Consider the following 69,210-nt stretch of genomic DNA (forward strand, 5'->3'; position numbering starts at 1 on the left):
AACTCACCGCTCGCCAGGTGTTCGCCGTCAACGCTGACTAGATAACGCCATACATCATCGACTAGACGCTCCATCCAAAGCTAAGTCACGCTTTAATATTTTCCTAAATATTCTCCAATCTCCATATATCACCATGATGGTTCTCCAAACTGTTTTCTCCATATTTGCTCTCCAAATGACTTTCTGAACCCCCGAACAATCCTGTTGATGCTCAGACGCCTCCAGAGATGGCCCTGTCTCTGGCTCCTCTCTACACATGCACGAGCGTCTACCCTCTGCATTATGGGTGGTCGGCAGCGGCTCCTTGGTCACGCCTATTCCTCCTACACGTGTACGGGCTCTGCGCTCGATGTTATGGACTATGGGCTAGCTAGGGCTGGAGACTCAGCTACACACTAACTGTTTGGGCGGTTTATATTAAACATAAATATATTTTCACGCCAACTGATCGCCGAACTGCATACGTCGTTTCATCACCATTGCTGATTTTTCTCCGGAGTTTATTTATTTGTACATCATGTACTACCCATTCTACATGTTTGTATTGCAGGATCATCGTCTAGGTGATTGGACCACCTGGTGCTCGGACTTCTCCATCGATCAACTAGTCGGACCGCTTGATTCATGGACTCCATCGCTGACCAGTTGATCGGACTGTTCGCCAGTCGTTTCTACTCAATGTTCACTTCACCACCGACCAGTCAACCAGACTGTTCATCGCTCGTGCTTCATCGTCAGCCATGCCGGTTACTCCTCAGCCCTCGGATTCTTTATTCTCAAGGACTAAGTGGGCAAACTTCACCGCACGGACGTCGTTAGCTACGTCGGTGCTCAGACCTCGCCGCCTACACCAGGCACTCCTTGGTGCTCGGACCTCGCCGCCTATGCCAAGGACTCCTCGGTGCTTGGACATCGCCGCCTACGCCGGTGACTCCTCGATGCTCAGACCTCGCTGCCTACGCTAGGGACTCCTCGCTCCATGGTGCTCGGTCATCGCCAGCGACGCCGGGGACTCCTCACTCCTCGGTGCTTGGTCATCGCTAGCGACGCTGGGGACTCCTCGCTCCTTAGTGCTCGGTCATCGCCAGCGACGCCAGGGACTCCTTGCTCCTCGGTGCTTGGTCATCGCTAGCGATGCCGGGGACTCCTCGCTCCTCAATGCTCGGACCTCGCCGCCTACGCCAAGGACTCCTCGGTGCTTGGACATCGCCACCTATGCCGAGGACTCCTTAGTGCTCGAACCTCACCGCCTACGCTGGGGACTCCTCGCTCCTTAGAGCTCGGTCATCACCGGCGACGTCGGGGACTCCTCGCTCCTCAGTGCTCTGTCATCGCCAGTGATGCTGGGGACTCCTCGCTCCTCGGTGCTCAGACATCGCCAGCGATGCCAGGGACTCCTCATTCCTCGGTGCTCGGTCATCACCAGTGACGCTGGGGACTCCTCGCTCCTCGGTGCTCGGTCATCGATAGCGACGCCGGGGACTCCTCGCTCCTCGGTGCTTGGTCATTGCTGCCTATGCTAGGGACTCCTCGCTCCTCGCTCCTCGGTGCTCGGTCATCACCGCCAACATTGGGGACTCCTCGCTCCTCGATGCTTGGTCATCACCGCCTGTGCTAGGGACTCCTCGCTCCTCGATGCTCGGTCATCGCCGCCGACACTAGGGACTCCTCGCTCCTCGCTCCTCGGTGTTTGGTCATCGCCGCCTATGCCGAGGACTCCTCGCTCCTTGGTGCTCGGTCATCGCTGCCTACGCTAGGGACTCCTTGGTGCTCGGTCATCACCAGCGACGCCGGAGACTCCTCACTCCTTAGTGCTTGGTCATCGCCGCCTACGCCGGGGACTCCTCGCTCCTCGGTGCTCGGTCATCACCGACGACGCCAGGGACTCCTCGCTCCTCGGTGCTCGGACATCGCCAGCGATGCCGGGGACTCCTCGCTCCTCGGTGCTTGGTCATCGCCAGCGACGTCGGGGACTCCTTTGCTGCTCGGATCTTGCTACGTCTCGTTGATGTGCTATCAAGCTGCTCCATGCTGTTTGGATCAGGGTGCTAATCTTGGGCAACACTTCTGGGGTCTTGATACGCGCATGTCAGACGACATCGATAAGCTTTTAGACTTCTTTTCCTTTGACCCTGCTACAAGATTCATTCTTCATCTTCTAGCAGGCTTGGGGACTAAGTGGGCACACTTCACCTTACGGTGAATGTGCTTGTTCTCATCTCGAGGCTACGTCCGAGGACTGGCTGCCTGCTCGACTGGTCTTCTACTTTCTGACCCTGGCACCATGTGACTACGTCACCTACTGTCAGGCTTAGGGACTAGCTATGGGGGTATGGCCCCCAATACATGGGCTACGCCCCTAGGGGTGGCCCGGCCCATAAGATTAAGGCATGCACGGCGCTGCTCAGCGTGCACCGCAAGACATTGTATAGTACCAAATAGGCTACTTTACTTATAACCCTACCTCCTCCAGAGTATATAAGGAGAGGTAGGGGTCCCCTAGTGGCTAGGATCTATCAGATCGGATCTACATACAGATCAATACAATACACCAAAGACACAGAACGTAGGGTATTATGTCGATCAGACGGCCCAAACCTATCTATATTGTTGTCTCTGCGCCTTGTGTCACCATCCGGTTCCTCATTACGCGCATCCCCACCGACAAATCTACCATCGCGGGATACCCCTCGGTGGACTACCGAGCATGTTGCACATGTTGTAATGGCTATATATGTATGTTGCAAGTGTATGTTTTAAATGTTTCAGTTGTTTTTTAGAAGCATGTTGCAAGTGTATGTTTCAAATATTTTAACTGTTTCATATGTATGTTGCAAGTGTTTTATGAGGCACGGGAAGCGAGCGCAGGCAGTCCCCATGGAGCGGCGCGGGTGGACGAGCAGCGGGTGAGGAGCAGGGCAAGCAGCAGGGCGTGGGCGAGTAGGCGCACCAGGCCAGTAGCCATAAGCGTCTGAACATGGATGTCCGAGCACTAGCCACGCTGATATATTATAGGTTTTGTTAGTTTATACTTCAGAGAATTCATGTGCAAATTTAGAGTGGTTCACTATTTGTTGTGCACACCATTGATATCTTATTTTAATTTGGACATGCATGTATAGATGGCCAACGGGCTGGCTTGGCCCGGCCCAGCACGGGCCCGTGCCAGCATGGCCCGATAGCTAATGGGCCAGCATGGCACACCGTGCCTCATAGGGCCACGGGCCTAGCCTCTAGCCTAGGCATGGCACTATGGGTCGATTTCCATGTCGGGCCACCCCGTGAAGCACGACCAATTTCACAGGCCGTGCTAGCTTGAGGCCCACTGGCTGCCGATAGAAAGAGAGAGGGGAAGGGGGTCAACACTGCTCGCCGCCGAGGAGATCGATGCCGCTCGCCGCCGAGGAGATCGATGCCGGATCTAGAGGAGGCCAGCGTGCTTGCCACCGAGGAGGCTGATGCCCTTGAAGCTAGATCCGGAGGAGCCGCTCGAGGCCAGCCACCACGCTCGTCGTCCCTAGATCCGGTCGCACCCGCCCTCGATCCGCTGCCGGGGATGCCACCACCCTAGATCTGCCGCCAGAGGCCGAGCACGCCCTGGATCCACCGCCAGGGGATGCCACCACCCTTGATCCGCTGCCGGAGGATGGGCATGCCCTACATCTACCACCGATGAGCGCGCCCACCCTAGATCCACCACTGGGGAGCACCACACGTCTCCTCGCGTGTGGATCTTGAAGCACTTCACATGCTTGAGCCTCTCTTCTTCTTTTATCTTCTTGAGGTTCTCAATGTTAGGGCAACCATTTGTAAGGTGCTTCGCTTCATGACACCGATAGCACATGATATGAGAGAGCTTTCTTTGTTGTAACTTCTTCATCTTTCTTTCTCTCTTTCTATTGCCCTTTGTTATTTTTTTCTTGAAGCCAAGGCCATACTTGTCACCATAGTTTCTTTGAGTCTTTAACATGTGCTCAAATGTGACTTTTGAGTTGTAGCACCTTTCTAACTTGCTGCTCAAATTCTTCACTTCATTTTTGAGCTCATTGTTCTCCTTTAAAAAGTTAATCTCATAAGACATAGAAGTAGAATAAGCATCTATATGTGAAGAGCATGTCATATCTAATAAATCATCATAAGAGGTGAATACATGCTTCTTGCTTACATCATAAGGGTTAGCAACATTTTGCAATTTATCATTTGATCCATGTGATGCGCTCTCATTATTTTTAAGTTTTATTGTAAACACTTTAATGAGAGAAGCATGTTGTTCTAATAACTCTTCAGGAGATTCAAGTAGTGTCTCATGATTCAATTTTAGCTCACAATGTAAAGGTTTAAGAACATCAAGTAATTTCTTATGTTCTTTACAAGAGTTCTTTAGAAATGAGTTTTCATTTTCCAATTTTAATGTTTTAGCTTTCTCATTTTCTAAAGACATGATTATGCTAGCAAGTCTACTAACAAGGTCATCATATGAATCAACATGATCAACCATATTAGTATTTGATACCTTGGTGTCACCTTATGACATGAAGCAATGTGGTGTAATGGATGGGCTCGTAGTAGCATCACAATCATGGCTCGAGCATGAGCCATCATCACCATCAAGTGTGCATGGGGTAGGATCATCATGTGCATCACTTGAGGCATCACCATCAATCTTGTCAAGTGATTTTGTGGTAGCATCATCATCATCATCACTTGATCATGAGGTGGAGCAATCTTCCACAATCACCAAATTGTGGTTATGCTCAACACACTCATGTGCCTCTGCCTTGTGATCATCCTCCTTCTTGAATTTGCCATCATCACTTGTGGAGGAGTCACCATAGAAGGCTTGGAGTGCCATCCACATATCATGAGCACTCTCTAAATCCCACACACGTCTAAAAATATCATCATGTAAAGCACACGTTAGATAATAAAGAGCACATGTATCAAGTTGTAAGCAATCCTCTTGTGCTTGGGTTAGGTTGTCCTTATCCAAAGCATCACGAGAAAAACCAACAACAATGATCCACCATGCCTTGAGACCTAAATCATGGAAATGATCAAGCATATAAAATTTCCACCGTGCAAAGTTTGTGCCATAAAAAATGTGTGTCACAAACAACATCTAGCCCAAAGTTTGACATCCTCTCGGGTCGGTAAAGACCACAAATGAGAGACCTCGCTCTGATACCACTTGAAAGGTCGAGATGGCGTACTAGAGGGGGGTGAATAGTCATTTCTAAAATTAATCCCGCGGGGTGAGCATAATCCCCCTCACAAAAGCTTTTCTCCGGAGCACCGCACAAGCTTCATGCAGGCTTCGACGGAGACCACCACCAAGCCATCTAGGAGGTGGCAACCTCCAAGAGTAACAAGCACCACCGACTTGCAACTCGAACACCTAGTGCCACTCGATGCAACCTCACGATGTAATCGCACTAGAATCGCTCACTCACTCGATCGGATGATCACTATCAAGCTCAAGTGAGTTAGAAGGCTCCCAAGCACTACCACATAAGCCACCAAGGCTCTAGTGTGCTCCCCTTACCAGTCCAAGGCCGGCCACCACTTCTATTTATAGCCCCCACGAAAATAGAGCCGTTGTACTCCTTCACTGGGCACTGCTCGGGGCGACCGGACGCGCCGGTCGTATCGACCAGACGCACCCGGTCCAGCGTCTGATCAACGGATGCACGTCACGCGTCATCTCTGTTCAACCTCAGTCGCTTGATCTCAACGGTCAGCTGCCCATGTGCCAATGGTCAAGTGATGATCGGACACAGCACAACGCTAAGACCAGACGTACCTCTGCCGAGTCCGATCATTTCTAGAGAGGTCCCGAAAGAGCCAAATGACGACCGGACGCGTCAGTTCGATCATGACCGAACGCAGGAGGGGCAGCGTCTGGTCGAGTCCAAAGAGCTGCTAGAGCTGCTCAACTACGACCAGACGCGTTCGGTAGGTCACGATCGGATGCAGCATCAGCGTCCGGTCCTTCTCCTCTACACTGCTCCGCCACATCAGCGGGACCGAATGCACCCACCACGCGTCCAATCACGAAGTGACCCAGCGTTCGGTCAGAGACCGACGCCTGCGCCTTCACTGCTGCCACTGACTGGACACGCCGGTCCAGTTGAGGCCAGCGTCCGGTCACTCACAGTGACATCCTTTCATCTTCGTTTCTTTACCGAGTTGATCCACATCAACTCCAACTTCTTCTCTTTTGTAAATATGCCAACACCACCAAGTGTACACCACCATGTGTATGTGTGTTAGTATTTTTACAGTTGTTTTTCAAAGGATTAGCCACTCAACTTGCCACGCCACTCAATCCTAGCGACGATGCAAAGTTAGATCACTCAAGTGGTACTAGATGACCGATATGTAAACAAGTTTGCCCCTCTTAATAGTACGGCCATCTATCCTAAACCCGATCATCAACTTCTCTACACACCTATGACCGGTGAAATGAAATGTCCTAGGTTATACATTTGCCTTGTGCATTCCATTTCATCTCCTCCAATGCCAATGTAACACATGCACCAACACGATCAACAATGATATGATCCACTTCAACCATCATGTGATCATATTGATTCATCGATCTTGATTCTACTTGCTTTTCACCGTTGCCTTCGTTCATCGGCACTAAGTCTTGCTCAAGCTTCACCGCCTCGTGGTCCATCGCTTCAAAGCCTCCAACTTGCCTTTTACGCTTGCAACCGGTCCATCAAGCCAAGTCATGTCTTGATCTTCTCCACCTTGATCACATGACTCAATGTCATGTCCCATGTGCAATGAGCTCCTTCATCATTATATGTGTGAGCTTTGCAACATCTCCGAGCTATTTCCACCTTTATGGCATATGTTGCTCACACATATGTACCTGTAGACTAATCACCTGTGTACCTCATATAAACATAATTAGTTCACCTAGGTTATCACTCAATTACCAAAACCACACAAGGACCTTTCACCATCTCCAAATAATGCATTTTATAGGTTTGGTAAGTCAGACTATCTAAAATTTGTCAGGTTTTATAGAAAAATATTTATTAATATTTATGATTCCGAATAAACATATTGTAAAAATATAGAATAGAATATTTTAAGAGACTAATGAATAGAAGTCCCTTGGGGTGAGGTTTATTGGAACTTATGGGACCAACTTTACAACCCATACCCCTCTCTCTCTCCTCCCTCACAGTCTCTCTCCTCTCATGCCCGATGCGTCGCCCCACCCCACGTCGCCCGATGTGCCGCACCCGCCTCCCTCCTCCCCTCCGGCCAGATCCGCCGCCAGCTTCCTGCCGCGCCCCACCTCGCTAGCGCCGCACCCCACGCCGGCCGCGCTCCTCCCCAGCCAGCCAGATCCGTCGCCAGCAGAGTGAGGGCGGCGGTAGCCTCGGTGCTCCAGCGACGCGGTGACAGGAGAGAAGGGCGAGGTTGAGATAGCAGGGGCGCAGGGCGGTGCTTAGCTCCGGCGGACTCAAGGGCCGAGGACGGCAGTGATGACGAGGAATTCGGCACTGCGGACCAGAGGAAGGAGAGAGAGAAAGAGAATAGAAGGGAGGGATGTTTTGATCTTTGTTTAGCGGTTTTAATGTCTTTTAGTCTCTTTTAATCTCCAAACCAAACATTCCTAGTCCTGGAAGCAAATAGGCCCATATACACTTGTTATAAAAAAAATCGTGTGAAAACATAGGTCAGCAGCCTGCGATTTCTGCGAGCCCAACGGCGCCGAACTGACCCCCGACTCCGCAGCGATCAGCCAGCCATTAGAGCACCTCGCTGCTTGAGCCTTGAGCAGAGAGGCCTCGCCTCCCTTTCCCCCTCAGGCCTAAAAAACACTCGCCTCGATCAAAACGCGCGCCAAAAATGGCGGGCGGCGGCGGCGGCGGAGGCTGGGGCGGCTACTACTACGACGACGACGACGACTGGGGCCTCAGCGCGGAGCAGCTGGACCAGATGGAGCGGGACGCCATCCGCCAGCTCGCCGAGCGGAAGGCCTCCGCCTCCGCGGCCTCCACCGCCCACGTCCCCGCCTCCCCTCTCGGGGCCACCTCGCCGCTCCCCTCCCGCGCCACCGCGCCGGCGGCGGCCGTCTCGTCGCCGCTCGGGGGCAACCACCCCGCTGCCAGGGCCTCTCTGGAGGCCCGCTTCGGCACGGTTAGGGGTTTCTCCGCTCCGTTGCTGTTTTGGGGGTTTCTTGTTGGCGCACTGGGGATTGGCTCGGTTGTCGGATATTGAATTTATGGTTAACGCATTTGGAAATTCTTCTCCTTTTTCTTTTTGAAAGATCGGAATTCTTTTCTTTTATTACCAAGCTCTTTGTATTCTGTAGCGATTTTCCCCTATCAAAGAAATAGAGGGGTTCTTGTCGGAGAACTCATGGGTTCATAAAACGGTTCAAAATGTAATACGAATTTAGGTCAATGCTGCATATATACAAATGTGGTGGTAATCTTGAGAGCGTTCTCATCGAGTCATTCTATGCAACTGAATTCTTTGGACAACTGGGTTTCCTGTTTGAAGAAATGGCGAATTTTGGTGTGTTCTCTAAGCTCATCGTTTCGTGCTCAATACCTCTATGGTCAATTTGTTGAAAGGTCGGGAGGTTTGTGGTTCAAGTACCACCAGAGTTTGTGTTAATAAGCTAAATCTTGGTATTGGATTGTTATTTGTTTTCTTCATCTTTGCTTCAAGGATGTTTTTCCCCTAGTATCTCTCCTTCATTTTAGTGTGCAAGTTTGAAAATCAAAAGTGTAGGAACTTTTTCTCTTGTTGAAAAAAAATTGATGTTCTGGCTGGATAATTAATAGCTTGGTGTAGAGAAGATCATTGTTTTAGTAATAGTTAATCAGTTAGGCATAGAGGGCTTTTGCTGCTGTAAATCTTTAGTTTCTTTTATATTTGTAACTAACTTTGCTAATAAGCGCAATCCCTATCTTTTTCCATTCTCAGGTAGAAGCACTTTCTCCCTCGAGAAATGCAGGTAGATAACATTATAGGTCCTTTCATAGTTTGTTCTAATATGGGCTGGTGCTTAAGTTTATTTATCCTTTGCTTTCACTTGTCATTCAAGTGAATAATAGCCAGGGCAGTTCACCTAAGATATCTGTTCATCTTTTCCTCCATTCTAGCGGGATGATCGCTGCAAGATTCCAATACAACCAGGTATATCCCCACAACGAATCTTGAATCACGTGTCACTGAATTATATGAAACTATAATCTGCTTGGTTCTGTTTATTGCTCAGTTACTTGTTGATGCATTTCGGAAGACACCAAAAGCCAGTTGGAATGCTAAAGAAAGGTTTCTTTACAGTTTACACATTCTTTTAATTTTCATGATCACCATATATTTTCTGTAACATGGAAAAACTTGATGTCTGCTGTAAAATTCACTATCTGTTCTAATTGTTCTTTTACTTAAAATCCAAAACAACAGGGTATGGATGTTTCCTCCCTCGTCTTTAGCAATAGTAGAGGATTTTCCTCGTTCAGTACCTGGATTAGCTGTGGAGGTAACAGTTATCATCTGTAATCCCATTTCGCATTGCAGTAATGTTCTTCTGAAGTTCTGATTATTTAATTTTATTGCTTTCTTGCTTAGTTGGTTGACCTATATGCTGTTCATACTTAAGTACTCAACTTCTGCATCATTTGCATGTTAACTAGTTAAACTTAAACGAATTCAAAGTAACACTTAAAAAGCGAACTCATGAAGTTAGCAAGCAGCTGTCCTACAAGTCCATTTTGTGTAGGAGGCCTCTTTGTTTTTCTTCTCAATTTATGCGAGGAAGTTTGCAAACCTTGTGTTTTCAGCTTGTGACAAAAAACTCAGAGAGACACAAGTTGTGCCATCTTCCATATTATAGTAAACTTTCAAGACTTCAAACATGACCTATCTGGAAATTTCTGTCCTGTGCAGAGTAGTTTTTGATAGCCCTAACTAACTAGTATGGGAAGGAAAATGATGATAGGAGAGGAACCAATGGAGATACTATTGTTCTTTTATTCAAACTCACAAAGGTTACATGTACATGAGGTAGTACCCTCATCACATATGCTTTAGGGCGGCCTGCTACAGTAACCGACCTGCTACAGTGGGAGTACATATCATACATACAGCTAGCAATAACTATGTTCTAGTTAGTACATACTCTGTACACAAAACTAACTCGCCCCTGCTGATTCTACTACTACTGAAGCAGTTAAAATGATGCCTCTAGAGTGATGGGATAAGTCTCATGTGTTGGTCTTTGTGGGGCTGTGCTGGTCACATGGTCTTTGTGGCTGCATGGTCTGTTTTTAGGACAGCATATGACAGCATCTTAGACTAGAGGACAGCATCTAGGACAGCATCTTAGACTAGCATCTAGAGGACAACATCTTAGCATCTAGAACATCATCTTAGACCAGCATCTTAGACTAGCATGTTGGCATATGCTTGACTGGCTAGCAACCTATAAATATGTATCCCCAACCCCTCAGGTTGACATGGCATTAAGAAATAAACCAGAAAATTGTCCTAACTCCTAGTGTCACCCTCTCTCGATGAGAGTGAGAATTCTGCTACTACCAAGAGTGAGAATTCAACGACTATCTGAGTAAGAATTCTGCTACTACCAAGAGTGAGAATTCAATGACTAACAACTGGTATCAGAGCCGTATTATCCTGTAGCCTGAGCATCTCTTGCTTATCTTCTCTCCCAGCCTCACAACAGCTCCAGCTGTTGGCAGCAGCAGCTCCTCTGGCTGCTCCTGTTCACTCCTCTCCCTCTGCGCGTCTGAAGCAGCCCTCTCCCCACGCAGCAGCCCCCTGGTAGCGTGTCATGTCCGCAGGACAGTCTCAGCGCTAGGTCGCCTCGAGCACGCGGCGTCGGCAGGAGGCCGAACTTGCCGCGGCAGAGGAACGCAAGCGAGCGGCGGCAAGGGTGTTGAGGCTGGCAGCGGCGGAGCTGGCAGCAGCCAGAGCGGAGGCGGAAGCAGCGGCAGCGGCGGATGCAGCGCGTGCGGCGGCAGCGGAGGTCGAGGCTCTGCGCGGCAGCATCGGCAGCTCCATTTCCGCTGATGACACCGCCGACGTGGACCTCGAGCTGCTAGAGAGGGAGGCAGCGCGAGTGCGGGCGGCGCAGTGGGCAGCCGCGCACGCCCACGAGCGTGGCGGCAGCCCAGACAGGCGCAGACGTGCTGGCGGCGCTCCTGGACGAGGCGCGCACGGCGGTGGCGCTCCTGGGGTAGCCGCGCACGCCCACGAGCGTGGAGGCAGCCCAGACAGGCGCGGACGCGCTGGCGGCGCTCCTGGAGGAGGCGCGCACGGCGGTGGCGTTCCTGGAGGAGCCGCGCACGTCCACGAGCGCGGTGGCAGCCCAAATAGGCGCGGACGCGCCGGCGTCGTTCCTGGAGGAGGCGCGCACGGCGGTGGCGCTCCTGGAGGAGGTGCGCACGGCAACGGTGGCTGACGGGTCGATGGAGAGCGCGACCTTCACAGGCAGCGTGGCTCTCTCTCCCCGGATCGGTACCATGGTTACCACGGTTTCCAGGCTGTTGTCAGGGACGTCGGCCCCGGCGATGGGTGGCCTACCCTCATCAAGACCAACTACGTCGAGTGGGCTGCAGTGATGAGGGTAAAGCTCCAGGTGCGGCACATGTGGAAGGCAGTCCGGTACGGCGACGTCGACTACGACCAGGATTGACGGGCGTTGGATGCCCTCATCGCTGCAGTCCCGCTCGAGATGCAGTTCTTGCTTACCAACAAGCGGACTGCCAAGGAGGCTTGGGACGCCATCGCTGCGGCACGCATCGGCAGCGACCGCGCCCGCAAGTCCACACTGCAGGCACTTCGCAAGGAGTGGGAGAACCTGGCCTTCAAGTCAGGTGAGGACGTTGATGACTTTGCTCTCCGTCTCAACACTGTTGCAGAAGATGGTGCAGTTCGGCGATGACACCTACGGCGAGGAGAGAGCTGTCGAAAAGCTCTTCCGCTGCGTCCCCGAGAAGTACAAGCAGATGACTCGCTCGATCGAGTCTCTGCTGGATCTCTCCGCGATGTCGATCGAGGAGGCGATAGGTCGCCTCAAGGTCGTCGACAGCGATGAGCCACAGGCTCTCTCGGGGCCCATCACCACTGGCGGGAAGCTCCTTCTCACTCGGGAGCAGTGGCTTGCCAGCCAAGGTGACCGGAAGAAGGGGGAGCCTTCTTCCGCGACAGGCGGCCGCAAGCGTGGCAAGCCGTGCAAGGCGCGCAGAGACGCCCAGGCCGGGGCACGAGGACGTGCCGAGGTTGATGCCCGCGGAGGCGCCCAGGGCGGCGCCGCCGGCAGGCACAAGCCGACACGAGATGACGCCTACCGCAACTGCGGCCAGCTTGGCCATTGGGCCAAGGACTGTCGACAGCCACGACGCGGCCAGGCCCACGTCGCACAGGCGGAGGAGCTGGCTCTGTTCGTGGCACATGCAAGCATCGAGCTACCTCCAGCGGCACCGGCCGCAGCGGCTCTCCTCCACCTTGACGAGCCAAAAGCACATGCCCTCCTCGGCGACGGCTTCGGCAACGACAAGACTGACGGGTGGTGCCTCGACACCGGCGCCACCCATCACATGACCAGTCGGCGGGAGTTCTTCACCGAGCTTGACTCTGCCGTCCGAGGCTCCGTCAAGTTTGGGGATGCCTCCGGCGTGAAGATCAAGGGTGTCGGCTCCGTCATCTTCACCACCATGTCTGGTGAGCACAGGCTGCTCACCGGAGTCTACTACATCCCCGCGTTGAGGAGCTCCATCATCAGCTTGGGACAACTGGATGAGAACGGTTCGCGCGTGGTGGTTGAGGATGGAGTCATGAGGATTTGGGATCGCCGTCGCTGCCTTCTCGCCAAGGTATCCAGAAGCGCAAATCGACTCTACGTCCTTAACGTGCAGGTGGCACAACCCCTCTGTCTCACTGCTCGTCGGGACGACGAGGCGTGGCAGTGGCACGAGCGTTTCGGGCACCTTCACTTCGAGGCCCTGAAGCGGCTCAGTGCCACGGAGATGGTGCGAGGCCTGCCGTGCCTCGACCATGTGGAGCAGCTCTACGACGTCTGCGTGTTGACGAAGCAGAGGCGACTCCCCTTTCCTCAGCGGGCGAGCTTTCGAGCCAAGGAGAGGCTCGAGCTTGTGCACGGGGACTTGTGTGGCCCGGTGACACCGGTCACACCGGGAGGACGACGCTACTTCCTGCTGCTTGTCGACGACCTCTCCCGCTACATGTGGGTGATGGTCCTCGGTAGCAAGGGAGAGGCTGTAGACGCCATCAGGCGCTCGCAGGCTGCTGCGGAGGCGGAGTGCGGCCGCAAGCTGCGCGTGCTGCGCATGCTGCGCATCGACAACGGCGGCGAATTCACGGCGGCTGAATTCGCGTCGTACTGCGCTGATGAGGGCATTCAGCGCCACTACTCCGCGCCGTACAGCCCACAGCAGAACGGCGTCGTCGAGCGGCGCAACCAGACGGTTGTGGGGATGGCTCGGGCCCTTCTCAAGCAGAGGGGGATGCCGACTGTCTTCTGGGGAGAGGCGGTGGTGTCGACCGTCTACATCCTCAACCGCTCGCCTACCAAGGCGCTCGACGGCAGGACGCCGTACGAGGCTTGGCATGGGCGTAAGCCGGCGGTCTCCCACTTGCGGGTCTTCGGCTGCCTCGCGTTCGCCAAGGAGCTTGGCCACATCAGCAAGCTTGACGACAGGAGCACTCCGGGAGTGTTCATCGGCTACGCGGAGGGCTCGAAGGCCTACCGCATCCTTGACCCGAAGACAGCGTGTGCGCAGGACGCGCGACGTTGTGTTCGACGAAGGGCGAGGATGGGCGTGGGACAAGGCGGTAGACGACGGTTCGGCTCCAACGTACGACGACTTCACTGTCGAGTACGTCCACTTCGAGGGAGCTGGGGGAGTAGGCAGCTCTTCTTCGGCGAGCGCGTCTACCCCAGTCCCCGAGCCTCCACCGACCCCGGCGCCTGCTATTCCGACAGCACCACGCTCTCCAGCCAGGACCTCGGCTGTGATGAGTTCTTCGCCGGCTCCACCACAACCGGCAACGCCACGCGCTCCAGCACCGACAGGCACCACTCCGGGCACGTCTACTCCACCACCAGCTCGTGTCGAGCACAGCCCGGTTGAGCTCGCTACTCCGCTCTCTCATGACGAGGAGCGCATCGACGCGTACCACGACGGCGAGCCGTTGCGGAACCGTACGATGGAGAACCTTCTCGGCGACCAGCCGGTGTCGGGACCGGTGCCTCACGACCTGGAGGCGCAGTTGCACCTTGCGTGTGACGACGGCGAGCCTCGGTCGTTTGCAGAGGCCGAGAGACACGTGGCATGGTGCGCCGCGATGCATTTGGAGATGGATGCAGTTGAGAAGAACCGCACCTGGGAGCTTGCTGACCTTCCTCGTGGTCACCGCGCGATCACCCTTAAGTGGGTGTACAAGCTGAAGAGGGATGAAGCTGGTGCCATCGCCAAGCACAAGGCTCGCTTGGTGGCACGAGGTTTCGTGCAGTAGGAGGGGGTTGACTTCGACGACGCCTTTGCTCCCGTGGCACGGATGGAGTCCGTGCGACTCCTCCTTGCGCTAGCTGCCCAGGAGGGCTGGCGTGTTCATCACATGGACGTCAAGTCGGCGTTCCTTAACGGCGACTTGAAGGAGGAGGTCTACGTGCACCAGCCGCCGGGATTTGCGATCCCCGGCAAGGAAGGCAAGGTGCTCTGCCTGCGCAAGGCCCTCTATGGCTTGCGGCAGGCATCGAGGGCGTGGAATGCCAAGCTGGATTCCACGCTAAAGGGGATGGGCTTCGAGCAAAGCCCGCACGAGGCGGCCATCTACCGACAGGGCAGTGGAGGAAATGCTCTGCTGGTGGGTGTCTATGTCGACGACTTGGTGATCACCGGCACCAAGGATGTGGAGGTGACGGCATTTAAGGAAGAGATGAAGGCCACCTTCCAGATGAGTGACCTGGGGCCTCTCTCCGTCTACCTGGGAATCGAGGTGCACCAGGATGACTCCGGGATCACGCTTCGACAGACCGCCTACGCCAAGCGCGTCGTTGAGCTAGCTGGGCTCACCGACTGCAACCTAGCTCTCACTCCGATGGAGGAGAGGCTGAAGCTGAGCCGCGACAGCACGACGGAGGAGGTGGACGCTACGCAGTACCGGCGTCTTGTGGGGAGCCTTCGCTACCTCGCCCACACACGGCCGGACTTGGCATACTCCGTCGGCTACGTTAGTCGGTTCATGCAGCGACCGACAACGGAGCACCAGCAGGCTGTGAAGAGGATCATCCGCTACGTTGCGGGGACTCTCGACCACGGCCTCTACTACCCTAGGTGCCCTGGGGCGGCACACTTCGTCGGGTACAGCGATAGCGACCACGCCGGCGACATCGATACCAGCAAGAGCACGAGCGGGATCCTCTTCTTCCTCGGCAAGTGCCTCGTTAGCTGGCAGTCAGTCAAGCAGCAGGTGGTGGCCCTGTTCAGTTGTGAGGCCAGTACATAGCGGCTTCCACCGCTTCGACTTAGGCGCTCTGGCTCGCTCGACTGCTTGGTGATCTCCTCGGCAGAGACACTAGAGCGGTGGAGCTCAGGGTGGACAGTAAGTCCGCTTTGGTCCTAGCAAAGAACCCCGTCTTCCATAAACGCAGCAAGCACATCCGGGTGAGGTACCACTTCATCTGAGGCTGTTTGGAGGAAGGGAGCATCAAGGCGAGCTACATTAACACCAAGGACCAGCTTGCGAACCTGCTCACCAAGCCCCTTGGGAGGATCAAGTTCCTTGAGCTCTGCTCCAGGACCGGGATAATTCAACTTTCCCACAAGACGATGCATAAGACTTAGGGGGAGAATGATGGGATAAGTCTCATGTGTTGGTCTTTGTGGGGCTGTGCTGGTCACATGATCTTTGTGGCTGCATGGTCTGTTTTTAGGACAGCATCTTAGACTAGAGGACAGCATCTAGGACAACATCTTAGACTAAGGACAGCATCTTAGCATCTAGGACAGCCTCTTAGACTAGCATCTTGGCATATGCTTGGCTGGCTAGCAGCCTATAAATATGTATCCCCAACCCCTCGAGTTAGCATGGCATTGAGAAATAAACCAGAAAATTGTCCCGACTCCTAGTGTCATTCTCTCTCGATGAGAGTAAGAATTCTGCTACTACCAAAAGTGAGAATTCAGCGACTAACATAGAGGACAGTAGCAGCTCCTCCCAGCTGTTGCTGTGCATGTGCTTCAGTAGTCAAAACCAAATTGCCTTTTTACTCAAGAAAACAAATTACTTATCCAACAGTTTTGACTTTTGAGCGTGTATTCATTTTGATTACGTAGTATGTACTTCCCTAGCAGGTTCACAAATTGGATCCGCTAGTTCAGCGTGCTTTAGCTGCTGCTTTACGATCCAAAGATCTTCGAGGTATCTTAAAGTTTCCACTTTGTGCTTATGAAATTTACGTTCACCTGATGCTAAGATAATGGATAGACATAGTAAATTTTGCACCCACTTGTTACCGAAGTGTTGTTGGATATAAACGGTCTTGCTTTCTTTAGTATCCACTTGAAATAAATAGCAAAAATATTGGAAATTTAAATATTTTCGTATGAAACATCATAATGTGAATCAAAGTGATCCATGTGAAATAATAAAATTTTACATTTGAATTTTAGACACGACTTTTTGCGTGCCGTGCTGATCACATTTTTCTTGGGGAAGGTTTGTATGACAGGATTCCCCCTAATCTTGAGTCACAGCTTATGCCATTTCAGCGTGAAGGCATCAGGTATGGTGATTCAACATTTCTGCAACTCTGTTTTGTGTATAATGGTGAAAGTCAATCTGACATTGGCATGCTTTGCATAATGTTGAGCTTAGTGACCCTGAAATTATTCTTTAATGAAAAGTTAGATCATCATGATGTTCAACTTGCATCAAGTGCATTACGCCATTACATTTTTGTGCTGTACTTGAACAATGACATACTGGCTCATATAGTCATAGTCATACTATAAACAGACAAACTTTTTGTTACTCTTGATTGTTTGGTTTGGCACACAACTAGCCATCATATTAGATGCCGAATCCTAAGCTCGGTACTCCCTCTATGTTCCTAAAAAAAGTCGTTTTGAGGTTGTATTAAGTCAAACACTTTAAACTTTGACTACAAATAAATTCTTTTGGGTTGAGTTTGAAAATATAAAAGTGATGTAAGTAGATTCATCTCGAAATGTAGTTTTATAAAAGTATAGATTGACTATATTTTATAACAAAAAGTAGCAGTCAAAGTTGTTTTTGGAGACCGTGTCGATGTCCAAAACGACTTTTTTTAGGGACATGGAGGGAGTAGTACGTTAACCATAAGCCAGGAACCTAGGAACCTAAGAATGTACTTTGAATTATTGTATAAGCCTAACATATATGCTTTTCATAATTGTAGGTTTGTTTTACAGCATGGTGGCAGAGCCCTGATTGCAGATGAAATGGGTCTTGGAAAGACAGTACAGGTAAAACATTGTCTGTGAATCATATGCCTTCCAAATTTTTTGCATTCATGACCTGATTGGCTTGCATTGAAATAGTTACTATGGGTGTGATTGGTTGCTTGCACTAGCCTTAGCCTGCATTAGACCTTATGTAGCACAACTCAAAGCCAACATAAACGTATGCAACATGTTAATGTTTGGTTGTCCTACACATGCAAGCTGAGTTTAGTAAGATTGTGTTTGCTTTCTTACATTGTGTTTAATATGGTCACCTCTATGTTCTAATAGAGGTGGGGGAGGTGAGGAGGTTCCATTTTTATGAGATCTATTGGCTTTTGTAAGCATGCATTGCCTAATACGACCAAATCTGGTATAGTAGCTGATGCTTGATTGGCCCTGCTTTTGGCATTGTGCAATCTTGCATAAGGTCCTCTGTGGGCAACCAAACACGGTTAAGCTGCACTGCACAGGCAACCAAACGCAATTTGCACACTTGATTCCAGCTCTTGCACTGCAGATGGACCAACTAAAGTGCATTATTAAAAGTTTGATAGATTTACATCTAGTGTTTCACGCTGACCGGACTCAAATGATGGTATATTGACTTGTGTTATTGACTCATGAATCGTGATTTTTGGGACTGCTCATTGATGCCTTATGTAATTTGATGGAAGGTACTAATTTAGTTCCTAATTTCCTATGCAGGCAATTGCTGTTGCTTCTTGCCTTCGTGATGCCTGTCCAGTCCTTGTAATCTCTCCATCTTCTTTGCGGTTACATTGGGCAACTGTGAGCACCTCTTTTTTTACGAGCTGTCAATTTTTCATTTTAGCAGTAGTTGCACAAAGGAAGGTCTAAACTTGATAACTTACTATTTTAACAGGCGATTCAGAGCTGGCTTAACATCCCTATGGAAGATATCTTGGTATATCCTTAAACATTTCATTCACTAGTTCTCCCACAAAAAGTTTGTTCCGTTATGTATTTTGTGAATTCTTTCTCTAGAAGCAAATTATCCATTTATTTACTAGTATCATGATGATTGTAGTAGAATATAACACAATGAAGAAAGAAAGAAACCATAGGAAAAGTTTTGCAATTCCTGGCTCACCTGCATAAAGTTCTATTTGGAAACTGATGTACCCGTGATTATCGTATGTATACAGGAAACTTGATATGCAAGTAAATCACATAGTTCAACAAGTCCTAAGCATGAAATAGAAAAAATATATTTCATTATGCTGATGAACATGGATCGTTGTCCTTTAGGTGGTATTGCCACATACTGGAGGATCACATAAAGCAGGATTCAGAGTGGTTTACTCAAACACTAAAGGAGATTTTCACTTGGATGGGGTGTTCAACGTCATATCTTATGATGTAGTTCCCAAGATACAAAGCACACTTCTGGATTTGGATTTCAAGGTAGAATTTTTGTCTTATACTTCATTCCGTTTAAGGAGAAATGGAGAACAGAATATGCCCAAAGAACTATTTTTTGGATAGGATTGTGTAGATATTAGCAATCCACATGCCAGAAACATGGTGTGAGCTACTGGTCCCCTTTATACTACTATTGTTACTACTAACACTACTACCTCTCCTTTTTTTTATCCTCTTACCTTTTGTTAGGGTTTCATCTCTAGTATATACCCTAACTTGCTTGGGACTAAAACACTTTGTTGTTGCTGTTCATTTCATTTGAACTTGAATTTGGGGAATTGTGTTTTCGATAATTTATTCCTCATTTTGTAGGTTTTGTTCAATATCTAGCTATTTAATGCAAACACAATAGCACACTTTTCCTGTTGAACAAGTCATTTTGAAGCATACTATGTTCACTACATCTCCAGAAGATTGATTTTACACCTGAATGGATATTTGTTGCGGAGCATAATCTTAAATTTGTGGTAGTATAGGAGCATCAAACTCGAGTAGATAAACAAGAGTTTGCATGTAGATTAGAGATTGCTTGGCTGTGACTGGAGCTTTCTTTTGTGGAACTTGATTTCAGCACTGGACGGAGTGATTTTTTTTTGGGTGTGTCTTAAGCATTATTTCTATATTAAGAGTACTGCTGCTGTCTTTGCAGGGTGGATTTGTATAGCTAGTTATTGAAATTACAGATACTTGGGGGATTGACTTATCACTTGATTGCACCTGAAGAAATAAGATTTCAACTAAACCTTCAAAAAAAAAAGGATCAACTACATTTCATAGAAAATTTCTGACTTTTTAGAAATACAATGATGTGCTGACATCTTCCATTTTGCATGAATGTAACAACTATTCGTCTTCTGATTGCAATGAATTTAACCACCAAATAGTTGTATGCATAATCTATCTATAACCTCTTTTAAATGATTTTCATCCAGATTGTTATAGCTGATGAATCACATTTTATGAAGAATGGCCAAGCGAAGAGAACGATTGCTTCACTTCCTGTTTTGCAGGTTTGGTGCTTCTTATGTGGAAAACACTTTTTTCTTTGTGAGCATAAATATTATGTGCCCTAATTTGGACCAGTAGATATTGGTGTTGTGAAGTATATGTGGATTGCCCACCTCTTCCCAATGGCTTAAGCTTTTGGGTTCATCTGGTTGGTGCATGAAACCTAACATGGTATCAAAGCCAGAGGTCTTGAGTTCGAGTCCTTGCAGAGGCGTCATTTAAGTCCTCCGCTCCTTTATTTCCACGTTTGTGCCTTGTATGTGGCTGCACGTGAGTGGGAGTGTTGTGAAGTATATGTGGATTGCCCACTCTTCCCAATGGCTTAAGCTATTGGGTTCATTTGGTTTGTGCATGAAACCTAACAATTGGTAAGGTACTACACCTCATCAAAACAAAATTCGTGATTCTTAGATCATTAGTGTAAAGACCACACTGAAGAGGGCTGAACGGTGACTACTGAAGGTGGGCTTTAGGATGGGTGAGCCAGGGTGATACCACATACCAGACTAGGGTGGTTTAGAATTTAGGTCTCAAAAAGTTTCTTTTTGAACGAAAAAGGTCTCAAAAAGTCTAATTCATTCTTTACTTATAACAGCAGACCACCATCCCTCATCTACTGTATGGTTGTCTCCTAACAAAATCTCTAAACCAGATCTTGTCTTTATCTCTTATCCCTGACAAACATTTCTCTAACTCTCGAGCAGCTTATCTATTAGTTACACAATAACCAACTAACCTGGGAGTGTTACTACAGCACCATGCAATATGATTCACAATTTCACCTGAACAATACAACATTACAACTGCTCATAACACATGTTGGGATACTTGCCCACTTATTTCATTTATTTTTCTAGCAAACAGAAGTTCCAAACTTTCACAGAGGACTGCATGGTGCTGGTCTGATTGTGATGAATTTTTCCAGATAGTCTTGTGCTCTTGTTAGGTCCTGGTTTCTGAAGGCCAAAGTTTTTTTTTTGAGTCCATTATTCTTGCTTTAGGAAACATCTTGTTACTGCCTGAATAGGTGACCAATGATATCTTCTACCCAATGGATGCATGAATTTGCAGAACCAACTAATTGTGACTTACAATCACAGAAAGCTCAATATGTTGTTTTGCTTAGTGGAACTCCTGCTTTGTCTCGCCCGATTGAGCTCTTTACTCAGGTAAATTTTGTTTCCATAGTTAGCTGCATATATTTAATGCTCAAAAGTAGAGTGACAACTACCTTTTCTGTATATCCAGATCCAGGCCTTGTATCCTACAGTGTACAAGAATGTTAATGAGTATGGCAATAGATATTGCAAGGGTGTAAGTACTAGATTTATCAAATTGCTTTCTTCATTTTCTGTTGCCAATTGTGACTAATTACGACATGACTTTGCAGGGTTTTTTCGGGTTGTATCAAGGTGCTAGCAATCACGAGGAGCTGCATAATTTGATGAAAGCAACTGTCATGATCCGTAGGTTGAAGAAAGATGTCCTTTCACAGTTGCCTGTTAAACGTAGACAACAGGTAGCCTTGTGGGTTTTTTTATAATCAACATAAGAAATATACATTAATTTTATTCTGTAAATTAGAAACATTCGATCAGTTCAAATCTGAGAATCTGTCTAGTAAATTTCAATTTTGTTTAAATCAACAGTTAAAGGTCCTTTGATCACTAGCATAGACCTTTCGAATCAGTGCCTCGTTCGTAATTGTTTTCTGAACCTTTCTATGTTGGCTATATGCTTGTTTCTTTGCAATGCTTAAACTGTAACATTGAGAAGATCTGTTGATTCTTTTTGACGATCTTGCACAGTGAGTCAGTAAGATAACCTTTAGGATGTAGCTTTTATGTGAGCTTAGTTCCTGTTATACTGATATTTTTCTTGACTACACACAGATCTATGCTTAATCATTTAATTTTCGTCAACCTTTCAGGTCTTTCTAGATTTAAGTGAGAAAGATGTGAAAAATGTCCGCGCTCTGTTTATTGAGGTATTATCCATTTTATTCTTTGCCTGCAAATCATATATTGTAGAATATGAGAACACAACCAGTTTTAGGTAGCTAAACCTATCTGCATTTCATATAACCACATTATATGGTATCGTATGTAATTGTTTGCACCAGTGAAGAACTTTCACATGGCGTACTGGTTTAATCAGCAGTGAGTTATATGACTGTAATTTAACTAATCAAAAGGTACAAATTGTGAAAGCTAACTAGTTATTTGTTCTCACATTGTTCTAGAAAGTAAAGTTATTGTTGGAATTTTTTCCTTTGCAAGTTGCTATGGTGCTTTTGAAAAGTCTAATCTTCATTTTTTATATAAACTCAAACAGAGGGAAAGTATGTATTGCACTTAGTTTTCTTGCTGTACCTCTGCATGAATGCATCAGCACAACCATTGAAGTTACAATTTTACTTTAAATAATTCTGAAATGGTGTGCATTTTGTTAGTTGGAGACTTTGAAGATCAAAATTGACTCCTCTGACTCCAAAGAGATGATCGACTCTCTCAGATTTGCTTACCAGAATATTGTCAATAAGGTAATCTGAAAGTGCACCCCTTTATGATCCTATATACACTTGGTTGGTATTATTTTCTAAGTATTTTAGTTTCTTAGTTACTAACTTACTATAAACCAAGACATGTAACTCTGCTAAAGCTGAAGTGTATTCTTACCATTTTTGAGGTACCCTTATCTTGGCATGTGTAGTGACTTATAGTTATAAAAGTTATAAATTCTGCATCTTTCCAGTTCAAGGTTCTGTTGGCTTGTGGCATGTAACTGAATTAGCCAATTTAGTAATTCCAAATTGTAGTTCTAAAATCTTTGGAGAGGTTATTTGTTCATTGGAATATCCATGTCAATTTCGTCGTCTTTCTTTTCCGCTCTTCTATGTGGTATTGTGGTGAAGCTCAACATTGAAATCAGGAGCATATTCCTTTCTATATTAACATATTAACATCATATTCAACTTTTGTTATTTGCACTTGGTTTGAATATTGATTCATGTTATTCATTTTTCTGTCATTTAGCTTACTGTGATTAGTCTGTATTTGTGCTTGTCTGGAAGTATGATTCTATTTTTCCTAATCACAGATCTATACTGATTCAGCTGTAGCCAAAATTCCAGCTGTGTTGGATTTCCTGGGTACTACGATTGAGGTGATCACCTGATATTATAATTCTATATATTTATCAAATTACCTATATACACTTGGTTGGTATTATACCTACTTGGGACTGAAAGGCTATGTTGTTGTTGTTGTTGATATTTGTCAAATTACCCTTTTATTCTACCCTTGTGCTGGAATGTGCTAGTTAGTGCAGGTTCATTATTCCAAATGAGGATTGTATTTTCACTTGCTGAAGCTGATAATGCTGTCGAGTTATCACCAATTGGCACTGACCTATACATGGCCCTCACAATTCTCTTGTGTCCCATTTCTTTCATTGGGGATCACATTTTGACAGTGTATAATTTGAAAAAAGAAACAGTATCCCTCTTATTCAAATTCTTCTTAAGCCAACTTGATTTTGTTGTATCATTGCATCAATAAACATACCCCCCCCCCCCCCCCCCCCCCCCCCCCCCACACACACACACTGTTTACAGATTCCACTACGGATGTTTTATAAAAACCAACTCGATTCAACTTTAGTTAGATCTCAAAGTTGTTTTGGGAGGTTACAATAATGTTGCGCTGCCAGGAATGGGCCATCCTTCTATGAACTGGCCCTCAAATTCCTTTTTTATCACATAAATGACAATGGTCTGTTGGCCCATTATTCTCATTAAATTTGGTACAAAAACTTACAAACATATTTTTGTCTTTATAAGCAATATCTAAATTCTTTGCTTTACCATCTACATCCAGGCAGGTTGCAAGTTCTTAATATTTGCTCATCACCAACCCATGATTGATGCCATTGAGCAACATCTTTTGGTAAGAATCTAATAATGTATTTGATGTTTTACTCGTTTATGCTACACGTGGACCTACTATTTGCCACCATGTTTCAGAAGAAGAAAGTAAAGTGTATCAAAATTGATGGCAAGACACCTTTAACTACAAGACAAACCTTAGTCACAGATTTCCAAGAGAACGATGACATCAAGGCAGCGGTGGTATGTTTTTTACTTATTCATATTCTATTTTGTACCCCCCCCCCCCCCCCCCCCCCCCCCACCCACCCCCACAATACAGCTGAAAGTCACAAAAATACTTTAATGTAAACACTAAAGACACTAGGCCCATAAACTAATCTATCTGCCTAACACTTATTACTGCGTGTGCATATTTAGCATTTGGGGATGCACACAAACATCAAAGAAATAAATAGAGAAAAAACTCACCTGCTGCCGCCAGAGACGGAGTTCGCTGGTGTTAGGGTTCGGGGTTCACGGGGGGTTCCATGGTTTCTGGGCTTAGAAGGGGTCACTGGGGAGGATGCTGGACTGACGGTTGAGACGGCGGTGTGCTCACTGTGGCTGTGGGAGAGGCCAGTTGGGCATGGCAGGTTGACTCCTTGGATACAGAGAAGTGTTCTGATGAAGGTTCGAAAAACTATGTGGTTAATGAACTGGCAATTAGCTCTGTTGGTTGAGGGTGTGGATGTACACCCAGGCCACCTCAAGTTTGAGTCCTCGGCAAGCTAAACTTTGGTGCCTATTTTTTTCTCATTATAAAGCTGCCTAGTTCCTCCTAGGTTGGTGTAGTTCCTTTCGAACATTTGTAATTGGCAGTCAAAATTTAGTCCCTGTTTGGCACAGCTCTAGCTCCCAGCTTCACCTCAAATCTGAAAGTTTGTTTGCTAAAATCGAGACCTTAAGTCTTTTTTTTTCTTTGTCTAGAATAAAAGAAAACAGTTCAACCATACAACTTAGGTGCATCCACAGCTCTAGCTCCACAGATTTCTAGAGCTAGAATTACCCAGCTCTGCCAAATAAAGCCTACATATATGGTATTATCCAATGTTCAAACCATGCGGGCAGGTTATATAGATTTTCCTGGAGTGTTAATGGGTACAATCTAATGTGAGTATAACATACCAGTTATCCATCAAAGCCGGAGGCTATGGGATAACTTTGACAGCAGCGAGCACAGTAATCTTTGCTGAGTTGTCATGGACTCCTGGGGACATCATTCAAGCTGAAGATCGTGCTCATCGGATTGGTCAGGTGAATATCAGGCACATTACTTTGTAGCCAGCAGAGTCCTTTGATTCTTTTTTGTTGTATTATTTATTTGGTGGGGCTGCAATTTTGTTGTTGAAGTCTTCTTTGAGTATTTATAAACTTTCTGTTGATAATTTGTTATTATTGTTTATTTGATGGTACTGTGATTTTATTGTTGAAGTCTTCTTTGAATATTAATATACTTTCAGTTGATAATTTGATGTTCCACTTATAACAGCAGACGCATTCTTATTTTGTTCATGATTCCAGGTTTCATCAGTCAACGTATATTATCTTCTCGCGAACGGTACTGTAGATGATCTTATGTGGTATGTCCTGAACTTTGCTTTCCCTACTAAATGTGGCGATTTAGGTCATGTACTCAGCATAGGTCTTTTGTTGCTCTGGTTTTGCTTCCCAGGGATGCTGTTCAAGGCAAACTTGAGAATCTGGGGCAGGTTCTGTATCTCTCAAACCGGCATCTGAGTTTTTTTTTTAACCATGATTGATGCCATGAGTTGAGTTGGACTAAGGAAGCAACAATCTTGTTTTTGTTTTGTCAATTCATTCAGATGCTGGACGGGCAGGAGAACACGCTGGACGTTTCCCAGATTGATTGCAGGCCAAGTCCCTCGAAGCAGCGCAAGGCACTGGACGGCTTCCTCAAGCGGCCCAGCACCAACACGCTGGACGTTTCCCAGATTGATTGCAGGCCTAGTCCCTCGAAGCAGCGGAAGGCACTGGACGGCTTGGGACCAAGCCCCTCGAAGCAGCAGAAGACACTGGACGGCTTCCTCGAGCGGCCCAGCACCAACACGCTGGACGTTTCCCAGATTGATTGCAGGCCAAGTCCCTCGAAGCAGCGGAAGGCACTGGACGGCTTGGGACCAAGCCCCTCGAAGCAGCAGAAGACACTGGACGGCTTCCTCAAGCGGCCCAGCACCTCCACGTCCACGGAGGGTATGCCCAGCCCCGGGGGCCAGCACGAAGCAGCCTCGGCGGATCTGAGGTTCTGAGGGACGGCACCAGATCAAGGTACGGGTCGGTCACGACTTTATGTTGGCTTGTAGGTCGTGTTTGGACTCGGCGCTTGGGCAGACTGTGGTTGCAGCAGCACCAGCCCCTAACATCCTTGTATTTTGGCTTTGGTTGTTTGTAAAATGCCATGGTCGAACTCTTACTGATGACTCGGGTCTATAATGTTGCCAGTAAGACTGTCTCCAACAACACGTACTCAAACCGAGACCCATTCATCGATTTCGGTCACTCACAGTAGCCCGAGTCCGGCACCCAGAACAGGTCTCCTCCAACAGCGTATGCAAAAGTTCTCGTCAACCACCGCTCGCTCCACATCTGCCTCTCCTCTCTTTCCCTTCTTTGGGTGGCGACGGCAGCGGCTAGAGCAAGGCAGCCCACCGGCGAGGGAGGCCACCGGCGCGGTCGCCTAGAGGGATCCAGGCATGGCAGCGTGGGGTGAGTGCCCTTCCCCGGCTCAGCGGTGCGGGTGCCCCCGGCGCCCCCCTCCCCCCGTATGCGCGCCGCCGAGGCCAAGCGCTGAAGCACGGCGCCCCTGCCTCCGCCGCGCCAACGCCCCTGCCGCCGAGGTCGCGCTGCTCTACTCCCTCCATCCCTCCCCTTCTTCTCTGCTTCCTCTGCTTTCTCTTCCCTTCTCTCTCTCTCTCTTTTGTCTTGTCCTGCATTGGGGCAGAGCATCGTCGGAGCCACCCTGCGTCGCCGCCCCGTCCTGCTTCTCCCCCTCTGTTTCTCTCTCTCCCTCCCCCTCCTCCGACGGCGGACTGCATCCGCGCGAGGTGGAGCCCACACTGGAGGGGCAGCCGCAGCCGCCGGCTCGAAGGAGGAGTCCTCCCCGTCGTGGTCCGCCTGACCGCGCTCCACCGCGGAACCACCTCGCCGTGGGTGCGCCTCGCCGAGCCGGCTGCACCCTGTCACGGACCCGCCTCGCAGCACCGGTGGCACTATGGCCTCCTCCGTCGCGGTGTCCCTCCGCGCCCTCGCTGCCGCCTCCTTCCCCAAGCCCTGCCCTGCCCCTTCCTCTCTTTTCCTCGTCCTCCTCGCGTCGACCCTGCCTTGACGCCTGCTCTGCCACCGCTCCGCCAGAGATTTAGGTTGAGGAGAGAGAAGACGGAGGGATGACGCACATTTGGCTTTCCTCTCTCCATCTACGCAAAATAGGCGCTCGGGATGCCTCCTCTGTTGGACGCCGGATTTTTCACGTTCACGATGCATTTTGGGTTTGGGTCGGTGTATGGGTATGCTGTTGGAGACAGTCTAATGGCCGGCATTTGCTTGATCCAACGGCTGTCGGGCGGTCGATTTTATGGTCGATTCCGGAGCGGTGGTATACTTTGGATGAACTGACAAATGGGGCTAACTTGTGTATCCTGAAAAGTGAAAATTTAACCCCGGTTTGGACTAATGGCATTGCGCGATGCCGATGCGTTTGAATTCGGAAACTGGAGAGGTGATGATGGGTTGCAACCATTTCTGCATTCAGCTATCCAAATATCCAATGCTCAAGGAACCATCTGAATGGGCCTTGATTGCACAATAATGAACAAAGGGAAAAACCTAGGCAGCCCGAACCGAGACTGAACACTTCTCGTTTTCCTAGCAACGGCCTCTCGTCAGCTAGCTCCTGTTTGGCTGGCGGGCCCGCTTGTGTTTAAAGGTATTCATTTCAATAATATATTATTGTTTTGAAAACATAAAAATCACATGGAATTCACGAATTCAGCCCAAAACAAAACAAAAGCGCGCTCTCTCCCTCCCTACCGATGGCCCAACAACAAGGCCCAGTGTCAGGTGGCCCAACTTCTCCCCGCCACTCCGCCAGGTCCCTGTCACGCACGCCGCTCATCAGAGCACGGACGCCGCACGCGCGGTCGCGACATTGCCCGCTACTTTTCCCCAAACCCTAGCGGCTAGCGGCGGCGGGACTCCGGCGAGGGCGCGTGGCAGCTGCAACGGCGTGCGCTGGGGCGGCGGCCGCATCTGGCTCGGGCGGCTATTAGGTTTTAGGCTGTTAATTTCTTTTTTGGCAGCCCTTTGTATTTTGAATACCCATCCTTAAAATTCTGAGCCCGCCTGCCGATGAGCAAGAAGAGGAAGTCTCTGAATCCAGCCAACTCATTGAAAGACAGCGAACAAGTGTAAGAGTGTTGCCCAATTGTCATTTTACTAGTCTCTCCAGTTACGATTTGTGATGCACGCAGCTGCTGCTTATTGTTCTGTTGCTAATTCATTTACTGTTCTGTCCTTGAGCAGATTAGCCTCAGATTTCATCAGAGGAGACGATCTTGATGACCTATTATCGAAGCTTGTCAGGTAGCACCTGCTATTCTCACGCCTTTTGTTTTTCTGTGTTGCTTCATTCTCATGTTGACAAGGGCGTAAAATGTATTCTTCATTATTCTGTAGGAGTGTGGAGAGTGCCAAGGCTTCAAGGGGAGGCTTACCAGAAAAGATATGGATGAAGGTATCATTATCCTTACCTTGGTTTCACCAGCTTTTTACCGTCATTGTTGGCAGTCTGTTCTGTTCTCCTGAGCAAGCTCAGTAGAATGCAGCTTCTCTCTCTCTTCCTCGCATTTTATGACTGTTTCAACTTGCAGCAACAATTTGCTATCGGGGTCAATGATGTCACACGGGTTCTCGAGCGAATGCAGCATTCTGTTACTGCTTCTCATTCTACTAGTGAAGCACCAACTGTCTCAGGCCGACGTCAAGCTCCTTTGGTGCCATTGCAGGTTAATTTTTCTTTCCTAGTTTGCTGCTGGTGTACCTCTATAGGCAGTCTACAATGGAATTGTATTTCCATTTCCATTGTGTGTATATATGAGGTGGAAGGAAGTGGCTTCTTAGTCGCAGAATGTACTGGATTAACTGCACAATATTGTACCATTTTGTTTTTATCAAAGAGAAAGACATCAAGTAATTTTTTCTTGAACTTTGGCCACCTCCAACTTATCTTTTGTTACATACTGTGATATAAAGCCTTAATAATCAATTCTTGCATCAAATATATGCCGCCTTCTCCGAAGTTCAAATGAAGTCATTTAAACTGTTTTATTTTACCATGTATAGCTTATTCTCTATCAGCTCCATACGCAACAATAAAATGAGCCAATTAAGGATACATGTTGATCATGTTCAATCAAGAGCAAAGAAAAAGGGCGATTTCAAGTGTCACATACATCGATGACCACAGTTTTTGTGACGAACACTGAAACTGACAAATATTTCTTATCTTATTAATGCAACATTGCAGGCTGTCCTTGTAGCTGCTGACTGCAACCCCAAATGGTTAACAAAACACATACCAACACTAGCATCTACAAGGCAGGTACCAGTGTTGTGCGTGAAGGACAACAAGGGAGGCTCACTAAGGTTAGGTCATGTGGTGAATGTCAGAACAGCGCTTGCCATTGGAGTAAAGGTGAGCTTGCTTTCTTTTCTCATGGATTCTGAATTTCTGATAAACTTATTTGTCTAGAAAGTATTCCTGAGACCTGTCTTCAACTGCTTATTAGGCCAGAGATAGCATAGTCAACAAGACTATTGATGAGATCCTGAAGGATAGTAAGCTGGTTGGCAATGAAGTAACTCCAAGTCCAGTAACATGTTTGGACTAAAAAGCTTGTACTTCTGGGCGTGCGACATCCCAGAATCATCTCATAGATGGGTTAACATGGACATAGAGCAAAGAAGTTTTAGAAGGGGATCGAGTATCTTAGCAAATTGTGGCAATATCAATCTAACCCTGACATTTGGAGGACTTTTTCAGAAATTAGTCATGGGAAATAGGACAGGCTATTTGTTTGGTCCATGCGACATTGTTTGAATAGTGAACCTAGATGCCCATTGTGATCTTGATTTTCTGCTGTGTCCTGCTCTACTTATAAAACTCCAATGTAAAAAGATGTTGGAATCCTTGTTTATTGGGTACAACTTTTTCTTGAGGCTCTACAACGGCCCATTAATTTTTCTTGTTTTGCTAGCAGTTCTGGTTGTGTTGGCTTATCGTGTGGTCACTAACATTATGTTGGCGATTGTGGGCTAGTGTTGTTATATGTTTTCGTTTTTGTATCTATCTATTTATTCCTTCTTTGTTATACACTAGACTGACGCTTTAATGCGTTCTCTTTTCTTTAAAGAAAAACATTGAAGGCTAAAGAATATAGGAGTAGGAAACATTCTCAATCTATCACTACATCACGACACAGATCGTTTATTTGTCGAGAATCAGTCAGCAAAAAGTTATTAAATAGGTACTCTTTCGGTTCCAAACTGTAAGTCATTCTAGATTTTCTAGATATATTACAATACTTATATATATATATATATTATGTCTAGATACACAGGTAAAGCTATGCGTCTTCTTGCCACTCTTGAAGCAGCTAGCGTGTCTGAGAAAACCAGAAGAAAATATAAAACAATATATAGCTCAACAAGTGAGACATGCATATGCAATGTAGTGTACTTTCCAAAAAAAAGAGAAAATGGTACAATATTATATGCTTGTCCATCTTGCCACTCTTGAAGCAGCTAGCGTGACGAGACTTTAGACGTAGCACTCGTAGAGCTTGATGTCCATCTGCAGCCTGAAGTAATACAAGCCCTCGAAGGTGTCGGTGCGAAGGGTGGCGATGCCGTGCGATATGAAGAAGTCGCCGGTGCCACCGACGACGGAGATGTCCCGCGTCTTCTCGGCGATGATGTCGGCGCCCATGAGGTTGATCGTGCCCCTGTGCGCCGTGGAGTTGAACACGAGCGAGAAGGCGAACCACGCGCTCGGCGACTCCTTGTCGTAGAAGTAGAAGCCCTCGGCGCGCGCTAGGGCGCGCCCCGCCGTCACCACGTCGTTGAACACCACCACCTCGCCGAAGTAGCTGTCGTTGACGGACACAGACCTGCTCAGCAGCGTCGGTTGCGCCGCGACCGCCGACGTCGCGTTCGCCGTGTTGGTGACGTCGTAGAGGATGTCGTGGTAGTAGACTGTCATCTTCTGGCACGGCTCGCCGTCGGAGCTCGAGACGAGCTTCTTGCGGCCATGGGCGACGACGTCGCCGGAGGTCAGCTGAGCTTGTAAGATGGCGCGAGGCCTTGCATTATTACTGCTGATATAATCGTCAGTGCAACTCTGTAATAATGTCAGTGCTATAGAGAGACTTAGAGAGGCTTAAGCAGCTAGCTAGACTGGAGGAGCTAGCTCTCTTTGTTTTTATTGTGTGTGATCTCGAGCCGTGCATTGCGTATTTATAGAGCTGCTGCATATAAGGAAGTGATATACTTCTTAGATATTCGATCTCATATTCATCTCATTAATTCCACATGCGTGGAGGTGGATTGAGATGTAAGTTAGTTTATAAGTTTCATCCTAATCCAAAAGGTAAATTTTGCTACAGGATATTGTTAAAATACGTAATATACTGATAGACACCGCAATGAACGAAATTTGCATTTACCGTAACACACCGCGCAATTGCCGTAACACACCGCGCCTGAATCCCCACCTCGCTGGCTCGCTCCTGGGGCAGTGAGCACGCTCATCGACGTCACGCGGCAGCACGGGATTTGATTGGGCGCACCAATGGATCTGCTGCTCGCACACGTAGGCAACTAGCAGACTATTCGGTTGTATTTCGTTTATAAGCCACAACGCTATTTTTTCTCACACTAAATCAGCCAACAATACTTTTAGTCATGACTTATAAGGGTCTGTTTGGTTTCCATAAGTCAAGTGACTTATAAGTCATACCTGTTTGGTTGTAGATGACTTATAAACTCATTAAATATGTGGGCCCCACGTGGAAAATGGTGACTTATAAGTTTTAAGCAGGAGTGAACCAACTTAAAACTTATAAGCAGGGGTGACTTATAAGTTGATGGTGTTTGACAAAATAAGTCACTTATTTCACTTTTTAACTTATAAAGGTGACTTATTTGGAACCAAATATGGCCAAAGTCAAACGAGCTCAAATAAACAGGAAGTAGGCATGCGTGCGTGCATCAACCCGCGGGGCCGCGCCGCGCCGCACCCATCATGCATGCATGCTGTGCTTCTCCCTACCGTGCTTGTGCATGTGAGGATGTGGCTGTGCGGCGACTGAACCTGACCATTTCTCCTTCTTCCTCTCTGGAGTATTTCACGAATGCATCTGGAACTTGGAAGGGGCTCCGATCCTCTGCATATATATTGCATTCACTAGCAGAGCACTGTCTTGCAGAGACCAGTCGTCACGTTACAGACTACCAGCACGGCAGCACAGCAGAGGCACTAATGCATGCCACTTGGTTGGCAACCATATACTATAGCACTGCACAGCACAGCACAGACGACGACGACGACGACCTCTCGCAGTACGTATTTGAGCGAGCATGCAGGTCGGTCAAGAACCTTGAACTCTCATGCACCTTTGTAACGTAACAACCAAATGAGCTGTCCCATGGCATCGCGTCGTCACGACTGAACTGAGCAAGCCAAATTAAAACAAGTCGGTTTTTAACTCTTTATTCATACGCACAAAAAGAAACCATATTCTACGCACAGGACGGATTTCACAAGAGATATATACAGCAAGCTGCCAAAAGACGAAAGCGACACATGCACCAGACAATAATCAACGGTCCTGGTTTCTGTCCCATATTATTCGTCGTTTTCGGTTTTCGTGCCATAAGTTTGACTCGATTTGTAGAAAATACGTACAACATTTGTATCTCTAAATAAATTTATTAAAAAACTAGATTCAAAGATCTTTCCAATAATACTAATTATATACTGTAAATATTAATATTTTGTAATATATATTTTATCAAAGTTATTTCTCGGAAAGCGAAAGCGACAGATATTTTAGGAGGGATGGAGTACGGTGGTTAACAAAACTGGAGCATTCGTATTTGCAATTTGAGAAATTAATTAATTAGCTAGGGCCACGGCTGACTGCTGGACAAGCATCATGCGCGCGCGGTCAATAATTCGATTGGACAAAAAAAAAAGGATTTTTTGTTGAAGCTCACACGCATTGACAGTCGTACAGATCTTGTTTCTGTAACATGCATGCGCGTGCAGTGAGTGAGTTTTTCCTTTTCCTTTTCCTTTTTGTTTTTCTTCCTGGTTTATTTCCGTGGTGCTGGAGAGGTTGGCTGTAGTCTGTGTGGAGCTATATATGTGTGACATAGCCTATGTCTGGAACTTGGAAGAACTCATGCATTGAGTGGTTTTCTCGCAGAACAAAGACAAGTGGTTACAAATTATTACCAGGCTACCAGCACAGCACAAGCTGTTAACATTCTGGCCGAATAACGACTCTAGATGTGATTTGGATCCTTATATAGCTCTTAAATTAACGGCTAGCTTGTGGATTCCAACGAATGAGCATGTTCGGTGGTTGGTTTCTGGACTGATAAGCCCGGCTGGTGCTGGTTTGTTGTGAAAGGAAAATACTGTTGGCTGGCTGATAAGCCTTGGCTGAAACCAACAAGCGAACATGCTGAATAGCTTCTGGTTAATAGCTGGGTTATTAATCAAATTTTTAGATATGTAGAGATAATAGTTAGCTACATTTAAGCTGCAGGAATCAACTAGTGCTCTCTCCGCCTCAAGTTATACGTTGTTTTGTCTTTAACTTTTGCTATACACTTAGATATATATACATTGTGTCTAGACTCTAGATAAATAACACAAGTTATAATAATTGGCACTAAAAGACCTCTTGGTTAAGAACATAACACAAATGATCTCTCGCAATATTTGAGTAAGTCAAAAATGTCTTGATGGCAGACAAAACACAAATGAGATCTCACATCGCGTAGCAACTGAGTAAGCCAAAAATCACTCGATCTATTATATACGCAAAATATTCTACAAAGCAATTTGACAAGAGATAGGTACAGCATGTTGTTGAAAGCAACACACTAGACAATAACTAATGAATAGCCCTGCTGTACACAATAATAGAGCTTTGAAAGATCAAACCCAACTTTTCGTATACACAAAACACATATATCATTAGCTCCCTTCTAAATTGTTTTTGTGGATCTTGAAAGGTACTAATGCCTTTTGGTTTGGTTCATTTAAGCAAGTAAAGAAAAAATGAGCTCTCACAAAGTCACAATACATGCCATCGTTTTTGGACCCACTTCATTTGGAGTTGACTAAGCCAAATAAATGACTAATTTTTATGTACATAATATTCTAGATGCAATTTGATAAGATACAACTATGATGAAAGCAACATACCAAACATATCATTGTCATTCGTCGTATACAACATAGTTGAAAGATAAATCTCTAATTTTTCTTATCAACATCTTTAAATTAGCAAACACAAAGCAATCAAACGAAACAAAAGGTGATTCTACCTTGCCCCATAGCTAGATTATCAAAGACATGCCATCAAATAAGTACTTTTGCTCTTCCAAATGGGTGGAAATAGAGATGCCTTTTATATCCCTTTCAGGGGAGATAAAGAGAGACAGAGATGACATGTTTCATTGTTGTTTTAACCAAACAACTTACATCTTTTTTCACATCACATAGCTCAAAACATTTTTTAATAACTTGCAGCTTAAAATAGTTTCTTCACACAGTTCTCAACTGAACCAATCAAACCACGAATAAGCCTAAAAGCAGTCACAAATCCATGATGCACGATGTTCTAGAGCTCTACAATGCGATTTGACAAGATACGCAGCAAGCTCGTGTACCAAACAATGAGAAATCGATGGTCTTATAGAATAATAGAGTTTATATATCAAATCCCACATCCCCTCATCCACCACATCTTTAAATTATTTAACGATCCATGTCGCACGTTAGCAAAAAATCAAATCAGCTACACAAACCCATAGTTGTTTCAACTAAACAATTTACATTTTTTTCACAACACATACTTCACACACAGCTTTTTCATAACTCACAACTTAAAGCAGTTTTTACACAGCTGAACCAAATAGACCATAAGTAAGCATAAAGCTGTCACAAATCCATGATACCATGATATGCAATATTCTACAACTCTACGGCACGAATTGACAAGATACACAACAAGCTGGTGAAAGCAACACACCAAGCGATGAGTATTGGATGGTCTTATACAATAATAGAGTTAGAGATATGAAACCCGAACTCCTCTTATCCACATCTTCGCATTATTTAATGGTCTACGTCTCCACATTAGCAAAAATCAAACCAACTACACAAACAAAAAATAAATAAATGATTATGCCTCCTCAAAATCATTAGCAGATTAACAACGCCAAACACTAATGATCCTGGCCAGTTTAGCAACAACTTATATTTGAAAAGGAAAAATAAGCGATATTATAGTACACCAACAATATTTACTGACTTAATCTTTTGATGTAGAATGTGTGTTCCTTTATTTCAAAGTGGTGAGTGTACAAGTATATACATGTGTCAGCATCTGTATATTTGTTGTATTTGGAAAATAATGATCTCTAGTTTCAAAAAAAAAATCGAAAAGAGCTTTTGATGCAAACAGAACGCAAATGAGCTCACAAATCATAAAAATTGAGTAAGCCAAAAACAACCATCAATCAGTGACACGCTTTCGAGATGCGATTTGACAAGGTACAGAAGAGGCTGGTGAAAGCAAGATCGACACCAAAGACTGAGCAATCTACAATCCTCAGTATTACAATACTAGTTTTGAAAGGAGACCCCAACGCCTCTTATCACATCCTAGCATTATTCTGGACAACGATCGACGTCTCGGCATTAGCAAAAACCAACAGCTCGTTCGTTTCGTCGTCAATGATCGTCGATTATTTACTACGGACTGATTTAGCTGGTTTAGTGTGAGAGAAAAATACTGTTTCAACTTATAATCCACGATCGTATGCGATCGTATAACCCCAGCCGAACAGGTTGCAAACCTGCTACATGCATGAGCTCCTAAAAATAAATTTAAACTATTATACGTCCGCAAAATCATGAACCGAACAAACACCATAAAAAAAATTCAAAATACTCATGATGCGGGCTGTCTCGCAAAGTCGCAACGCAACACCTCACATTAAAAAGGGAAAATGTTTTTTATATAAAAGTAAAAACTAGTAGAGTATAGCACACGAACGCTAGAAGCCTAGAATAATAGAGTGTGTGGGGCCCTGTCGCGGGTCCCTTGCCTCCCCGATATCCATCGATGGTTCGGTATAAACCCGCGATGTTTGGCGATGGCCGCTAGCTAGCTGCTTCCCTCCGCCCCCTCCCCACCTAACGTTACCGGCCGGTCAGCCTCTAGTCCACCCGCGCTCGCCGCAGCAAAGCCTCTAGTTAGTTCACCGCACGCGCGCGGACGGGAGGCCGGGGCTAAGCTGCTGCGTGCGTCGACCCCGTCCCCGCGGAGGATCGACGAGCGACGAGCGAGCACCGGCGGCGCGGCGGAGGAATGCGGATGGGGAAGTACGAGATGGGGCGGACGCTCGGGGAGGGCCACTTCGGCAAGGTGAAGCTGGCGCGGGACGCGGACACGGGCCGGACCTTCGCCATCAAGATCCTCGACCGCCAGCGCATCCTCGCCATGAAGATCAACGAGCAGGTGCGTGGCCGCCCGCCCGCCCACCGGTTCGGTCGATTCCCTCTCGGAATCAATCGTGGCCGGCCGCGCCGCCGATTCTTTCCTTCCGTCCTTTTGCTTCTGAGTTCCGAACTTCCAATTACATACATACTCCGGTGCTGATGACCAAGTGGCCGCCTGGCCGGGCGCAGATCAAGAGGGAGATCGCGACGCTGAAGCTGCTCAAGCACCCCAACGTCGTCCGCCTATACGAGGTGAAGCTCGTATCCTCCCCCCTCTGTCCTCTCTTGATTCATTCCGTGCTCTTCTTCTCGCCGTGTTGGAACAAGGAGAAGAAGGGGAAGGGTAGTTTGGGCAAACTAATTAATCTGCGTGCGGGGCCGATGACAAAGCAACCAAGCAGTTAGCCCACTGTGCCGTTGAACAAGTTGCGTGTGAATGTCGAGGCCGCTGCAAATCATAGAAGAAAAATCAGTCCGCAGCTCAGTCGTTACTCTTCTTTGAATGTTTCGTCGCACAAAGAAAACGGGCTTCCCTTCTTCTGAATAATAATAACATTAGTACTCCATTAAAAGTAGTGCTACTTTCAATTTCCTTTATTACTTGACTTGGACATCCTCACATCCCTGTAAACATAACAAACAAATGGACGCCCGAAAGGACCAGCCAAAGTACATTTTTTTCTACTCCACAATCACAACCCAACCCAAGCAAGCTAGGCCAAGAAAAGTCTTCTACTGTTACATTCCCAGAAATTCTTTCTGTACTCTTGCCACTTATTTTATTTTAATTTACTTATTATTATATTGCTCCGGGGTCTATTCTCAGTTGGTGCAGAGCAAACTTGCTGTAAACATCAAAATATAAATCAATTCAATAATAATAATAATACAAAAATAAAAAGATCCTGCAACGAAAACAAAATTCCGGGGTGTCGACGTCGTCACGTCAGGCGGTCGAAGTCCTCCAAATCTGCTGACGGCCATTGGGGACTGCTGCAGAGGATGAGGCGGCCGTCAGGTGAGGCCTGTCCGCACCCACGAGGGCCACGTGCGATCCCAGCCGTCAGCTTCGGTGATCGGGCGGCGGCTGGTGCTCCCAGCACGCCACACCGATGAAGCGAGATAGCGACGGGCTTCGTCTTGTCCTGAGGCTTGTCTGGCTACCTCTACCCTGTAGGAGATCCGGCCGGAAGCCAGCCAACCAAGTGGATAAAATGCCTTTTGATTCGTGGAGGTGGCGTGCAGGATCCCAATTATTGGATGCACTGCGTCATCAGCTCATCCTTCCGGCCGTGCGTTTCGTCAGGCGGCTTTTGGTTCTGCAAGGCAGAAGAAAAAGAAAGGGTGAATAGCGTGAGCCAAGCTGACACACACACACACACACACACACATGAATCTTCAAGTACTATGGCCTGGTCCCCACAACGCTAGTAGAGTAATTCCATACAATAATGATGACCATGCATAGGTGAAGTGTCAATCAGAGTAGCAGCAGATGGACGAGTTTGGCTCACCGACTGGTTTCATTAGTGGATGATGCCCACGTCAGGCTTTTGCTTCCTAATAGACAAAAATGCTAGAAAACGATGCCTGCCGGCTGAGGTAATTGTCAGCAGACCAATGTGGAAATGGCTTGTCCTGAAGCCCAAAAGCTACCCTGGGTGAGTTCTAACTTCTAGAAGTACAGCCACTGTGATAGCTGATAACAAGGGGGAAACGGTAGATAAAGGGCATCCTTTATTGGCAAGCTAGGATCACACCCAGTGATGATCTACGCTAAAAGTGGCACACATATACTAAAATATAAAGTTGCGTGAGAACATAGAACTAATCTGTTTGTTTCAGAAAAAGGACTGAACCATTATTTAACCTTCTTTTCTTGTGCAGGTTTCAGCAAGCAAGACCAAAATATACATGGTCCTTGAGTATGTAAATGGAGGAGAGCTATTTGACAAAATTGTAAGGGTTCTGCCCCTTGGTTGTAAACCAGTCAAGCCGCATGCTTTGTTGACTAATCAACCAATGAAGCCAATTCTTGAGCTACAGCTACCAAAGGCTTTCGAATGCATAATAAATCAATCTTCAATACATGCAGGCATTGAAGGGTAAGCTGACAGAGAAGGAAGCGAGAAAACTATTCCAGCAGCTAATAGATGCCGTAGCATATTGCCACGAGAAGGGGGTTTATCATAGGGACCTCAAGGTAATCACTAACCATAGCTTTTGAGATACCAGTCGATGATAGGAACGGTAAACAGATTACATCATCAAGACTTTTCTTCTGAATCTTTTGCAGCCAGAGAATGTCCTTGTTGATGCAAAAGGAAACATAAAGGTTTCTGATTTCGGACTAAGTGCACTTCCACAAAACCAACTAGTATGCCGTCCTCTCTGTTGTCAAATCAATCTGAACCATTTTGTCTGTGCCTAAAATGATGGCTCTTTTTTCAGAAAGATGGTTTGTTGCATACCACATGTGGCAGCCCTAACTACATAGCCCCTGAGGTAAGAATTAAGCACACTTTTCGTTCTGGTGTTGAACCTACTAGGATGCATGGTTCCATCATTACTATCTACTTCAGTTCTGCATGTGCATGGTGCACATGGAAGATGGAATTACTGACACCAGTGTTTTTAGGTCCTTCTAAACAAAGGTTATGATGGCTCGATGTCTGACATATGGTCCTGTGGTGTTATTCTATATGTAATGCTTACAGGGAATCTTCCATTTGACGACCAAAATGTGGTTGTCCTTTATCAGAAGGTATAAAGCAAGGAATGAAGTATTACCAGAATATATTTGGCTAATTTCATTTGATGCAACCATATCTCAGTGTGATGTTTATCTGTTCTCAGATTCTGAAGGGGAATGCTCACATTCCAAAGTGGCTCTCTCAAGGTGCCCAACATATACTGAGAAAAATCCTGGATCCTAACCCGATTATGCGCATAGATGTGGATGGAATAAAGGCACATGAATGGTTCAAGAAAGGCTATGCTCCTGCTGTGCCATTTAATGATGATGAAGAAGATATCAGCATGGATGTAGACAGCCTAAATATGACCGAGGTAACCTATGTGAGTTGTATTTACATTTTCCATATAATACCATGGTTTTAGGCTTTTAGCAGACTGGTAAAGACTGAAATTGACAGTGTTTTCTAAAGCATAATGGCATTCAAGACAAGATAGCAATCAACCAAATGAATGCTTTCCAGCTCATTGGGATGTCCTCCTGCCTTGATTTATCCGGATTTTTTGAGAAAGAGGTAAAGCTCAATGTTTGTTTCAATCTATTTTTTTAGCATGTTTTAATTCCTTACATCTACTGAAGACTTCAAATTTGAAGCAAGTCCTATCCCAGACTGTACATACGAAGCAAGTCCTAAGTTGGAATTGGAAGGGTTCAATTAAATTGTAAAAATGTTAAAAAGTGTACGAAAAGAATAGCAGCCAGGAACCAGAAATTGACAAAGCCTGCCTTGCTTAGTTGTCTCTGTGCCTTTATTGGGCATTAACATTGTTAATAATAATACTCTAGAGATATAGATGTTTTTCATAGTTGTCATAACCTTCCACTAAAGTCAGACATGTGCCTTGAGTTGTAGGATGCTTCTGAAAGGAAAATCAGATTTGCATCAAATTATTCCCCAGCTTATTTATTTGAGAAGATTGAGAGCATCGTCAGAAAAATGGGTTTCCAGGTACATAAGAGCAACGGCAAGGTAAGTGATGTCCTATCATGTATTCATGTCTACGGACTTCCAGCTCTGTGTGTTTGGAATCAGGATGCTGAGAATCATATTGTCGTGTCCTGCAGCTAAAAGTGATCCAAGATTGCAAGGGACTAGCAAATTCAAGAGGGCAAGAATCATTATTAATTTCTGCTGAGGTATTTATAGTACATAAGATATTTGTAGTTTAATGCAGTTGTCTCCCATGGTGCCTAGTGTATTTCTATTAGACTTCTTGTTTCTTTTTAGGGAAAATTGGGTGCATACCATTGAAAGATCTCATCTTTTGCTATGTACCATCAAAAGATACATTCTAGCTATGTAGCATCAAAAGATCACTTCTTTTGGAAATTTACCATTTTCCATCAAGTTAACTAACACCGGCTGCTCACCGTGAAGGGCTGCGTTATGTGGCCATCACCGTGATGCTGCCATGCTGCCGCCCAGGGATGCCCGCCTGTGGCTCCTCGAGGTCTGGCTGCATCAACGACTACGCGTGGTTGCATCACGGCGGCGGCGACGGCTGATGGATAAGTCTCATGTGTGGCTGGTCTTTGTGGGGCTATGATGCTCACATGGTCATGGTCCTTGTGGCTATTTTTCTGTTTTTAGGACAGCATGTTAGACTAGAGGACAGCATCTTAGACTAGAGGACAGCATCTTAGCTAGGACAGCATATTAGCATCTTAGACTAGCATCTTGGCATATGCTTGGCTGGCTAGCAGCCTATAAATATGTAACCCCAACCCCTCAGGTTGGTATGGCATTTGTGTGAGCTTGTGTGAGAAATAGACAAGAAAATTGCCCCAACTCCTAGTGTCATCCTCTCTCGATGAGAGTAAGAATTCTCCTACTACCAAGAGTGAGAATTCAGCGACTAACAACTGGTATCAGAGCCGTATTATCCTGTAGCCTGAGCATCTCTTGCTCATCTTCTCTCCCAGCCCCACAACAGCCCCAGCTGTTGGCAGCAGCAGCTCCTCCGGCCGCTCCTGTTCACTCCTCTCCTAGCTCGTCTGAAGCAGCCCTCTCCCCACGCAGCAGCCCTCCGGTAGCGCGTCATGTCCGCAGGGCAGTCTCAGCGCTCGGTCGCCTCGAGCACGCGGCGTCGGCAGGAGGCCGAACTTGCCGCGGCAGAGGAACGCGAGCGAGCGGCGGCAGAGACCGCTGCGGCGGCGGCAAGGGCGTCGAGGCTGGCAGCGGCGGAGCTGGCAGCAGCCAGAGCGGAGGCGGAGGCAGCGGCGGCGGCGAATGCAGCGCGTGCGGCGGCGGCGGAGGTCGAGGCTCTGCGCGGCAGCATCGGCAGCTCCATTTCCGCTGACGACACCGCCGACGCGGACCTCGAGCTGCTAGGGAGGGAGGCAGCGCGAGCGCGGGCGGCGCAGTGGGCAGCCGCGCACGTCCACGAGCGTGGCGGTAGCCCAGACAGGTGCGGACGCGCCGGCGGCGCTCCTGGAGGAGGCGCGCACGGCAATGGTGGCGGACGGGTCGATGGAGAGCGCGGCCTTCACAGGCAGCGTGGCTCTGTCTCCCCGGATCGGTACCGACGGGTCGATGGAGAGCGCGGCCTTCACAGGCAGCGTGGCTCTCTCTCCCCGGATCGGTACCGTGGTTACCACGGGCTCCAGGCTGTTGTCAGGGACGTCGGTCCCGGCGGTGGGTGGCCTACCCTCACCAAGACCAACTACGTCGAGTGGGCTGCGGTGATGAGGGTAAAGCTCCAGGTGCGGCACATGTGGGAGGCAGTCCGGTATGGCGACGTCGACTACGACCTAGATCGACGGGCGCTGGATGCTCTCATCGCTGTAGTCCCGCCCGAGATGCAGTTCTCGCTTACCAGCAAGCGGACTGCCAAGGAGGCTTGGGACGTCATCGCTGCGGCACGCATCGGCAGCGACCGCGCCCGCAAGTCCACACTGCAGGCACTTCGCAAGGAGTGGGAGAACCTGGCCTTCAAGCCAGGTGAGGACGTTGATGACTTTGCTCTCCGTCTCAACACTCTGTTGCAGAAGATGGTGCAGTTTGGCGACGACACCTACGGCGAGGAGAGAGCTGTCGAAAAGCTCTTCCGCTGCGTCCCCGAGAAGTACAAGCAGATGGCTCGCTCGATCGAGTCTCTGCTGGATCTCTCCACGATGTCGATCGAGGAGGCGATAGGTCGCCTCAAGGTCGTCGACAGCGATGAGCCACAGTCCCTCTCGGGGCCCATCACCACTGGCGGGAAGCTCCTCCTCACTCGGGAGCAGTGGCTTGCCAGCCAAGGTGACCGGAGGAAGGGGGAGCCTTCTTCCGCGACAGGCGGCCGCAAGCGTGGCAAGCCACGCAAGGCGCGCAGAGACGCCCAGGCCGGGGCGCGAGGACGTGCCGAGGGTGATGCCCGCGGAGGCGCCCAGGGCGGCGCCGCCGAAAGGCACAAGCCGGCACGAGACGACGCCTGCCGCAACTGCGGCCAGCTTGGCCATTGGGCCAAGGACTGTCGACAGCCACGACGCGGCCAGGCCCACGTCGCACAGGCGGAGGAGGAGCCGGCTCTGTTCATGGCACATGCCAGCATCGAGCTACCTCCAGCGGCACCGGCCGCAGCGGCTCTCCTCCACCTTGACGAGCCAAAAGCACACGCCCTCCTCGGCGATAGCTCCGGCAACGACAAGACTGACGGGTGGTGCCTCGACACCGGCGCCACCCATCACATGACCGGTCGACGGGAGTTCTTCACCGAGCTTGACTCTAGCGTCCGAGGCTTCGTCAAGTTTGGGGATGCCTCCGGCGTGGAGATCAAGGGCGTCGGCTCCATCCTCTTCACCGCCGTGTCTGGTGAGCACAGGCTGCTCACCGGAGTCTACTACATCCCCGCGTTGAGGAACTCCATCATCAGCTTGGGACAGCTGGATGAGAACGGTTCGCGCGTGGTGGTTGAGGACGGAGTCATGAGGATTTGGGATCGTCGTCGTCGCCTTCTTGCCAAGGTATCCAGAAGCGCAAATCGACTCTATGTCCTTAACGTGCAGGTGGCACAACCCCTCTGTCTCGCTGCTCGTCGGGACGACGAGGCGTGGCAGTGGCACGAGCGTTTCGGGCACCTTCACTTTGAGGCCCTGAAGCGGCTCAGTGCCACGGAGATGGTGCGAGGCCTGCCGTGCCTCGACCATGTGGAGCAGCTCTGCGACGTCTGCGTGTTGACGAAGCAGAGGCGACTCCCTTTTCCCCAGCGGGCGAGCTTTCGAGCCAAGGAGAGGCTCGAGCTCGTGCACGGGGACTTGTGTGGCCCGGTGACACCAGCCACACCGGGAGGACGACGCTACTTCCTGCTGCTCGTCGACGACCTCTCCCGCTACATGTGGGTGATGGTCCTCGGCAGCAAGGGAGAGGCTGCGGACGCCATCAGACGCGCGCAGGCTGCTGCGGAGGCGGAGTGCGGCCGCAAGCTGCGCGTGCTGCGCACCGACAACGGCGGCGAATTCACGGCGGCTGAATTCGCGTCGTACTGCGCTGACGAGGGCATTCGGCGCCACTACTCCGCGCCGTACAGCCCGCAGCAGAACGGCGTCGTCGAGCGACGCAACCAGACGGTTGTGGGGATGGCTCGGGCCCTCCTCAAGCAGAGGGGGATGCCGGCTATCTTCTAGGGAGAGGCGGTGGTGACGGCCGTCTACATCCTCAACTGCTCGCCTACCAAGACGCTCGACGGCAGGACGCCGTACGAGGCTTGGCATGGGCGCAAGCCGGCGATCTCCCACTTGCGGGTCTTCGGCTGCCTCGCATTCGCCAAGGAGCTTGGCCACATCAGCAAGCTCGACGACAGGAGCACTCCGGGAGTGTTCATCGGCTACGCGGAGGGCTCGAAGGCCTACCGCATCCTCGACCCGAAGACACAGCGTGTGCGCACGGCGCGCGACGTTGTGTTCGACGAAGGGCGAGGATGGGCGTGGGACAAGGCAGTGGACGACGGCTCGGCTCCGACGTACGACGACTTCACTATCGAGTACGTCCACTTCGAGGGAGCTGGGGGAGTAGGCAGTTCTTCTTCGGCGAGCGCGTCCACCCCAGTCTCCGAGCCTCCACCGACCCCGGCACCTGCTACTCCGACAGCACCACGCTCTCCAGCCAAGACCTCGGCTGCGATGAGCTCTTCGCCGGCTCCACCACAGCCGGCAACGCCACGCACTCCAGCACCGACAGGCACCACTCCGGGCACGTCTACTCCACCACCAGCTCGTGTCGAGCACGGCCCGGTTGAGCTCGCTACTCCGCTCTCTCACGACGAGGAGCGCGTCGACACGTACCACGACGGCGAGCCATTGCGGTACCGTACGGTGGAGAACCTTCTCGGCGACCAGCCGGTGCCGGGACCGGTGCCTCATGACCTGGAGGCGCAGTTGCACCTTGCGTGTGACGACGGCGAGCCTCGGTCGTTTGCAGAGGCCGAGAGACACGCGGCATGGCGCGCCGCGATGCAGTTGGAGATGGATGCGGTTGAGAAGAACCGCACCTGGGAGCTTGCTGACCTTCCTCGTGGTCACCGCGCGATCACCCTTAAGTGGGTGTACAAGTTGAAGAGGGATGAAGCCGGCGCCATCGTCAAGCACAAGGCTCGCTTGGTGGCACGAGGTTTCGTGCAGCAGGAGGGGGTCGACTTCGACGACGCTTTTGCTCCCGTGGCACGGATGGAGTCCGTGCGACTCCTTGCGCTAGCTGCCCAGGAGGGCTGGCGTGTTCACCACATGGACGTCAAGTCGGCGTTCCTTAACAGCGACTTGAAGGAGGAGGTCTACGTGCACCAGCCGCCAGGATTTGCGATCCCCGGCAAGGAGGGCAAGGTGCTCCGCCTGCGCAAGGCCCTCTATGGCTTGCGGCAGGCACCGAGGGCGTGGAATGCCAAGTTGGATTCCACGCTAAAGGGGATGGGCTTCGAGCAAAGCCCGCACGAGGCGGCCATCTACCGACGGGGCAATGAAGGAAATGCCCTGCTGGTGGGTGTCTACGTCGACGACTTGGTGATCACCGGCACCAAGGATGCGGAGGTGGCGGCATTCAAGGAAGAGATGAAGGCCACCTTCCAGATGAGTGACCTGGGGCCTCTCTCCTTCTACCTGGGAATCGAGGTGCACCAGGATGACTCCGGGATCACGCTTCGACAGACCGCCTACGCCAAGCGCGTCGTTGAGCTAGCTGGGCTCACCGACTGCAACCCAGCTCTCACTCCGATGGAGGAGAGGCTGAAGCTGAACCGCGACAGCACGACGGAGGAGGTGGACGCTACACAGTACCGGCGCCTTGTGGGGAGCCTTCGCTACCTCGCCCACACACGGCCGGACTTGGCATTCTCCGTCGGCTACGTTAGTCGGTTCATGCAGCGACCGACGACGGAGCACCAGCAGGCTGTGAAGAGGATCATCCGCTACGTTGCGGGGACTCTCGACCACGGCCTCTACTACCCGAGGTGTCCTGGGGCGGCACATTTCGTCGGGTACAGCGACAGCGACCACGCCGGCGACATCGACACCAGCAAGAGCACGAGCGGGATCCTCTTCTTCCTCGGCAAGTGTCTCGTTAGCTGGCAGTCGGTCAAGCAGCAGGTGGTGGCCCTGTCCAGCTGCGAGGCCGAGTACATAGCGGCCTCCACCGCTTCGACTCAGGCGCTCTGGCTCACTCGACTGCTTGGTGATCTCCTCAGCAGAGACACTAGAGCGGTGGAGCTCAGGGTGGACAGCAAGTCCGCTCTGGCCCTGGCAAAGAACCCCGTGTTCCACGAACGCAGCAAGCACATCCGGGTGAGGTACCACTTCATCCGAGGCTGTTTGGAGGAAGGGAGCATCAAGGCGAGCTACATCAACACCAAGGACCAGCTTGCGGACCTGCTCACCAAGCCCCTTGGGAGGATCAAATTCCTTGAGCTCTGCTCCAGGACCGGGATGGTTCAACTCTCCCACAAGACGACGTACAAGACTTAGGGGGAGAATGATGGATAAGTTGGTCTTTGTGAGGCTATGATGCTCACATGGTCATGGTCCTTGTGGCTGTTTTTCTGTTTTTAGGACAGCATCTTAGACTAGAGGACAGCATCTTAGAGGACAGCATCTTAGACTAGAGGACAGCGTCTTAGCTAGGACAGCATATTAGCATCTTAGACTAGCATCTTAGACTAGCATCTTGGCATATGCTTGGCTGGCTAGCAGCCTATAAATATGTAACCCCAACCCCTCAGGTTGGTATGGCATTTGTGTGAGCTTGTGTGAGAAATAAACAAGAAAATTGCCCCAACTCCTAGTGTCATCCTCTCTCGATGAGAGTAAGAATTCTCCTACTACCAAGAGTGAGAATTCAGCGACTAACAACGGCTCCCGACCGTTAACGTCGTTTGACAGGAGGCTCGTCGAGGATAGCACCGGATAGACCATGACGCTGCCGCTAGAGGACCAGAAGTCGATCCTGCTGGCATGGCGCGGACGACGACAAAGACCCTGCTCCTCCTCCGCCCCCGCCTATCACCTCCTCTTCCTGTTCGTCGTCATCGTCCTGTCCTGCCTGCTAACGAGCCCGGCTGAGCTGGAAGATGGGGAGCCCGCCTGCTGCTGTCCCATCATTGGAAGAGAGGATGGGATTGGGTTCGGAAGTGAGGAGGTGGAAGTGGTAGTCTCTCCGCTCCGCAGCAGGGTAACGAGTAGGAAGGAGCTAGGAGGAAGAGTTGGAGAGGACCGCGTCTGGCCTAGCTGGGGTCGTCGGAGCTCAGCCATGGCATCCCTATCTGCTGAACCAAAGTAGCGAGCGATGGATAGCCTGGCCATAGCACAACAGTCCTTCACGGTGAGCAGCCGGCGTTAGCTAATTTGACGGAAAGTGGTAAATTTCCAAAAGAAGTGATCTTTTGATGCTATATGTAGCCAAGAGTGATCTTTTAATGTTACATAGCAAAAGATGAGATCTTTCGATGCTATGCATCCAATTTTCCCTTCTTTTTATGATGTTTCTATTGGACCTTCCTATTATTAACATTGTGGTATTATGATTCCAGGTGTTTGAGATCAATGAATCTCTTTATGTTGTCGAACTAAAGAAGTCATCTGGAGACTGCTCCCTGTACAGAAAGGTATTGCCCCCTCCCTTGACAATTCAGTATTTGAAAGTCTTGAATGTTCCGGATGATTTCATGTTAGCAGATATTTGATTTATTCTGTCTATCATGTTGTTTCAATGTTGCAGTTGTGTGAGACGCTCTCAGAGGACTTGGGGACATGCAAAAGCCAGCAATTTTTAAAGCAGGATTCTATCAGACAAGAGATAGGTAGATACAATAGTAGCTTTTAACAAAGAGCCCCTTACTAAATAGGCTATAGACACAAACTAGCACAAACAATATACTGAATTTAAAACAGTATATTGGCCATGCACCTATTACAAATGTGCTCCCTTATGCCTTTTGTCATGAAACCTTAAGAGGCTTAAATTATGACAAATTGGCAACTGACAATACATCGAACTCCTAAGGGATAATATGATGTAAACAAGTAAACTACACATACAAGAGATTCAGAGTTACCTGGTCTCTATATTTCTCTTATATATTGGTATTGGAATGTAAGATTGTTTGCTTTTGAAGCCCCTGGCTGACTTCCATGACTCAAGAAAGAAATTGTGATATGTTGTTCGTTGAAAGAAGTCCTTTCAGATGCATGTTCAACTAAAAGAATACCTGTGAAGACCATGGATAAAAGATAAACTCCTGCACAGCGCATTTGGTACAAGTTTGAAACTTTGTCAATCACCAGTAGTCCTTGCATGAGCATTATCCTTCACTGAAATGGTGGAAACGGTCTCTAATGATCAACTTGTGCTCGTACAACAAGGAAATAAGCTTAATAGCTGAATGGCAGTCTTCACAGGCTCTCAGATTCTTTGTTATTCGGAGAGTTGAGCCTGCAGGAGTGGTTAGCAGCCCAAAAGCAATCGCCAGCTTCTCACTATGTTCAGCCAATGCACGTTCCTTAGATTGCTCATCAATGTCTTGCAACACTAAGTCTGTCATTGGCTTATATCCAGCTTGTCTTAAGCGATCCATCATCTCTTCCAACATTTTGTAGATCTCCTTGGACCTTGGATGTGATCTATCACCAGAAACAAACTCGTGAATTGTATTCTGCCACTCAATTGAGCTTCTTCCAGGAATTCTCTGAATGCTCTCCCTCCTAAGCGTCCTCCTCAATTCTGCAACACATTCCCAGGAATTCGCTTGTGCGTATATGTTTGACAGTAAGACATAGTGCCCATCGGCATGAGGATCCAATACTCGCAGTTTTGTCATAGCTTCCTCTGCAACTTCTACATTCTTATAGATGCGGCAAGCCCCAAGAAGTGCCCTCCAGATGACTGCATCTGGCTCGAATGGCATGTCCCTAATGAGCTGCCTTGCCTCCTCAATATTACCCGACCGCCCCAAAAGATCAACCATGCATCCGTAGTGCTCAACCTTCGGGGTTACACCATGCACTACACTCATTGAGCTGAAATACTTCTTGCCATCGCTCACGAGACCAAGATGAGTACAAGATATAAGAACTCCAATGAAGGTAATCTCATTTGGTTGCAGTCCTTCTGATAGCATCCTTGAGAACAAGGAGAGAGCATCATGGCCGAGCCCATGATTGGCCAACCCGATGATCATCGAGCTCCAAGTCAGCACATCCTTCACTGGCATAGAGTGGAACACCCTTACTGAATTATCAATGTCTCCGCACTTGGCATACATGTCGATCAGAGCAGTCTCCAGCTTGACATCCAACTCAACCCCATTGCTCTCCACAAACTGATGCACCTCAGCACCAACAGCGAGCGTCCCCATATCACCGCACGCTGAGAGCACGCTCACCATGGTGATGCAGTCCGGGTTGACACAGGCCGCACGCATCTCCCGCCACAGCTCCAACACATCCTTGGACCTCTTGCCCTTGGCGTACGCCAACATAATGGAGCTCCACGAGAAGGCGTCCCTGTCCTCCATGTCGTCGAAACATCTCCCTCGCAAGGGCGACCTCCCCCTTCACCGCATACCCGTGGATCATCGTGTTCCAAGAGACCATGTCCCTCTCGCGCATTCCATCGAACACTCTCCTCGCCTCTGCGACCTCGCCGCGCGCGACGTAGACCGCGAGCATGACGTTGCAGAGGAACACGTCCCTGCGCGGCGCCTCGTCGAACGTGGCGCGCGCGAGGTCCGCTCGCCCGGCCTTGGCGTAGGCCTCGACGAGCGCGGTGCGCACGAAGAGGTCGGCTGCGGCGAAGCCGGACTTGAGCGCGCGCGCGTGGAGGGACGCGGCGCCGAGGCCGAGGCCAAGCATAGCCGGAACGGAGCCCGAGAGCGCGGCGGGTGCCTGCAGCGCGAGGGAGAGCGAGAAGGAGTTGCCGAGGAGGCGGGGCGCCCGCGGCAGGAGCGAGCGGAGGAGCAGGGCTTGCAGCGGGAGGCACGCGCTGAGGTAGCCCCGCATCGCGGTGGTGACAAGGAAGAAGGAACGCGTCCGGGCACGCCGACTTGACGAGGCGCGCGTGCGCGACCAGGTGCTCCGGCCGCGCCGCCTCCCCGCACGCGCATCGCGCGAGAGAGCTCGCGTCGCGAGGCGTTCGAGTTTGCCGCGGCGGGTGGCTTGGGAGCCAGGGTTCTAGCCGTCGGATCGGCGGACGAGAGATTTAACGGCTGGGGGGATTGCCACCGAGGCGTCCGAGGGGAGGAAGTGCGTCGACAGGCTCTTCGCCGCTCGATGCCTGCGCGACTCGCGAGCCTTCTGCACCGACGTGACGCCTGACCAAGCAACGCCCCGCCGCCGTCGCCCCCGCCTCCCTCCGCTGCAGGAGACGGGGTCGGCATCGGCACGGCACGGCACGATGAGGAGCAGCGAGGCCATGGAGCTCCTGGGCTTCCCTCCCTACTCCCGCCCATCCCCTTCCGAGGTCCGCCCTTGGCTCCCATCCCTCTCACTGCTCCTGCTCCCAAACGAATGCGATTCATCCTGAGCTGCTCCGCAGCGCCAATTTCTGAGTCGATTCTGTTGGGTTTTGGTCAAAACGGGCGAAGGTTGAGGAGAATTGTCCTGTACGCTTCCGGATTCTTAGTTCCTAACTCTGCATCTTTGTGATGCAGGTGAAGGCTGCGTATAGAAGAATGGTGATGGAGTCCCATCCTGATCGTGTCCCAACGCATCTGAAATCGCAGGCTGAATCAAAATTCAAGGAGGTAAGGTAAAATTTTAGATAAGAGCTTGATATCACCCTGCTTGTTCTTGGTCATCATGGAATCGCCGTACATACAAAGAATAGAAAATTTACTGACTTCTTTCTCATCTGCACTTAACACATATTTTGGATGTTGCAGCGAGCATTCATGCCATTTTATATGTTCTTCTAGCTTAGCTTAGTAGCTTTGGAACACTTCTAACTTACCAGCACAAGTCATCTATGAGCAGAGATGAAAATGAACCCATATTTTTTTTCAAGATTGAATATTTGTTTATGTTTCACATAGATGCCAACCATTCCCGAGTTGGGTGACGTCTGAATTGGGTCCATTGCACAAAGCATTGTAACATAATTCCTGAGTCCTGAGCTTACTCTTTCCTCCACTGTCATTACAAAATCCTGTGCTTGTACCTTGCAGATAGCAGAAGCATATTCTTGTTTGAAGGATGGTACGTTGTTAATCACTCACATAATTCATATTTTGCTTTGGAAAACCTACTACAAGCAGTAAGGCATTCACTGTGGTGTGCTGTGCACTGATGAGTTGTATCTCATCCATCGTTTGCAGGAAGAAGATCAGGGAGTAGGATGGAAGGTAAACTTGATTTCATGATGAAAATTATTCACACAATCTTTGTGTATAGCTAATTAGATGTATCGTTCACGCAGTTCATGTTATGCGTTCTGGTGTTCCAACCGGCTACGGAAGATCAAATAGAACGTTGGTTAAAGCCCCATTTCTACTCATAATGTTTGCAGCAGTTTCTTTTGGTGCCTTTAGCGCATCAAGGTAACCCACACTTCAACTTTTTCCCATTTTTTAATTATTTGTAATAAATTCTTTTACCTAATCAATGAGATCATTCTGGATTTGTGAAGGGCATATCAACGGCAAAAGGAATTGTGTTCCTCCCAGAACCCCTTTCTACCATAGAGGAAGACATTGGGCTCTGTCCATATTCATTCATAGGCGAGAAGAGTTTCTTGTACATTGTTGTATACAGATGTAAAACAATCACACCACCCTGAATAAACGTACCAACCGCCACCGGTGTTTTCCGACTTCGTTGTTTCAGACTTCAAAGCATGTAAAATCATTTCGTGTTGGTTTCCTGATTTCGTCTGCCTTGTTGCTACGTTCAGTTAACTTTTGTTTTGAAACTGCTTCACTGGCAACCCTTCTTTTTAAGCTGAATTGTGCAGTATATAATTACCAAAGGAACTGTAAGACCATAGACAAGTTTGGCTACCAACCACATGTATTTGCCAAACTTTTGCCAACGGTCGCCTTTGCTAGTTTGCCACAGTTTGCCTTAGGTATGGCTACTAGCCTGTTTAATTGCTTCTAAAAGACGATTTTGATCCCGTGGCTGAACAGCAAGCACATGAACCACTAACTAGAGTTTCTAGATTCTTCATCCTCAGGCCCGAGCGTTCCTCCAGAGGCATCAAGAAGGCCAAACCATGCTGCTTCAACCGCGTCCTCCCGTGCGTTGCCATGGCTCATGGAGGAAGAAAGGCAAGAAAAAGACCAAACCACGCTAGCACTGCCTCTGGGCGACCTCGATTTCTCCAGGTGCAGTCTAGGTCCACGGCCAGTTCCTGCCGCCGGCTTACAGCTTCCGCCTCCACCCGACACCCGCCTTAATGGCCCGCATTCTGACTACTCGCGCCTTTCTTGCTGCCATGATCTGAACCAGACAAGCTCCACCTCTCAGGCTGTTACCGCCATGGGCACGCCGGCCACCTGTTCGACAAAATACAGCAGGTAGCTTTTCACTCTAGAAGTGGAACTACGAGGAGTCAAGGATCAGTGCTCCCTTCACCTGCTGTAGGAGAGGGACCACACCCAAGCAAACAAAAACATGCGACGAATTGCTTTTGCGGAAAAGCTTCGTTCCCTGCCATTTCAAGCTTTCAACCCTCTCTCTCTCCCTCTTTTTTTTAGCATACTTTCAACCCTCTCTTGTATACAAATGGTAAACATGATGTGCCGAATAAGAGAAATAGTATTGCACACTGTAAGATACGAGTCAAAGTGGAATTGTGCAAATCTTTTGCGTATTCGACAAAAAATATATTTTTTTTGAAAGATAAAAAAACTGGAAGACAAAATTTATGTTTCATTTGTGTAACAAATAAACTCAAAACTTCCGTGCAGGGGACCGACTGGCTATCTCCTTAGCAATTGTAGTTTGTGCACATATAAACTTAAAAGTAATGAGCAATAGAAAATTATCTGATTAGCTGTGGAAGCAGTGGTGTTGGTCTTACTGCTACAACCCGGAAAGATCCAGCTATAAATGATTTTGCCCTAAAGGCCAGGTCGAGCACTGTTAAGAGTAAGACTAATCCTATTAATGTGTATCCAATTAAATTGGAAGTTGACTCCAATGATTCTTTCTGTGTATCCAGTTATCAGGTTCTGTTGACGTTTATCTAAAATTCATTTTGATTTGGCATTGTAAACAAGTTTACATCAAGGAATTCTCAAAGGTAACTCCACTAACCATTGAGCTGGTTGTGATAAATTTTACAATTGTAACTCCCTGCTTGGATGTGGATGTGGATGTGAAGAGACCTTGAAGCAGCCATGCAGGTTCCAGTTTATACATACATGTGAAGGCTCCATGTTGTAGCTGTTCAAGAGTTCTTTTTGCTAACATTTTTTGAAAAACGAAGAACTGTATCACTACTGCAGGTTTTGCTTCATCCTAAAATAGTATAAAAAATTATAAATACATAAACAAACTATCGGACATATCAACTCACTGAGTTTATTATTCATAATATGACCTATATGATTGTACATAATAAAGCTATAAATATAGTTTTGACTTTACTATTTGTTGCTATGTATTCCCCTTTGCTTATCAAAAACATAAAGAAGGCATATAATCATAACAAAGTCGATTCCGACAGTTGATATGGCCACAATTGGTAGATGCCGAGGGCTATCCAACAAACTTTTTTATATATGATTTCTTACATGGACTTGTGCTGATTACACTGGCATTTGGCTTTTGCTGATTATTATACTGACCAATGTAACCATAAGAGAACTATATATAATCCTCAAAACTAATATGCAGAGGTGGATATATATCTTACTCCATTTCCAACAACTCCAGTTTAAGTATTATTCATATTATATGAAAATATATTAACTGAATCACCTCCGACATTTTTTCCCTGAAACCACCATCACTCATTCGCTCTTATGCAATTATCAAGCTCTAGGACATTGTTGCATCAAACCTTGCAATGCTACTCGATGAGCAATTTCCGTACAGGCCTTCCTCCAAGCAATGATGGGAGCCTGATGACTTATCAGCTAACAATTCAATAAAGACCATGACAATCACACTGGTCAGATCCAAAGGAGCGCGGCAACGCAGCCCCTGTGGTTCTAGTGCTGTGTCGAAGCACAGACCCAAACTGCGTGCAATTTACCTCCAAACGATCATTCAAAGACTCAAAGCAGAAACAGACAACAGCATATCAAAGCATTGAACAGAATCATCAACAATTTACTCAGGCAACATGGCAACCATAATAGTTTACAAGAAGCACCATAATAGTTTGATAACTGTCAGCATTACAAGAAACATCCCACCATCTAAGATGGGAGCAAAAGATGCTGAAATGATTTACAAGAAGCACCATAATAGTTTGATAACTGTCAGAATTACAAGAAACATCCCACCATCTAAGATGGGAGCAAAATATGCTGAAATGCGCTTAGATGAACTCCAAACCTTTCCCAGAGGGAAGAGGCAACCAAACTATAGGTAACCTTGCAGCCAACAGCATGACGTCTTTAATGCAGTTTGCTTGCATTTCAGACTCTGTTGCCATGCTTCAAAAGTGGATACACTTAACTTCACAGGGTCCATCCATCCATGCTTGCTGCAATGAGTACATGTAGAAACTGGGAATACAATATGGATAGCTCAGGCCTTCAATAAGTAGCTTAAAGCGACAGCTATGCAGCTATACCAGTCCTACAGAAAATTTCCTCGATGTCAACTCATATTTCATGGATGCCTTTTAAGCCATCTGGGTACAATGAGAGCATATCATAACCACCAGCATCAGGCATTGGTATACTGCCTGAACAAAAGGTGATAGTCCTTCTGAACTGCTTTATGCTTGATTGCATAATCATCTTACCACCACATCTATCACCATTGACCCATAGGAATAACCACAGCCAGGGCTACCCTGACGAGTTCTTTGAACATACCTAATAGTATATTGACAGACTGACTCCCACTAAAATGTAACTGCTTACTGTTTCACTCCTGCTCAGATACTGTGTAAAACTACTTAATATCCCCAAACTTGGCAAAATGCAGAGCAAGTGCTAGGAAACATCAACAGAACTTAGCTTTTGCGGACGCAGCTTGCACCGATCACCAGAACCTCAAAATGTTCAGTTGGAACAAGCAGATAATGTACCAATGCTAAGCTTTTCCAGCGGCAATAGTAGCATCAGCCACTATTATGTTAAAGGACAACGGCTGCCAACCTGAAGAATGGGGCACGAACCACTTTTTTGTGTTGATTATGATATTCAGAACCTGAAGGACTTCAGCAAGGGCAAGATGCTTCAGGCATGTTTTCTTCAACATAGTAGCAGCTTGATACCTGCAAGCAAAGAAACATTGCACTAATACAGCCACACTCTTAGGGGAAATATGATAAACACATATTTCAAGGTAATGGAACCTTACCTAGATTGAGAACTCTTTATCTCAGAATAGCCTGGAGCAGAAGACATGAAAGCATGAACTGCGTCTAGAGTTTCCTTTGGGTATTTTGCATTATCATCCATTATATTAACACATTTCCATAGATTTTCGTCTTTTCCCAGAAAGAATGACATTTTCCCTAACTTTTTCTTGACAACAGCTTGATGCTGCATGGCAACTTGAAGTGCCTTCTTAACATCAAAATTTGGTAGATTAGCATCACCATAACATATACAATCTGCTATATATTGTTCTGTTGGGGGAATCTTCTCAGTCTTCAAAACTTCCAAAGCACCTAAGATATATCTTACAAGACCTTGAGGGTCCGAAGATGGCTGTGGACATCCCGGGTTGGCTCCCCAGTGTCCAATATTTTGCACGTTGCTAGGCATGTTAGGTTGAGTTGGAGGTCTGTAACTATAATCATTGTAACCAGGTTGAATGATATGTGGGGCACCAGGATGGTTTGGATGGTAGTTGGCATGCAAACCTTGGTTATTATGAATACCTCTAGGGTATTCAGAAATATTCAACCGACTCATATCAGGATAATTGATTGGTGGTCCATGATAAGGTGGGCCACTTGGCCAGAATTGCATTGGTGCAGTAGGAATACCATTATGCCCAGCTGGTGCTGGACATGAGTTGCTTCTATGTGACTTTGATGATTGAAAATTGCCAGATCCACCATGAGGACGATGGTTCACTGGGTTCTGTTGTCTTGGTTGCTGAGAGGATTGGGGTTTCTGATACTTTGGACGACCATTGCTAGTCACGTCAGGAGCACCATTTTTAGATGGAGACTCGGTTGATGGCCTCTTACCATGGTAAAAGTCATGAGGAGCACTCTTTTGATGGGAAATAGTAGATTTTACAGGCTTTTTGGACTGGGAAGATGGCTGATTTTTTTGTGTATTCAGCTGATCCACCTGTGACCCACCCCCATCTTGCAAATCAGAACTTGAAAATGAGGATGACGAAAGCTGAGATTGATTTGGCTCGCTAGCGGTGCTTCCTTTAGAACTATCGGATACTCCATCAACTGAAGCTTCATCGATCCTTGTTGGCTTAGATACATTGTCTGACTGGTTTTTCCGAGGTTGCTTAACTTTATATTGTTTATCTGCCTTGCCGTTACCACCTTTTTGCTGATCACATGGAATGCTATTCTGCCCTTGAGTACTGTTATGTGGAGTTGCATCTGAAGAATCTGAAACCATGTTCTTCGATGCATTCGAATGATCCACACTGCCATTTGTTATGCTACTTATGTATGGGGACTCTGCCAATGGTGGTTCCCCAGCCACAAGGTCTTTCCATAGCCAAACATGTTTTGCTGCAGCAGTAAGCACTTGAGACACATTTGGAGGTTGTGCTAGTAGAATATTGTACCGTCTCATCACTAGCTTATGAAGGGCATTCGAGAAGTCCCGATCACCAGATATTAGCAAATAATTTGCCGGTGGAGGGTTGTCAATAGCCCAGATTAACATGTCAACTAAGATCTTCTTATCACTTGCATCTTTAATACCTGCCATTTGTTACAAGATAAAAAAGAAAATAGACAACATTCAGCCATCACATATGAACAAAAAAACTGTTTGGCATCCAGGTACACAATATGCAAATGCATGAGTTTCAAGAAAAAAAAATGCTTGAATGTACCAAGATTCTTGTATGAAAGTTAAGTTAAAACTAAACTTGGAAACAGATGGCTAAATAACTTGTGCCATGTCCACTGGCAAGATCCTACAAGAATAATAGGTTATTGCAGTGGGGTCATTCTTCATCACAATGAAATATCTGCGGATCTTACAGATGGAAACACATGAAATATCTGTGGATCTTACAGATGGAGACGCTTATTAAAATAATACTTCTCATTGCTCATCAATAAAGAAGTAGCTTTCACAATAGCTCAGAAGGCTAAAAATCACATCACTGATAAATGCTAAGTATTCTATCCAACAATTATTCAGATACTAGTCTAGCCCTTACAAAAAATCTGGATAAGAAGACAACACACCATAGGAACAATCGACCTATTTAATATGCAAGCTCAAAGGACAAATACACGATAATTACACAATTCAAAACCCTATCGTGTATAAGTAGTCTTATTAAGCAGGTCAAACGAATGATAGCAAATAAACACGGCAGAGTCCACGATCACACCAGGACATCCCAGCAAATATCACCTCGGACCAGACATCACTTGAAGTTAAAACAAATTCGTAAACTCTTCGAAGAGACCAAAAGGTCAAACATCACAAAACCTAAATCAATCACTTTCCCAACACACTACCGGCAACCCCACCATTGCCAGCATAACCCACAAGCCAAAAAAAGTAAACAGCATCAGATGAACACATCTCTGGTAAGGAAACTTCGAGACCCTAAGATTCCACAGTTATCCTCAAGTACCGTAACAGATCCATTAAACAGACGCAATCAAAAGCATCGAGAGGGTGGGTGAGAACATCAAATGGGCTGTTCAGTTCAGACAATAGCAACGGATCGGCGCAATCCGCATGCACCTGGCAAAGGGTCAGCGGATCAACTCGGCAGGAGCAATCAGGGAACTATCGACGCAATCAAAAGCATCGAGAGGGTGTATGAGAACATCAAATGGGCTGTTCAGTTCAGAGACAATAGCAACGGATCGGCGCAATCCGCATGCATTGGCAAGGGGTCAGCGGATCAACTCGGCAGGAGCAATCAGGGAACGATCGGGGGGTTGGTTGGGGAGTACGGGACGGCGCGGGAATCCGTACCTGCGGGGACGTGGTTGAGGGCGATGCCGGTGCTGGAGAGGGCGTGCTGGACGTGGTTGGGGACGCAGTTGGTGTCCCCGTAGGCGGAGATGGTGATGGGGCCGGTGTAGCCGGCGGCGGCGAGGGCGGAGCTCATGTTCTGCGCGATGAGGTGGGGGTCGCAGTAGCGGGGGACCTGGCAGTTCTCGATGTCCCACCACACCGAGGTCTTCACCGCTGCGTACTCCCCCATAGTCCCCGACGCCGCCAGCCCCGGTTTCGCCGGCGAAGCGGTAGGGTTGGGGGTTTTTTTTATGGTTCGCGACGGCGGCGGCGGCGGCGGCGGCGTCGAGGGAGGTGGCCTGCAAGGAAGGTAATTTGTTTTTCCTGGTTTATTAAAAAGTGTTACAAATTTTGGACAAGTGGAGAGAAATTGCTTATTAAGGGCACGCTAGTTTCTTTGTTTTTACATTGCTTTCTTTCACTGGTACTGTCCCCTAATAAGAGATTCTGTCACTGGTGTATAAGACATTTCATTCTATACGATTATAGAAAACAAAAACATGAGTAAGGCACTCTTTAGTCTTTACAATAAGAATCTAATCTAAATCTAAAAGATGTTAAGATGTGTTATTAGAGAAGAAAAATGTAGATTAGTCCAAGAGGTATAGGACCTAAGTCACCGAGATATGAAGCTAGCTACCATGGTTGACTCTCTAAAGTTCTTCTGAAGCAAAAAAAAATCTTATATATATACTACTCTAGTTTTAACTCGATGGTCTTTAGGGCCATGTTTAGTTCATCCAAAATCCAAACTTTGATACTATGCAAAAAAGAAGATTCCTCGTCACATCAAATTTACGATACATGCATAGAGTACTAAATGTTGACGAAATCAAAAACTAATTGCACAGTTTGGTTATACTTTGCGAGACGATCGTTTGAGCCTAATTAGTCAACGATGGGACAATTATTACCAAATAAAAACAAAATGCTACAGTATTACCAAATTCAGGCGGCGCCGAATCTGGCTGGAACTGAACGCGGCCTAGATCTTGATCGTCAACTAGACCCTAGCAAAGTAAAATGAACCATTTGATCTGTTGGTTATAAAATAATTGCACAAATAAGTCACATGCATATCAATACTTTTCTTTGAATTAACAAAGTTTTTTTTTTAAGTTCGAGTCCCTCGAACTACAATATTTATGCCCTTATTTAAATGGGTTTATGATAGTTAATAACGATGGCAACAATTACATCATGTGGAAGCTAGAGAATTCTACTTTATTTATAAAAAAACTAAAAGTTTATGGGTGCTGCAGCTCTACATTATGCACGATGTCTCCATGTGAAGTTTGTTGTGAGAGATGTGCAATAGCTTACCCAAAGAAAAATTTGTACTATGTTGTCGGGTATCGATATTAGGAATATCCAAAGTAAAGAGTATAGCGTCCACGCTGACTCCCTCGGATGGCTCGAGACGTATTAAAAGGTCTCGAGCGGCTCTAAGGTTGCGGGCTCCGTCTCGCCCGACCCCTTAGGTTCGTACTCTGTCTCGCCCGACCCCTTAGGTTCGTGCTCCGTCTTGCCCGAACCCTTGGGTGTGGACTCCGTCTCGTCCGACCCCTTGAGTTCGTGCTCCGTCTCGCCCAACCCCTCGGGTGCGGGCTTCGTCTCGTCCGATGGTGACCTATACCGCTGCCAACCACTATAGGTCCAAGCGTATGGGTCTGGGTCAAAACTCTGACACCAGGTAAGAGACTGGCATGCCTCGATGTAACACATGGCCATGACGGGCTATACCTGAGGATTCACATCAAGAACAACATCGAGCGTGCTAATGCTGTTCTGCCTAATCCACGTACGAACACTAACAGGCATGTCAGTTCACCACGATGTCCGCTGGGACGGAATAGAACGCCATGACCGACAGATGACGCCTACGCATAGCGCCAGTGACGAACAGGGCCACGACGTGGAGCCGTCCCTGTTGACATCTACAGGATCAGCGGGACCCGTATGAGGGAGAAGAATGACCTGATGATCTTGGAAGCCTTCTTCTCTCTCGTTCTTCTCCTTTTCCTCTGCTCTAACACATGCTTTCCCTTTGCCTATAAAAGGGGAAGCAAGACGCCCCATGAAGGGGGATCTAGATCCGCACAAGACCCAAACCATGAGATAGAAAACACAAGAGCACGACATGAGCATACGGCTGAGCAGCAATCGAGCTCTCAGCATCCATTCACTCCTTCCACCAGAGACTTGGGATCCTTTCCCTCTCTCGCCTGTTTGTAACCCCTACTACAAACCAAGTGGCGGTAACACGAGCAGCAGCAAACTGGACGTGGGGACGTTCCATCCGAACCAGTATAAACCCTTGTGTCCTTCGAGCACACCATCCGAGCCAGACGCGCAAATACAAATTTACTCGTCGGTGGTCCGAAAACACCGACACATGCCTTCTTAGAGAGTCAATTTTATTATCTAAAAATGTGCTTCTATTAAAGGAATAATTTAAAAACTATTTACTTCGTACAACACTTAACTAAAAGTGTCGGTCGGCAGGAGATGTCGAGGTACAATCAACAATTTTTTTGAGCCTGTCATCATGTGTTTTGCACACGCACACACGCAGAATGGATGGCTTTCCATTCAGTAGACAATCGATAGGTACCTAAACCCTAGTCTGACTCCTCTTGGCCTCCTCCCCACCGCTATTGGTGGTGGCACCAGCGCCCCCCTTCCCCTCGTCTTCCTCCCAAGAGCCACAGCCCATGCCTCCCCTCCCTCGCCTCCCTGAGCGCGCGCTGGCGTGGGTGCCCCGGCGTCGTCGCCATGCGTATCGGCCAGCGCCAGCTGCCACCACTGCTGCTTCCCCCTCGCCTTCCTCCCCTAGATCTACCACCCATACCTCCCCCCTCCGCCTCCTTAGGCGTGAGTGGGCATGGCGCCCCAACGCCGCTACCACCCGCTTCGGCCCCGCAGATAGCATCGGTTGGTGCCATAGACGCTGCCACTGATGGTCTCGCCGAGCCCTCCATGTCGTCCGTGCAGCCATCATGGCGTCCTCCTCCCCAGCGCCAGATCCTACCGTCGCTTGGTCGACACCGTGGGCCCCTGCGCCGACGCCAGTTCATGATTTGCATCATCGTCCCCGTCGCCACAACAGCCGCCATCCTCCGACGCCAAACTAAAAGGTCCTAATGGCTAGAGGGAGTGAATAGCCTAACAAAAATTTCTACAATGACACTTAACAAACCGATTAGACTCTTATGAGACGAAGCAAGTGTTACGCTAGCCTACTAAAAATACAAGCCACCTATCACAAATTTAGTTTCTATTGTCTCTAAACACACAATAGCTATGGCACTACACTAAGTTAGTGTGCTCTGAAAGACTAACTAAAGAGCCACACTAACCAAACTAACAAGCTCTCACAACTAGCTATACTAAAGAGTTTGATAACTAGTTTGCGGTAATATAAAAAGAAAGCAAGATAGTTATACCGCCGTGTCGAGGAGTGAACTAATCAATCACAAGAATCAATATCAATGAGGACCAATCACCTCAAAATTAAATGATGAACCCAATGATTTTTTACCGAGGTTTACTTGTTTGCCGACAAGCTACTCCTCGTTGTGGCAATTCACTCACTTAGATGTTCACGCGCTAATTGGCATCACATGCCAAACCCTCAATAGAGTGCCATACAACCAACACAAGATAAGGATCACACAAGCCATGAGTAATCCACTAGAGTATCTTTTGGCTCTCTACCGGAGAAAGGTTAAGAACCCCTCACAATCACCATGATCGGAGCCGGAGACAATCACCAACCTTCGCTCGACGATCCTCACTGCTCCAAACCATCTAGGTAGAGACAACCACCAAGAGTAACAAGTGAATCTCGCAGCGAAACACGAACACCAAGTGCCTCTAGATGCAAACACTCAAGCAATGCACTTGGATTCTCTCTCAATCTCACAAAGATGATGAATCAATGATGGAGATGAGTGTGAGGGCTTTGGCTAAGCTCATAAGGTTGCTATGTCAATGCAAATGGCCATGAGAGTGAGCTTGAGTCAGCCATGGGGCTTAGATAGAAGCCCCCATGAAATAGAGTCGTTGTACCCCTTCACTGGGCACAACACGGGGTGACCAGATGCTCCGGTCATATCGACCGGACACAGGACCCAGCGTTCGATCGTGCGATGCACACCATGTGTCCCTTCTCTTCAAATATTGAGCGTCCGATCCCAATGGTCAAGTGATGACTGGACGTGCTGCTATGAAGTGACCGGACACTAGACCTCAATGTCTGGTCATTTCCAATAAGCATCTAGAAGCGAGAAATCATGATGCTCGACCGGACTCACCCAGCGTCCGGTCACTCGGCGTCTCCCCTGTGCGCTGCCACGTCAGTAGGACCAAACGCAACCCTCCAACGTCTGGTCACTAAGTGACCTAGCGTTCGGTCAGAGACCGACACCAGCGTCTTTGCAGCTTCTACTGATCGGACACTGGTCCAACTGAGGCTAGCGTCCGGTCACTTACAGTGACCTCCATCTTTTTGTATAGGGCACTAGTGAAGTTCCTAACCCTTGCTCAAATGTGCCCACTATCAAGTGTATCACCTTATGCATATGTGTGTTAGCATATTTTTACAGACATTTTCAAGGGTGTTTAACACTCCACTAGATCCTAAATGCATATGCAATGAGTTAGAGCATCTAGTGGCACTTTAATAACCGCATTTCTACCAAATGATGTTAAGGTATAAAAGATGGACCTTTGAAGCGTGATACTAATTGGAGTGCACCAATATACCATCCTTAGCACCATGGTTAGCTCGATACCACTTGGAAACACTTGGAAATGAAATCACTAGATAACCTATGCATGCTAGATTTTCATTTCATCATTCAAACCTACAACTAGCATACACCACACAAGTATAGATATTAAAATTTAAAACTTATGCCATGCAAGCAAACATATGAAATACACATTCAAATGCATCATACAAGTTCATGAGCTTGCTCCCCCTACTGTGTGTTCAAAATTTTAATTGATCCCTTTCCTTTGTCATATCTCTCCCATTATGTCAAATTCTCCCCCTTTGTTGTCTTTTCACTATCTTAGTACACTAATATATTTGTTTTTTTCCCATGTACTAATATCTTTGTTTCTATCACAAGCATGGATATTGAAATTTAAAACTTATATCATACAAGCAAACATATGAAATGCGCATTCAAATGCATCGTATAAGTTTATGAGCTTGCTTCCCCTACTTGTGTGCTCAAAATTCTAACTGGTCACTTTCCTTTGTCATATCTCTCCCCCTATGTCAAATTCTCCCCATTTGTTGTCTTGTCACTATCTTCGTACACTAATATCTTTGTTTTTCTCCCAATATACTAATATCTTTGTTTCTCTCCCCCTTTGTCATCAATGATCACAAAGGCTTAAATTATAGATATGTTGAGATTATCAATGTCAATCAATAGAGTGAGGATCATTTTCTCAAATTTGGTTCAATCTAGAATACTTGCCAAAAATATTTAACTCGATTTGATCCAAGGACAAGTTTCTTCGTACCTCCAAATAAGGGTTATCTTGTACCATGTTGAGTTAAATACTTAGAGCTCTTTTCTAGATCAAACACTAGGTTTACAAGCCCACAAATATGTCATATGCTACCACTAGATCAAGTGAAGCGTAAAAGCAATAGTAGTACCATACAATCATCAAATTCATTTGATTTTTATGAATGAGCCTATTAAATATGAAAGATGTCTAGATACACTAAACATGTCCTTAGCAAGGATGTATGCCATGCCAATCAACTTTTACTTTGGATTGCTTGAAGGAGAGGCACGTCATATAAGTGGGGGGTGCATCAACACATATTTGATAAATCCAATATGTTCAACTCATTTCTTAGCTTGCAAAACCTTTTCTCGTCCAATGGCTTGGTGAATATATTGGCAAGTTGATCTTCGGTGCCTACACTCTCAATACAAATGTCTCATTTTTGTTGATGATCCCTTATGAAACGGTGGTGGATATTAATGTGCTTTGTTCTTGCATATTGCACCAGATTATTGGTTAACTTGATTGCACTCTCATTGTCACATAGCAATGACACATTCTTGAACTTGATTCTAAAGTCACTCAAAGTGGCCTTCATCTAAAGTATTTGTGCACAACAACTACTGGCAGATATGTATTCGGCTTCGGCGGTTGATAATGCAACACTATTTTGCTTCTTTGATGACCATGAAATAAGTGATCTTCCCAACAATTGATATATACCCGAGGTGCTCTTCCTTTTAACTTTGCATCCCACATAATCCGAGTCAGAGTAACCAACTAGCTCAAACTTTGCTCCTTTGGGATACCACAAACCAATATTTTATGTATGCTTCAATTACCTTAATATTCTCTTTGTAGCCTTCAAATAACTTTCTCTTGGTGAGGCTTAAAATCTTGCACATATGCATACACTAAATATGATATCCGGCCTTGATGCGGTCACATAGAGTAGGCTTTCAATCATAGACCGATATAATTTTTGATACACCATATTTTCACTTACATCAATATCCAAGTTGTCATTTGTTTCCATTGGTGTGCTTATGGCTTTGCTATCACTCATGCCAAACTTCTTGATTATGTCCTTAATATACTTGCCTTGACTCATAAATGTACCATTCTTCAATTGCTTAATTTGAAGACGAAGAAAGTAACTCAACTCTCCAATCATAGACATCTCAAACTCATTAGCCATCATCTTTTCAAACTTATCACAAAAGTCTTGATTGGTTGATCTAAATATGATGTCATCAATATAGGTTTACAGCACAAATAAGTCTTTTCCAATCTTCTTGATGAAAAGAGTGGTGCCAACCTTGCCCATCATAAACCCTTTAGAGAGTAGGAAGTCTCTCAATCTCTCATACCATGCTCTAGGTGCTTGCTTCAAGCCATACAATGCCTTCTTTAACTTATACACATAGTTAGGCTTCTTGTCATCTTTAAAACTAGGAGGTTGCTCAACATATACTTCTTCATTGATATAACCATTGAAAAATGCACTCTTAACATCCATTTGATAGAGCTTGATGTTGTGGGCACAAGCATAGGCTAGCAAGATTCTAATTGCTTTTAATCTAGCAACCGGGGTATATGTTTCTCCAAAGTCAAGACCTTCAACTTTGTATAGCCTTGTGCTACCAATCTTGCTTTGTTCCTTATTACCATCCCATCTTGATATTGCTTATTTCTAAAGACACACTTGATTCCAATCATATTATGTCTCTTTGGTCTCTCTACTAATTCACATACTTGATTTTTTGTGAAGTTATTCAATTCTTCATGCATAGCATTCACCCAATCAACATCCTTTAAGGCTTCATCTATCTTCTTTGGTTTAATGGATGACACAAATTAGAAATGTAATGAAGCAATCTTGATCTTGTTTGTACACCTCTAGAAATATCACTAATTATAGTGTCCCATGGATAATCCCTTGCAATATTTGTTGGTTGGAGCATTGGAATTTGATTGCTTGCACTTGTTTGATTATTGAGTTATGATGATGTACTAGCCACTTGATCTTGTTCATTGTCATGAGAGCCACTTGACTAGCTTGATTTGTATCATCTTGCATATTTGAGTTAGAGAGCACTTGCACTCGATCATCTTCATTACCATTCACTTGCTTAGGCCTTAATTCAATAATATCCATGTTCTTCATGGCATTTGAAAGTTGATTGCCTCTAACATCTTTCAAGTTCTCATTTTCTTCTTGTGAACCCTTGGTTTCATCAAATTTAATATCATGAACTTCCTCAAGAGTACCACTATCCAAATTCTGAACTCTATATGCTTTGCTTGTAGTGGAATAACCAAGTAGAAATCCTTCATCATATTTTTTGTCAAACTTGCTCAATTTAGTGCCTTTTTTCAAGATATAGCATTTGCAACCAAAGACCCAAAAATATATAATGTTGAGCTTTCTACCATTCAAGAGCTCATATGGTATTTTCTCTTTCAATGGGTGACAATAGAGGCGGTTGCTATAATAGCAAGTCGTGTTGATAGCTTTGGTCTAAAAAAATTGACTCACATTGTACTCACTAAGCATAGATCTTGCCATATCAATGAGTGTTCTATTCTTTCTCTCAACAAGGTCATTTGATTATGGAGTGTACTTGGTCAAGAATTAATGTCTAATTCCAAATTTATCACACAACTTATCAATTCTTGTGTTCTTGAACTCACTACCATTATCACTTCTAACTTTTTTGATGGTTGTTTCAAACTCATTGTGAATGCCCTTGACAAATGATTTAAATGTTACAAACACATCACTTTTGTCCACTAGAAAGAATATCCATGTGTATCTAGTATAATTATCCACTATCATAAAACCATATTTATTTCCACTAATGCTAGTGTATTGTGTTGGCCCAAACAAGTTCATATGCAATAACTCAAATGTTTTACTAGTGCTCATCATGCTTTTCTTAGGATGGGTGTTTCCAACTTGTTTACCGGCTTGACAAGAGCTACAAAGCTTATCCTTCTCAAACACAATATCTTTCAAGCCTCTAACCAAATCATGCTTAACCAATCTATTCAATTGTTTCATTCCAATATGACCAAGCCTTCTATGCCATAACTAACCCATGCTAGACTTAGTGAACAAGCATGTAGATAATTTAGCTTCACTAGCATTGAAATCAACCAAGTATAGATTCTCATATCTAAAGCCTTTAAAGATCAAATTAGAGGCATCTACACTTATGATTTCTACATCATCTACCCTAAATATGCATTTAAATCCAAGATCACATAGCCACAGATAGCAAGTTGAAGTTTAAGCTCCTTACTAGCAACACATTAGAAATGCTCAAGTCATTGGATATTGTAATCTTACCAAGTCCTTTGACCTTGCCTTTGTCATTGTCACCAAATGTGATACTATCATAACCATCATTGTCATTGGTGTTGATTGAGTTGAACATTCTTGCATCACCGGTCATGTATTGAGTGCACCCACTATCAAGAACCCAATACCTTCCTTCGGCTTTGTAATTGACCTACAAAAGAAGATTAATTCCTTTTAGGTACCTAAACTTGTTTGGGTCCTTGAAGGTTAGTCACTAAGCTCTTTGGTACCCAAATGACTTTCTTCTTTGAGCCCATCCATGGTTTATCAATGAACTTAGCCTTCACACCATTTGTACCATTAGTAAGCATATAGAAAGAATCAAGCTTATTGGAGGATACATTAGTATGTGACTTCTTGTTCATGCACTTTTGCTTTACATGACCAACTTGCTTATAACTAGTGTAAAATCGACCATTGTTCTTCATAAAACTAGTCTTGTGAGGAGCAAAAGCCGTCTTGCCTTTTTTAGAGGTATAGCCCAATCCCTCTTTGTAAAGAGAAGCTCTTTGGCTACCCAAACACATAAGCAAATGGTCCTCACCACTATAGGCCTTAGCCAAGGTGTGAGTGAGCTTATTGACCTACTTCTTGAGGTTTTCATTCTCAACCATTAGTGAGGCATCACAAGTGAGACCATCACTACTAGATGAGGTGGAAATAGAAGTACTACAAGAACGATTAGCGGGAGCAACAATGATAGGCATAGATAATGATTCTTCAATTATATTACAAGTTAAGCCTACATTGCAAGTTTCAACATGCTTCTTTTTATTTTACTCATCAAGCAAAGAGGAATGAGCCTTTTTAAGCTTTTTGTGAGCCTTGCCAAGCTTCTCATGGGCTTTCTCTAGCCTCTCATGAGATGTATTAAGCTCATCAAAGGCTTGCTTAAGGGCTTTTAGTTCCTTATGCAAGCTTTTGTATTCCCTTCTCTTGATGTCAAAGTGTTCTTTAGCATCTTCTAGCATATCAAATAGTTCATCCTTAGTAGGTTCATCATCATCACTATCACTTTCATTTTTGTTTTCATTATCATGTTCCTCATCACTTCTATCATCACAAATTTGTACCTTAGTGGCCTTAGCCATGAAGCATGATGGAGTGTCGAAAAGAGAAGGCTTCTCATTGATTGCAATGCTTGTAAGTGCCTTCTTCTTGGTGGTATTGTCATTATCACTATCATCATCATCACTTGAAGAAGCATCACTATCCTAAGTGACCACATATGAACCACCCTTCTTCTTCTTGAAGGTCATCTTGTCCTTCTCTTTCTTTTCCTTCTTGTTCTTCTTCTTGTTCTTCTTATTGTCATCATCATTATCGCTATTGTATGGACATTGAGTAACAAGATGATCTTTGCTTCCACATTTGAAGCACCTTCTTGGCTCTTCCTTATTCTTGGATGAAGAGGGGGGTGAATTAGGCTAATTCTAAATTCTCTTGCAATAATCAAATCCTACGGATAGCCCAATTAACCCCTTGTGCCTAGAAAAGTGTTTATATCAAACTAATGCACAACAACCTCGCAACCTAAGTTCCAAACTTACTCTAGCAAGTAATTCTATGGATGTAAAACAAGTATTGAATTGCTCAAGGTAAATGCTCAGAGTAAGTGCTCAAAGTAAATAGAGAGAGAAAGGAACGCGGCGATGTTTTGCCGAGGTATCAGAGAGTCGCCACTCCCCACTAGTCCTCGTTGGAGCACCCGCGCAAGGGTGTAGCTCCCCCTTGATCCGTGCAAGGATCAAGTGCTCTCTATGGGTTGATTCTTCGACACTCCGTCGTGGTGAATCACCCAAAGCCGCTCATAACTTGAGTTGGGTCACCCACAAGCTCCATCGGGTGAACACCAAACTCCCAATCACCACCAAGCCGTCTAGGTGATGGTGATCACCAAGAGTAACAAGCATGAACTCTCACTTGACCACGTGAAGCCTAATGAGAAGATGGATGCACACTTTGCTACTCTTGATTTGCTAGTGAGGCTACTCTCTTGGATTCTCAAATCACAAGCACCTCACTAGGACCTTGCTCTTCTTGGCACTCACAAACGTGTTTCTCAGCTATTGGAATGAGC

The 69,210-nt window shown here is 46.9% G+C and overlaps 7 protein-coding genes and 1 pseudogene across 13 annotated transcripts; 4 read left to right on the plus strand and 4 right to left on the minus strand.

Annotated features, from left to right (window-relative positions):
• Positions 1–7,611: 7,611 nt before the first annotated feature.
• LOC136542679 (uncharacterized) lies at positions 7,612–26,388 on the plus strand. 2 transcript variants are annotated; one of them, XM_066535209.1, is made up of 25 exons: positions 7,612–8,163; positions 8,959–8,989; positions 9,080–9,171; positions 9,254–9,309; positions 9,445–9,520; positions 16,380–16,446; positions 16,744–16,810; positions 17,465–17,531; positions 18,216–18,299; positions 18,394–18,435; positions 18,780–18,935; positions 19,886–19,963; positions 21,062–21,130; positions 21,210–21,275; positions 21,352–21,480; positions 21,892–21,948; positions 22,414–22,503; positions 23,061–23,126; positions 23,840–23,908; positions 23,986–24,090; positions 25,018–25,143; positions 25,411–25,469; positions 25,562–25,598; positions 25,713–25,762; positions 25,985–26,388. In XM_066535209.1, exons 1-25 carry the CDS (start codon positions 7,873–7,875, stop codon positions 26,154–26,156), a joined length of 2,202 nt encoding a protein of 733 aa, XP_066391306.1. In that variant the 5' UTR covers positions 7,612–7,872; the 3' UTR covers positions 26,157–26,388. The 2 variants fall into 2 exon arrangements, with proteins under 2 accessions (XP_066391306.1, XP_066391305.1); XM_066535208.1 differs by having other exon boundaries at positions 7,636–8,163; positions 25,713–26,386.
• Positions 26,389–26,403: 15 nt separating this feature from the next.
• LOC136544612 (uncharacterized) lies at positions 26,404–27,387 on the minus strand. Its single transcript, XM_066536712.1, has one exon. The coding sequence runs from the start codon at positions 27,385–27,387 to the stop codon at positions 26,404–26,406; it is 984 nt and encodes a 327-aa protein (XP_066392809.1).
• Positions 27,388–27,436: 49 nt separating this feature from the next.
• Positions 27,437–30,168, plus strand: LOC136547345 (uncharacterized). Its single transcript, XM_066539299.1, has 6 exons — positions 27,437–28,310; positions 28,426–28,485; positions 28,579–28,636; positions 28,773–28,907; positions 29,429–29,596; positions 29,691–30,168. The coding sequence occupies exons 1-6, from the start codon at positions 28,252–28,254 to the stop codon at positions 29,790–29,792; spliced, it is 582 nt and encodes a 193-aa protein (XP_066395396.1). The 5' UTR covers positions 27,437–28,251; the 3' UTR covers positions 29,793–30,168.
• A 553-nt stretch (positions 30,169–30,721) lies between these two features.
• On the minus strand, positions 30,722–33,219 carry LOC136544613 (dirigent protein 5-like). Its single transcript, XM_066536713.1, has 3 exons — positions 33,178–33,219; positions 32,498–32,557; positions 30,722–31,237 (listed from the first exon to the last, which is right to left on the minus strand). Exons 1-3 carry the CDS (start codon positions 33,217–33,219, stop codon positions 30,722–30,724), a joined length of 618 nt encoding a protein of 205 aa, XP_066392810.1.
• A 3,147-nt stretch (positions 33,220–36,366) lies between these two features.
• LOC136542681 (CBL-interacting protein kinase 21-like) lies at positions 36,367–48,035 on the plus strand. 6 transcript variants are annotated; one of them, XM_066535211.1, is made up of 13 exons: positions 36,367–36,722; positions 36,893–36,955; positions 38,591–38,662; positions 38,799–38,906; positions 39,000–39,080; positions 39,155–39,208; positions 39,342–39,467; positions 39,560–39,781; positions 39,871–39,972; positions 40,312–40,428; positions 40,524–40,595; positions 47,450–47,524; positions 47,638–48,035. In XM_066535211.1, the coding sequence occupies exons 1-13, from the start codon at positions 36,573–36,575 to the stop codon at positions 47,740–47,742; spliced, it is 1,347 nt and encodes a 448-aa protein (XP_066391308.1). In that variant the 5' UTR covers positions 36,367–36,572; the 3' UTR covers positions 47,743–48,035. The 6 variants fall into 6 exon arrangements, with proteins under 6 accessions (XP_066391308.1, XP_066391307.1, XP_066391309.1 ...); XM_066535210.1 differs by having other exon boundaries at positions 39,560–39,772; positions 39,859–39,972; XM_066535212.1 differs by having other exon boundaries at positions 39,560–39,772.
• Positions 47,733–50,109, minus strand: LOC136544614 (pentatricopeptide repeat-containing protein At3g62890-like; annotated as a pseudogene).
• On the plus strand, positions 50,107–51,780 carry LOC136542682 (uncharacterized). The gene is made up of 6 exons (XM_066535217.1): positions 50,107–50,376; positions 50,567–50,659; positions 51,080–51,110; positions 51,230–51,256; positions 51,331–51,451; positions 51,541–51,780. The coding sequence occupies exons 1-6, from the start codon at positions 50,311–50,313 to the stop codon at positions 51,593–51,595; spliced, it is 393 nt and encodes a 130-aa protein (XP_066391314.1). The 5' UTR covers positions 50,107–50,310; the 3' UTR covers positions 51,596–51,780.
• Positions 51,781–54,170: 2,390 nt separating this feature from the next.
• LOC136547346 (uncharacterized) lies at positions 54,171–58,550 on the minus strand. The gene is made up of 3 exons (XM_066539300.1): positions 58,190–58,550; positions 55,398–56,946; positions 54,171–55,311 (listed from the first exon to the last, which is right to left on the minus strand). The coding sequence occupies exons 1-3, from the start codon at positions 58,419–58,421 to the stop codon at positions 55,128–55,130; spliced, it is 1,965 nt and encodes a 654-aa protein (XP_066395397.1). The 5' UTR covers positions 58,422–58,550; the 3' UTR covers positions 54,171–55,127.
• Between the last annotated feature and the right edge of the window lie 10,660 nt (positions 58,551–69,210).

Source organism: Miscanthus floridulus, chromosome 3, assembly GCF_019320115.1.
Source record: "Miscanthus floridulus cultivar M001 chromosome 3, ASM1932011v1, whole genome shotgun sequence".
NCBI classification, from domain to species: domain Eukaryota; kingdom Viridiplantae; phylum Streptophyta; class Magnoliopsida; order Poales; family Poaceae; genus Miscanthus; species Miscanthus floridulus.

Bases quoted from the DNA above. Each gene is read 5' to 3' on its own strand.
- LOC136547345 (XM_066539299.1), top strand. From the start codon at position 28,252: ATGAGCAAGAAGAGGAAGTCTCTGAATCCAGCCAACTCATTGAAAGAC. The intron at 28,311-28,425 runs GTAAGAGTGTTG...GTCCTTGAGCAG, and splicing joins TTGAAAGACAGCGAACAAGT to ATTAGCCTCAGATTTCATCA. The intron at 28,908-29,428 runs GTTAATTTTTCT...GCAACATTGCAG, and splicing joins CTCCTTTGGTGCCATTGCAG to GCTGTCCTTGTAGCTGCTGA.
- LOC136542681 (XM_066535210.1), top strand. From the start codon at position 36,573: ATGCGGATGGGGAAGTACGAGATGGGGCGGACGCTCGGGGAGGGCCAC. The intron at 39,209-39,341 runs GTAAGAATTAAG...CAGTGTTTTTAG, and splicing joins CTAACTACATAGCCCCTGAG to GTCCTTCTAAACAAAGGTTA. The intron at 39,468-39,559 runs GTATAAAGCAAG...ATCTGTTCTCAG, and splicing joins TGGTTGTCCTTTATCAGAAG to ATTCTGAAGGGGAATGCTCA.
- LOC136544612 (XM_066536712.1), bottom strand. From the start codon at position 27,387: ATGCATCGTGAACGTGAAAAATCCGGCGTCCAACAGAGGAGGCATCCC.
- LOC136544613 (XM_066536713.1), bottom strand. From the start codon at position 33,219: ATGCATGTTACAGAAACAAGATCTGTACGACTGTCAATGCGT. The intron at 32,558-33,177 runs GTGAGCTTCAAC...TGAGAGTTCAAG, and splicing joins CTGTACGACTGTCAATGCGT to GTTCTTGACCGACCTGCATG. The intron at 31,238-32,497 runs GTCTGTGCTGTG...TTACAAGCTCAG, and splicing joins GAGAGGTCGTCGTCGTCGTC to CTGACCTCCGGCGACGTCGT.
- LOC136547346 (XM_066539300.1), bottom strand. From the start codon at position 58,421: ATGGGGGAGTACGCAGCGGTGAAGACCTCGGTGTGGTGGGACATCGAG. The intron at 56,947-58,189 runs GTACGGATTCCC...AACAAATGGCAG, and splicing joins CCTCAACCACGTCCCCGCAG to GTATTAAAGATGCAAGTGAT. The intron at 55,312-55,397 runs GTAAGGTTCCAT...CTTTGCTTGCAG, and splicing joins ATAAAGAGTTCTCAATCTAG to GTATCAAGCTGCTACTATGT.
- LOC136542679 (XM_066535208.1), top strand. From the start codon at position 7,873: ATGGCGGGCGGCGGCGGCGGCGGAGGCTGGGGCGGCTACTACTACGAC. The intron at 21,276-21,351 runs GTAAGTACTAGA...ATGACTTTGCAG, and splicing joins GCAATAGATATTGCAAGGGT to GGTTTTTTCGGGTTGTATCA. The intron at 21,949-22,413 runs GTATTATCCATT...GCATTTTGTTAG, and splicing joins TCCGCGCTCTGTTTATTGAG to TTGGAGACTTTGAAGATCAA.
- LOC136542682 (XM_066535217.1), top strand. From the start codon at position 50,311: ATGAGGAGCAGCGAGGCCATGGAGCTCCTGGGCTTCCCTCCCTACTCC. The intron at 51,257-51,330 runs GTAAACTTGATT...TCGTTCACGCAG, and splicing joins ATCAGGGAGTAGGATGGAAG to TTCATGTTATGCGTTCTGGT. The intron at 51,452-51,540 runs GTAACCCACACT...GGATTTGTGAAG, and splicing joins GGTGCCTTTAGCGCATCAAG to GGCATATCAACGGCAAAAGG.